Here is a 68,217-nt window from a genome sequence, read left to right on the forward strand (position 1 = left end):
CGTGTGCTTTTTATTACTCTCTGAGAGGCTAGGTTCATGATCCCTCTCCCTGTGTGTTGGGTTCGAATTTTGATTCTTAGCTCTGTATAGCCATGCCATGTAAGCCTTGCTCTTTATGCGGTGTAAGGAGGCTGGCTCTGTGTCCAAAACCATTCCCACAATTTCTGTAATCTCTGGACTCAAGGATTCAAAAAACATAATTTTGAACATTTGGTCACCCTCGTGATACTGATTCACATCGCCTGCATAGTATGCTTTTTAAATTGTAGGAGGTAATCTCGCGGATCTTGGTCCATGCCTTGGGTCATCGATTTTACAGCATTAAATCCATCAGATAGTGTTGAATATTCTCCAAACTTCCGAATCACTGCCAGTCTCAGTTGTTTGAAATCATTCCTAACCTTGTATGATAGCGACTTTACTCATGGTATAGACCAGGGGTGGGCAAACTTTTTCACTCGCGGGCCACAATGGGTTCTAAAATTTGACAAAGGGGCCGGGCCAGGAACAGATGGATGGAGTGTTTGTGTGAACTTATATAAATGACATGTAAAAATCATTACAATACAGGATTTGGCCTTTAACAGGTAGCCAAGCTATTTGCAAAGAAAATTTACAAATTGCACGAACATGAACAATACAAAAACATGTCGTAACGTGACTGATAAAACATCATGAAAACATCTGAGGCCTGCGCCCAAACCAATTACCTCACTTGAACTTCTTTATTATCTACATTAACAGGTTAGAGCAGCCACGCAGGCTGTGTGATGGAGATTTGGCTCTAACCTCGCTGCAGCAACAGATCATCACTTTCAATTTCAGTGGGAACAGTGTTGTTGATCTCCCATTTTTGCCAGTGCACCCAAGTCTGGAGTTATTTTGGTTGTGGCAATTCTCAGGATAGATCTGAGGTGCTGATCCGTTAACTTTGATCTGTGACGGGCTTTGTTGGCGTTCATGACGCGGAATGTCTGCTCACACATATAAGTCGAGCCAAACAAAGTCAGTATCTTCTGTGCAGTCCTCCGGAGGTTTGTAAAAGTGGCTATGTTAAGTGAAGCATAAAAGTAATTCAGTTTAACAGAGTTGAACTTCTCCTTTAGGACGGAGTCAGACTGAAGATCTACCAGTTCCAACTGCAGCTCCTGTGGTGCTGTTTCAGGGTCTTGTGACAGGGGACAGGACACCAGCTGAAGTGACTGTTCAATGTTTTTGAAATCAGAGAACCTACGGCAGAATTCTCCATGCAGGTCCTCAAGCGATTTGCTGTGCTTTTTTGCGTTTCGCGGTGCCTCTTCCTGCATGGCAAGTGTGGGGAAATGAGCAAAATATTTTTTCGCAATTTGTCCGGAGAACAAAGTGAGATTGGATTTGAAGGCTTTCACATGTTTGTACATGTCGTGAACAAACTGATCTTTCCCCTGCAGTTTCACATTCAGCTCATTCATGTGTGAAAATATGTCCACAGCAAACGCAAAGTCCCTAAGCCAGCTCTTGTCGCTTAGCTCAGGGAATTCGTCAGATTTCCCCATCAACTCCAAAAATGCGATGATGTCCTCTTTCAGCTCCCACACTGGTTGTAACACTTTCCCCAAACTTAATCAGCCGACACGAGAGTGGTACAGCAAGTCCTGATGATCCGCATCAGTTTCCTCCAGGAACGTAATAAACTGACGGTGCTGAAGTCCCCTTGCTCGTATAAGTTCACAAGTTTTACGACTGGATTCACGACATGAATAAGCTGCAATACAGACTTACACAGGAATTACTGATGGATGATGCAGTGAAGGAAAATTATATCCTGGATAGGGTTTTCCTCTTTCACTTTATCCTGGATTCTTTTCAGCAGCCCAACATTTTTCCAGTTAAATTTGGCGATCCATCAGTTGTGACATTGACAACTTTACTCCGAGGTAGCGTCATTCTTTCGATGACAGCAGATACCTGGTTATTCAAGTCCTCTCCCCGCGTTGTTCGTTTCAGGGAATCCATGGTCAAAAACTCATCTGTTATCGCAAAACTGTCGTCAATGCCTCGGATAAAAATGAGGAGCTGAGCAGTGTATTTTACGTCCATACTTTCATCCAGTGCTAGTGAATATAATTTAAAGGAATCAGACTTTTTGTTTAATTGACTGGCTATATTTTTATCAATCAGTTCCACACGGCGAGTCACAGTCCTGCGTGATAAACTGACTTTTTCAAATTTTCTTTTGATCTCCGGACACAAGATGTCTGCTGTCTGTACCATGTATTATTTTACAAACTTGCCTTCGAAGAAAGTGGTAATGGGTGGTAATGTTGGTGAGAAGAAAGTTTTAAAGAAAATTTAAATCGAAGTGAAGAAGAAAATTATTGAAAAGTTTGTATAATTACTGATTTTTCAAACTTAGAACGGACTCGTGAAATTCGGAGAGAACTCGGAGTTAAGTTTTTTTTTTTGAATTACACAAAGCGTAACAGTTATGTATATAACTTTTGTTGTATAAAATTCCTAGTAAGATATTAAATTTGTGAGTGTAGTTATACCCCTCCCCCTCATTCAAGCTGTAATTTAGAGAGCGAAAGCGCCGAGTACATAACTCGCTAACATAAGAACCCGTTAATCTCTTCTCGCATCATTCATACGATGATGCGGTGAAGTTAACGTTCATACGATATTACGGTGAATGCTTCCAAAAACAATACTGTACCCAAATATTACTGTTAAGTTACTTTTAATAGAAACATGAATTGCTCATACGAATATTCTCTCTCTCTCTCAGAATCGACCGACTGATGTAGCAGACGAAACAATCATCTTGTTGAACGATTCTAAACCTTGATGCGGCAATGTTAGTTTTCTCTGTTGTTCAAGGTTTCTCAGTGTTATTCAATGTGTTTACATTTAGTTTACTATTACACTGAATTCTATGGCATAATTAACTATTTTTGTGCTTAATAAACTTTAAGAAAACAATATTTATATACAGTTCGTAGGAGTCTGGAATGGATTAATCGTATTTACATACAATCCAATGGGGAAATTAGGTTCAAGTCACGACCAAATCGGGTTGCGACCAAAGTTATGGAACAAATTATGGTCGTGACCAGATGTTCTACTGTACACCCCACTCCCGGTCAACGTCCGTCATCTATTGGGGAAATGGGGGCATTACAGGAGGAAGGTAAAATTTAATTTAATTATAATATTTGGACAAGTTCGGCGGGCCGGATTAAAAAGCCCAACGGGCCGTACTTTGCCCATGTCTGGTGTAGACTGACCATGTAAACTTCTTTTCAGCAGACTCGCTTTCTCATCCTGTCTCTTCAGACCTCTGATCATTGCCTCTGCTTCTACTGTTGCGATGTGGGTGTGCATATCTCTGTTCTTATTGTGTGGATCAAAATAGGGAATTCTGACGAGAGCTTTGTCCATCAGTTTCAGAATTTTACTATCGAATGAGTATTTGGAAAGTCATCGTCAGAGGAGTCAGCGTCAGACGAGCTGTCACTTTGATGTGTGCTGTGTTGTGTGTGTTTCCAAGTTTCCGCCCTTTTTGCCTCTAAAATTCGTACAGCATATTCTGGCAACTTTCTTTTAAGATTTTGTCTCCCTCTGACCCCGGGGTTGTCAGTCTCCCCTGTTGCCTGCTGTATCTGTATTTTTCCATCCCTTCTCTCGCGTTGCGAGGGGGTTTCTTTGTCAAAGTTATTTTGATTGATAACCATACATTCTGTGCGATCTGTCCCTGGACTACGTCCACGTACCCAAGAATGTGGTGTATTGCTACTTTCATATTTGTGCTGTGAATCAACGTCTGTGAGTTTCGCTGGTGTAGCTAACATTGATTCGTTCTCCCTTACGAGGGTGTTAGGACATATTACCTCGTCGATTAGAGACGGTTTCTCGCCGTTTCCTTTCCGAATTTTTTCTCATTCTACAATCTCTGTCTGTCTGCCTGTGTGAGAAGGCATGAGTCCTGTCCAGCTTTTTCTGCAGTTTTTACATCGTGTTCGCCTTCGGCACATTTTATCCAGTCAAGTAGTTCCTCTCGATATGTCGTAGTGTCATTGATACAGCTCCCCTCCCATGTGTCTCTCTGATTGTCCTGCTCTGCAGGAGACTGGCATGTACGTTTTAATACGAGTTCCCAGTATTCCGCAATCCATTCAAAAATTCCTCCTACAATCCTAGCATCTCATGTGTGGCAGAAGCTACTCTGGAATTCTACTTCAGAGTGCATATTAAACAATTGTATCACAGAATATAGTCAGCTTGACTCGAGCTACTCTGGTATTTTTCACTTCAGAGCGCATAAAAAAAAACAATTGTATCAGAGAATTTAGTCAGGTCGACTCAAGCTACTCTGGTATTTTTCACTTCAGAGCGCATATAAAAACAATTGTATCACAGAGTGTAGTCGGTTTGACTCGAGCTACTCTGGTATTTTTTCACTTTCGAGCACGTATCTCTAACCCAAATTATCACAGAATGCAATTGGTTTGATATGAGATTATCTTAATCCGACTGTCTTTGTTCCAAACTGCTATTCTAGAGTTTCGCCTCAAAGTGCGTTTTTTTGTTTTACGCCCGTTTACAATCACAAGGCAATGTTCATCCATGTGTAATAAAAGGACTCAGACACTTCTTGCTGACTCCGTGTCCTTTATTTGGGGTTCGCGTTCTCCTTCCCACACGGCACTCCTCCTGAGACTCTCTCCCTGGCAGCCCCACATCTGCCTTCGCTCCCGTAGCCTTCCACGCTCTTGGTACAGCCCTCTGGCTGCTCCCCCAGCAGCTCCATCTCTGCTCCCTGTTCCTCCGTGCGTGGCGATCTCGCCACCTCCCAATGTCAGCCCTTCGTGGCCTCTATGGCTATCTCGCCATTTCCTACCTCAGCCCTTCGTGGCCTCTGTGGCTATCTCGCCATTTCCTACCTCAGCCCTTCGTGGCCTCTGTGGCTATCTCGCCACTTCCTACCTCAATCCTCCACTCTCTCTTCCACCCCGCTGGCTGGCGCCGTCATGAGCCCCTCAGCCACCAGGCTGAGGCACGGCGACCACCCAACGTGTTCACCACCCTTCACTCCCCCGACTGACCCCAGATAGCTTCCTGTCTCCCCGCTATAACTTCTCCCCCACGTCACCCTGACTCCTCCCTCTCGGATCGTCATATCCGCCCCGCCCATTTACGCCCGCATTACACTACCCTCCCCCGTAGAGAAAATCCCAGCCGTCCTCGGCTGAAACAGAACAAAATAATGCGGGCGAAGGCATCACAATCAGGAGTCCCCCAGACACAACGGAGATTATAACAACAACAACACAAGCAACGAAAGGGGAGGTATCAGGAACTGGAACAGAACACCGGCCTGTCCTCCGCGCAACATCAACAAGAATAAGAATGGCACAATGAACAAAACGGCAACTGACACGCAAAAACGGCCAACGCGCACAACCCAGAAATGTGATGTTTTAGTGCGTGTCCATGTTGCAGTTCCATCCGCTCGGCTCAAGTCCAACGTCAAAGAGCAAGTGGTAGAGCAGAATGACGAACGGCGCTCAATTGCTCCTTCAAGTCCTCATCCAGCTAGCACACCAGGTAACACCCAGTGCGACGGGAGCTGAAGAATCTGTGACGAGAAGGAGAATCCAATCCCCTGAGGCACAGCACAACAACGCACATCCGCATGTCGTACACGACAGCCACCCGGCCTCAGGGTAGTGGAGATGATGTAAATCCAGCCCGCTTAAAAAAAACTCCCCATAAATACCCAAAATAACGCAATGGATGCCCCAGTATTTACATTTTAACAACAATATTATTTACACGTGACAACAACAACAACAAAATTTCCTGCTCTTACCCACCAGCAGTCCTCCCTTGAGGACCAGCACAGACATCGCACGTACACAGCATGTACCTACGGTCACTCTCAGCAACCCAACAAAACACCTAATCACACACCCTCGCGTGGAGAGAGCCACGCTCCCCAGCGGTAACGTTTAACTCGCCCTAACCCCCACCGTGGTCGTCAACCCACAGCAACATCCACTGACCATACTCTCAGCTAGTGCAATTTCGGGGATGAGCAGCAACTCGGCCACGCTCCTCCCTTACTATCCCATCAGAGATGGACACACACCAGCCTCGTATAGTCCGATGCTTTATAGCCCAGGGAAGGTTCATCCCCCAGCAATGCCAGAGCCCATGTACTCCCCCCACGGGGCAATGTTCTCTTATAGAGACAATAACACCCTAACCCAGATCCCGTGAGCCCCCGGCACACCAGGTTCAGTCTGCCACCGCACAACTGAACAATGACTCCCCGAGCCATATGAGCACATGGCCCATTAGGTTAAGACATACCACGGAGGTTTCGCCTCCGGGCTGTCAGGTCAGCCATCAGCCATAGGCCGATGTGACCACAACTCGTGCATCACCCAATCAACAATGGCAGGCATAACAGATGGAATACTTGCCCCACCGCGGTTTTTCCCGCGCGCTCAAAATGGCGTCCCCCTTCGCCCAGCGCGTTCGCGCAATATCTCGCGCGCACTCAAAATGGCGGCCCTTTCCGCAAAGCGCATCGTCGCCATACCCCGCGTGCGCGCAAAATGGCGGCCCAGCGTGCGAACACGTGGCCAGTTTTCTCCATTCGTGCACCCCAGCTTCCCTTAGCTGGGGGTCACAAGACGCATCCCCCGTCACGTTATAACAACCCCACCAACGATAGACGCACAGCCCCAGCTTGCTGCGCACAGCTGTCATATCGTGGAATTTTTAACCAATATTTTACCAACCACATTGGTTACACAACCCAACTCGCCAAGCAACTCGTGGCTGCATGCGATCAACCGAATACGCGACGCCACTTGGCGCCAATTTACGGTCCCATTAGCATTAACCTTTGAGACACCCACAACGGCGTCATCACGCACCCTCAAAGCGCGCTCTCTCTCTCAAAAAGCGCAATTACCCATAATATACACGAAATCTCGTGTGCACAACACCCATACAACCAATGTTTAGGTCCCCCTCTATAATATACACGCAATCTCGTGTGCACAACACCCATACAACCAAATTTTAGGGTCCCCCTCTATAATATACACGCAATCTCGTGTGCACAACAACCATACAACCAAATATTTGGGTCCCCCTCGAATTTGTTACCAATTTCCAACAGGTACGCACAATATAATAACAATCCCAATTCCAATAATCAACCACTGCATCGCACCCCATAACCATACAGAACGATATAACAGCACATACAATCAGCATATTGCGATCACACACGTACATTTAAACACAATAGCAAGCAGATCTGCAGGCAACCAACACACCATTAATCCTGTCGTAACTTTGCAGCAACAACACAATTATTCTCTCTTGCAACAATCGCATCGCACACAGCACCTCGCAGCACAATACACCAAAAAATATATATATATATTTTTTTCCAATTAAGCCCATCGCACAAGGTAACCCACAAATAATACAGCGCAAGATACCCGACGCTCCCAAGTTAATAATTAACTTCACCATCAAGATAAGAACTCCACGCAGCAGCGCACACACACAATTTGACACTCAGCAAATACAGCAGACTCTCCGTCCATTCTCAACACACGCACACACTTATATTGACACCAAGCAACAAGCAGATAGCGCGTTCATCGTTATTACACACACATACACACAGTCCGAACCGCGCTCCGCACAATCGAGTCATAAGAGAAAACCAAAATAGCCCCCCCCGGCCCTCAAAAGATGAGTGAGGTGTGTGTTAAGGCCGGGTGCGTATCGTTATGACTCGCCCGGGGCTGCAGCAAGAAGAGGACGGCAGGGTGGCAACTTGAGACGCATCGCAGAACTCGTTCGGCGACTTGACGGCTCCGTTGTCACGCACCCGAGCCAGGACGGGAAGCTCCCGCCCCAGCAGCTGCAGCATCGGCGTCTTCTCCTCGCAGCAACCCCTCGAAAACAGCAGCTGCAGCATCGGCGTCTTCTCCTCGCAGCACCCCCTCGAAAAACAGCAGCTCCCAGCAGGCTGCTCACCCCGCGGCACCTCCAGATGGCAGCGCAAGGCTGCCTCTCTGCCGCGATGTTGAAGATGGCGGCGTCCTCCCGCCGCGGTGAAGACAAGATGGCGGCTTCCCGCCGTTTCTCCCCTGCACGCTCAAGATGGCGTCTTCGTGCCACGTGGCAATGGCGCTGGCAGCGCAGGAAAGGCAGAGGCCTGCGGATCACCACCGGGCCTCCCCGACGTCGTCCTCGGCGTGGTGAACTCACACAGTTGCGCCAGCACGATTTTCAAGGTCCCCATCTGCATCGCCATCTGTCTCCATCGTAAGTTGGCGTCCTCCGGCACAGACAGGTCCACCGACGCGGCGACACCTTGCTCACCCGGACCCGTACTCGTTCCAGAACGGATCTCCTCTTCCATCGCAGGCAGGTCCACCGTCTGAGGAAGGTCGTCGTCGTCGGATGATGTAGCAGGAATATTCTTTTTTTTTTTCTTCTTTCTCTCAGTTGTTTTGAGATGCCGTTTCACTTCTGACTCCAGTGTAATAAAAGGACTCAGACACTTCTTGCTGACTCCGTGTCCTTTATTTGGGGTTCGCGTTCTCCTTCCCACACGGCACTCCTCCTGAGACTCTCTCCCTGGCAGCCCCACATCTGCCTTCGCTCCCGTAGCCTTCCACGCTCCTGCAGCTCCGCTGCAGGCTCTTGGTACAGCCCTCTGGCTGCTCCCCCAGCAGCTCCATCTCTGCTCCCTGTTCCTCCGTGCGTGGCGATCTCGCCACCTCCCAATGTCAGCCCTTCGTGGCCTCTATGGCTATCTCGCCATTTCCTACCTCAGCCCTTCGTGGCCTCTGTGGCTATCTCGCCATTTCCTACCTCAGCCCTTCGTGGCCTCTGTGGCTATCTCGCCACTTCCTACCTCAATCCTCCACTCTCTCTTCCACCCCGCTGGCTGGCGCCGTCATGAGCCCCTCAGCCACCAGGCTGAGGCACGGCGACCACCCAACGTGTTCACCACCCTTCACTCCCCCGACTGACCCCAGATAGCTTCCTGTCTCCCCGCTATAACTTCTCCCCCACGTCACCCTGACTCCTCCCTCTCGGATCGTCATATCCGCCCCGCCCATTTACGCCCGCATTACACATGCATAACACTGTCTGTGAGAGATCCCGGACGATCCCCCATTATGTTGTATATGTCGGGTTATGAAATTTAGATTTAAAAAAATAAAAATTAACTGAAGATTTAAAATAATGGGCAAATTTTGGAAATTATGCAATTTTATGTAATTATACGCATAAATTATGATAATCATGGAGATAATCGTATTAATTTATGAAAATGCTTGTGATTATGTTAATGTGGGGATTTATGATAATTAGGCTTAGCTTCGCTGCCCAGTGTCGTATCAATCAGGATAAAACAATTATTCTTCACTATGGGAACCTCATTTGCCAGTAAAAATATAATTGTTTTTTTACCCTTCTATCTGGCAACAAAACTGACACCTTTTTACAAGGAGTCATGTTTGCATAGACCACAATACCTGCAGTCATAATGCAAACAAAAAATATAACTCTGATAATGTGCACTGTCCTTGAAGTTGATTGGTCCACACCCGAGACAGCTTTCCTTAGAGCCTAGTCTCACATAGGTTGGACCAGATGACGCCAAAAGGCACAACTCAAAGACAATGCACCATCAGAGTATGAGAGCTCGGGGTAAGCATTTACACCATTGGAACCTCATTTGCCAGTAAAAATATGATTATTGCTTTTTTACCCTTCTATCTGGCAACAAAACTGACACCTTTTTACAAGGAGTCATGTTTGCATAGACCACAATACCTGCAGTCATAATGCAAACAAAAAACATAACTCTGATCATGTGCACTGTCCTTGAAGTTGATTGGTCCACACCAGAGACAGCTTTCCTTAGAGCCTAGTCTCACATGGGTTGGACCAGATGACGCCAACTTCAAGGACAGTGCACATTATCAGAGTTATGTTTTTTGTTTGCATTATGACTGCAGGTATTGTGGTATATGCAAACATGACTCCTTATAAAAAGGTGTCAGTTTTGTTGCCAGATAGAAAGGTAAAAAAACAATGATTATATTTTTACTGGCAAATGAGGTTCCAATGGGGTAAATGCTTAGCCCGCGCTCTCATACTCTGATGGTGCATTGTCTTTGAGTTATGCGCCTTTTGGCGTCATCTGGTCCAACCCATGTGAGACTAGGCTCTAAGGAAAGCTGTCTCGGGTGTGGACCAATCAACTTCAAGGACAGTGCACATTTTCAGAGTTATGTTTTTTGTTTGCATTATGACTGCAGGTATTGTGGTCTATGCAAACATGACTCCTTGTAAAAAGGTGTCAGTTTTGTTGCCAGATAGAAGGGTAAAAAACCAATAATCAATGTCCGAGCTGTTCAAGTTGTCTGCTGCTGCTGCATCATGGATGTGGTGACGTCACCATTCATGCTCCTCCAACGTGGTGACGTCACCACGCACACTCTCCCAAACCAGTGACATCACCACGCACGCTGCCCCAACGCGGTGACGTCACCACGTCACCCCTCTCCCTTCCCCCCCCCCCCCCCACGCGCCACCGATAGCCACGGCCTCCCCTCACCACTGCACCATCTGTGAAGAAAAAGAGCTTCACAGAGGCTGTACATACACAGAGAGACTTTTATGTAAACAGATTACACACATTCTGCCGTATAGCCTCAGTAGATGGTGTGGACAAGTCCCGCTAGCGAGTAGCAGCAGTGCCTAGGGAGGCCGTGACGGCTCACGAGTTGGTGGCTGTCAGCACCACAGCCGCCTGGCTTTGCCTCTGCCCAGCAGCGATGTTCACCGCACACCGCACCAGGCAGAATGCATTTGTAGGGGTTTCAGGGGAAGGATTCCCACCAATAGGAGGGTTAGTGGGAGGGGTGATGGAGGAGATATAAGGGGAGAACAGACGGGAAGAGGGGGCCTTTGGCGGGAACGAGATTGGGACAGCTGGGGACAGGTGTGGATGGGAGAAAAGGATTCAAAGACGAAACCCCTGCAATCTTGTGTCAGATCTCCTTTACATCTGGTGGCAGCGGTGGGATCTACAATGGCTACGAAAAAGAATCCCCGCGGAAAAGAGCAAAGAGAAGAGGAAGCACGGGCCGGGGATCCTTCCCATCCCGGGCAACAAGGGGGCCTGCTACCAGAAGCAGCAGCAGGTGGCCTGGGTCGCCTGTAGGACCCCATGGAGGACCGCATGGCCCGCGTGGAGAGGGCACTCCAGGAGCTACTGCAGAGGCTCCCTATCGGGGGCCCGCCAGCACCGGGACCCCCACCTCCACGCGTACTACGGAAGGAGAGGCCACGAGACCCGGAGGCTGACCAGCCGGCCGCGCAGGAGCCGCAACCAACCTCGTCACGCCAGCCGCCGCCGCTCCCGCCAAATCCCCCAGGGCTAAACACCCAACACGGAGAGCAGGTGGCAGGACGGCCGCGTCAGCTGGGGCCCGTTGACAAGTTCGTGGCCGAGGAAGAAGATTGGGAGGGGTTTGTCCGCCGATTCGAGGTTGCCTTCCACGCTCTCGAGTGGACAAACGAAGAGGCATTACGAGCTTTGCCATCCGTTCTGGGCGAAGAGGCACTCTTCTCTTACACCTCCCTTCCCTCGCACAGCAAAACCACGCTACAGGCGGCTTAAACGGTTCCAGGACCGCCAGCGAGGGGCTAGAGAATCCGCTTTAGCCTACAGGGGTGCGCTGCTCGTGTTGGCGAGGAGGGCTTTCCCTCGCCTGGCTGAAGAATTCTTAAACCCATTATGAATATGCTCTCAAGAAGAGCCATTGCCTGAAACGTCACCAGTTACACGTTTTCTATTACTTGTCTGCTATTAACCAATGTGTGGAGAGTTTGTTATCTTTGCTTGTGCACAACTGCCAACGCAGTGTCATCAAATAATAATAATAAATCTACAAGGAATGTAAGATGTTTGTTTACGTTGAGGACTGACAGGCAGCTTAAACGTTAAAATACCTGCGACCTTTGGAGACCACCTAGAAGTGGAATGATTCAACAAATACTGGCACAAGGCTCAGTAGCATTCCAAAGTTGAGTGTCTTATCTCTTGAAAAGCTACAATGTAAATAGGTTATGCACGAGTTATCATTTAAATGTCCGCTTTAATAAAAAAACAAACAAATAACTTCTTGGTAACCCTCCTATCTCCGCAACAGTGGTCAAGAGTCACCGCATTAGTGGCAAGATGTTAACTGCCTCCCCTGGTATACAGGAGGCCGTGGGTTCAATCACGACCCTAACGCCTGCTGTATATTTTGAGTCATCACATCTCTCTACCCGTTGTCGCGTAGATTTTTCTCCGGGTCCTCTGTTTTTCCCTTCCACATTTACAATCAATTTGCATTCAGAGTATTTGCCTGCCGCTATAAATATCCACCTGACAAGCCACTCCGTTGATCTGTAATTTCTGATAACCAGGTCACATGTGAAAAAGAGCAACTTATCTCAGTTAGCCTAGCCTCGTGAAATAAAAAATAGTTTTTAGTTCGCATCATCCCACACGTCACAATCCGCATTATATACTCAAGTGTGAATGTAGACCATGAAATATGGCACATTTGTAGAAAATATGCTTCAACTTCACGGATTGGCACGAAGCAAAATTAAACATAAACATAAATTTAGCAAAACTGTGATGTTTTATACATCAAAATTTTCAGTAGGTACTGTGTAATCACAGAAAGATACAAATATAAGCACACTTTGGCCCAAGTTGGCTGAAATGACTCGAAATGCTACACTGTCCCCTTATTTTTGAATGCTGCAAAAAAAATACAATTCTACAACAGATTATTTACAGCTCAAAATCACCTTAAATTATAACATAGCGCATATTTACTCATCGGTATCATCCCTATCACTATCAGAGCCATCATCTCATGTAGGTCTTTCTTCTATTTCCTGTGAAACATTAGCACAATTTTGGCACCGACATAAATCAGTACAAGACAGTCTTGTAGACATACAGGAACATCTTCCAGTCTCACATTTGCTATGCTTGCAACTGCAGTGGACTGCCTGCAACACACTTTCATGGGCAGGATTTCTAGTCATCCAGGTCACTGTTAACTCACCATCCTCGAGGTGCCACCCATTGCTAATGGGTGAAGGGGCACACATTATACCTTTCAGAGAATGTCTCATTATGGCTGCTTGGTAGTTTGCCCTTTTGCAGTGTTGGTACAGGGCGTCACTTGTCGGGGACATGGATAGTTCTGGCAAAGCTGACGATGCCATACAGAATGCTTTGTATCTTGCATCGTTCACATTTTCGGCAGATGACTGGCCATACAGGTGGCACACATATGTGCAAAGTAGCTCAAAGGTAGATTGGTCTAGGTTAAAACTGCTACCCAGATTTGTAAAAGCAGTCAGATATTCCTCTTTCTCACAAGCAACAGAAAATGCCTTTCTTTTACCTTTGCCATGAAAGGCACTTGTAGAGTCACAACCTGAGAAGGTATGGATCCCAATAAGTGCCAAACAGACACTTGTGCCAAGAGCTGACGACACCTTAGCTAAGTCAATGAACCTTGTTTTGTTGCCAACCCCCGTGAAAAAATACAACCTACATGGTAAATCTGGCTGCAGACTTAAAGCAATCACTGCCACATCAGTATCAGGGCTCTTGATGACTACAGTTTGATGTTCCTGTGCAGCATGCTGTGCATGTAAAACACCCTGGTGTCACATTCCTCATGATCACATGTCAGATCTTCAACAACACTGAGAGTTTGTAAACCCTCCATTACAGTCACGCAGTGACACAGGTCTCCATGTGCTATGTACAAGCTTAAGTCCTTACCCACAGTGGTAAGATCAGCCTCTCGCCACACAACATAGAGGAATTCTGCCAGTGCTTCTTTGTTTGTTCCATCTGATAGAAACTTTTTCCTTTGTGTTGGTGTCTTCTGATCCCGTCCATAAATTTTCACCAGTTGTGTACCACCACCAGCTCTACGTGACCGTTCTAGGTTTATAATACTCATTTTCGGATACTGGTCAATCACAAAGTCTATCCGTGTAAGGTTGTGTTTCAGAGCAAGCTTGACTATGTACTGCAGTATGGTGTCTGCAAGCTCTCCAAAGGTACTTGGTATTGACCGAATGGCTTGAATGACTGCCATGCCATCAAAGAGAATAGCTCCATCTGTCGGAACTTTGTCAACTAAACAGTCTCCACCTTTGGTTTCCAATAAATCCATAAGAGCTGATTTGTTTGTTTTAGCAAGTTAACCATCAGCACTGGCTAAAGGATATGACACCGTTCCCAAGGAGTAAGACACAATTTCCCGCAGGTCTATTTTTCTACTTTGACCTATGACGAGTAATCTGGAGAATAGTTTCTTGTCGGCACGTAGAATCACTTCCTTGCCTGCTGCAGATTTCTTCTTTGTCTTTGCTTGGTCACTAAAGGTCTTCAGTTTTTGTGTTTTGATGGGAGCAAATATGTCAACTGATGGTGATAACAGTCTTTAGTCCATACACTCTTTGACAGCATGTTCCCCCTTTTCCGGAGCTGCGAGCAAATCCTTTATGATTTCTTCAGCTGCTACTGTCCCAGAGCTAAGACACACAATGCCCTCTTGGTGTGTATCAAAAGGATTCAGCATGGAATCGAGGGTGGAAATTATTCTGGTCACAGCCCTTTCATCAGCATGAATTCGTGTGCTGTCAAGGTCTTTTCGTTTCCTTATATCGGGAGATTTACCTGTCATTGCCTCACATTGTCATGCTATGGCAGCCCTTTCATGTTGCGACAATATCCAGCGATATACTGCAGCCCGATCCTGTGTTAACCCTGCCCAACCACCCTTTGTCTTGGAATCTCTGTTGCATGTTTGCTCAATGGCCTGGTCACAAGCAATCGAGGCAAATCCATGGACACTTTGACGTTGGACAGTCCACTGGCCTTTAACACTGAGCTCACTGTGGCAAGAAGGATGTGTGAGGGGCAAATTGACCATTTACAGCCAGTATGAAGGTAAATGCCTAGCATAATTTACGCGATCGTACGCAAAAAACCATGCCATCATCAAGCGCACTGTTGACAGGTGAAGCTGCCAATCCGATTCTCGTGTTGCTCTCACAAAGAGAAGATGTATCTGTACCATGTCGATGTATGAACTGCAGAAGGCAAACGTTGGGTTTTCTGCACTTCTTCTTTTAACAAAGTCTTCATATTTCGAACACATTTTGTCAAATTTCTCATTTGCACACAAAACATCCATTGTTCTGTCCGGGAATGCCCATTTGATCTCATTGATGACATCCAGGCACTCATATCTCTCCTCTGGTGGCAGAGAATCTAAGAAGGTGAGAAGTCAGATGCGTTGCAGACACTCATACAGAAGTTTGTGTGCCCTCATGCTGCGGTTGTAATGATGACCACTGATCACTCCATTGATTTATCCTGGGGCAACAACTTCGGACTCAATGAGTATGTCTTGCAGTCCTGCATCTCCAAACCTTTTTCCTAGAATGCTCAGGTAGGACATGCATGTGTGAAATTCACCGAGTCTAATCACTATACGCTGAGTAAAGTCATCATCTTTCCAGCGGATTTGCTGAGCTTTGGCATATATAGCTTGGTCAATAACTAACACTATATGGTCCAGTTCTAGCTGATTAGCAATTTGGACACTTCAGAATTGTGTTTACTGTTGACATCTCTGTCGGTGAAGCCTCAATGACTGGAAGATAATACAGTGCTGACTTTTGCAGAGTGCCATCACCTTGAAGTAATGTATGGAAACCTGTCCAGCTTGGTATTGTGCATCTTTCAGCATCTATGGACTTTACAAAAACATATGCCAGTTCAGTTGGTACAGCAGACACTGTGTTAAATTTGTATGTGTCCGCCTGTAATGGAACACTTTCCTGATGAAACAAGTTATGTGGTCCTTGTCTTTTAGACTGATGGTACTGTTCGACAGGGATGCTAGAGGGTACTTTCAATGAGGAAACTCCCTTCTGTAGTGGTTGTCTATTTGTTGTTGACACAGGTTCAACTACAGAGCTTTGCAGCATAATCCCATTTGTGTGGTGGGTAGTTCCACGACCTAACAGTGTCTCCTCCCCAAAGTCAATATTGTCCCACACAAGTACTGTAGGAACCTTCTTTGAGAATCCCTTTGGTATTTTGTCTCTGCCCTCTAATAGTTGAAGTTGGGCAAGGCTAGTGTCTAGACTAACAACTGTGTCCCATGATGCACAATGTCCTAGTCTAAATTTCGATTTAAAGCTTTCGTGACTGCAGGGATTCATCTTCTTGGTTCTTTCGGTAAAGTCACGTAGAAGGGAAGTAATAAAATAATAAAAATAAAACATAATAAAATAATTCTCATGACGTTTCGGCCACAACGCAAGCAGCCGTCCTCAGGTGAAGACCAGGTCTGTCAGGGAGACAGCGTCTGAATGAAACACCACCACGCTTGGAGCGTATATTTAAGCTGGGTTGGAAGGGGGGAAGGGCGCCTTGACAAAATTATTTGCATATCAAGAGGAATTTAGCATATTTATGGGAAATGCAGGTATGTGATTAGTACTACTTGTGAAATGCGCAGGAGGCGGGCGGGGGGTTTCAAAGTAATATTATGCCCGTGCATTATGCAGGATTAGCAGCATCAAAGGGAGGGGATAGGGGTAGCATTAATAAAGGGAAGGAATGTTAATAGTATGTAGTTGCAGTAACTAAACAACCACGTAAAAAACTAAAGTATAAACTACATAGTATCATCAGTATACTAAATATACTCTCCAATAAGCTGAGCTACTAACAGTAAGTAATACATTACAATTCTATGTAGCAAAAAATATAATATGCTTCCAGCTAAACTTTTTTCCCTTACATCACACGGGTCTACCCCGTACTATATGCTGCCATAGACAAACCCAACATTAAATTATATACTGTATTACTATACATGACCCTATACCTTAGAATAATACATAGTGTAATATTACATATTATTCTATCCACCCTACTGTATATCATACTGCTGTATATTCACTATACAATTACGATACTATATATTGCCTTATACATTGCATTAAACATTACAATGTTATACTATGTATTATTATACAATCTGCTATACACTATACCATTGACCGTCGAGTGAAAGATACTAAGAGGAAGCAAAATGAAACACCACCACGCTTGGAGCGTATATTTAAGCTAGGTTGGAAGGGGGGAAGGGCGCCTTGACAAAATGATTTGCATATCAAGAGGAATTTGTGATTAGTACTACTAGTGATTAGTACTACTTGTGAAATGCGTAGGAGGTGGGCAGGGGGTTTCAAAGTCATTATGCCAGTGCATTATGCAGGATTAACAGCATCAAAGTGAGGGGATAGGGGTAGCATTAATAAAGGGAAGGAATGTTAATACACTGTAAAAACCGAGACTGGGGTTAATTAATGTTTAGTAAATATATAGGAGTAGCCTATACATAAACATAATGACTATGTGTAGTTTAGAATCACATTGAGCTGAATTCAACACATTTCTATTATTTATTAATTGTATTTTACTCAGTTTTGTTCAAATAAAATCAGCCATCAATAACTGAGTAGAATTTAATAGTATTTTATCAGGAAAGTCAAAAATGCCAAAAATTGATTAATTTTACTAACCGGGAGGTTTTTGAATTTATTAACATTACACTCCCGCCCAAACTGGAGGCATTTTTTCGCGCCACGTGCATGTCAACCATCTTCTTCAACAGACACGTTTCAGGGACCGCCGTTCTCCCAAAGGTAAGACATGTTTTATTATTTTAGCGAACATTTTTTTAACAAAGGTGTGGTAGCAGTTGAACATTGTTTTATGTTACTGCATATTACCAGCATGCCAATATCAGAATTAACTAGCACAACGTTAGGCCTTTGGAAGTCAGTCTGATTCGACTAAAAGCACGAGACTATAATTTTTGTTCCGCACACGAAAAAGTAACGTGCGTGATTAGAACTAGACGATATTCATTCGGATCACAGCGTGTACCGAACCAAAAGTCCTGTACCTGCCGTTACACCTCCAGTATATTATATCTTGGTGTTGATGTACGTACAGTATGCTAACGTTAGCTAGCTTGCCACCAGTCAGTTAGCGTCACCCTTACGTTGTGGCTAGCTTGTTATGTAGTTGCTAGCTAGCTAGATGATGTGAGTGACAAGAAGTTGATGTGCTAAATGTGAGCATGAAAATTTGAATATTAAAAATAATAAGGAATTATCTTGTAAATGTGCTCCTATTGTCCTCATGTGATTAGAGACCTGGTGGCCTTGCATCTGATACATGGACCTTTTTCTGCCTCAGGTTTTTGCTTATGGAATGGAAGTGTAAGATCTGCAAGTCTTTGTCTGCCACAAAGGGAAAACTACTAAAGCATTACAGACTACAACACGCAACATTTGGTCGTGGGCAATCTCAGCCATGCCTATATGACAGTTGCCTTGCACATTAAACACGCAGAGTGGCCTTCGCACACATTTGTCCAGATACCATTCAGATGAAGAAAGTCTACGGTCAGGAAACATCTCTGCTTTTAAGTGTTTAGTTTGCAATGCTTGTTGTTCTATAGAGAAGGACTACTTTCAGCATATTGGAAATCATCTGAAGAGCAACAAAACTGTCTTTTGTGTATTTGAAGGATGCAACTTTCAGACAAATATATACAATACATTTCTAAAACACAAAAGCAGAAGACACAAATCCTATTCTTTGAGTGATTTTAAGAAAGACGTGTATGAGAGTCGTCATAATCAGACTGTTTACCATTCTGATTTACCAGAGGCCAGTGATGGTGAGGGCACTAGTTTAGATTGTGATCAGGAAAGTGCATCATACTCAGTTCTTCAAAGAATTGGCTTACTTCTGCTGAAGCTAGAAACCATCTATAATGCCTCAGTGAAGTGCATTGATGCCTTGGTTGAAGACCTTCAGTTCATTTCATCTTCAGTATCAGTTGCAGTTGTTAGAAACATACTAGATTCAACATTGAAGGTGAATAAATGCATTGTTGACCAGGCCATCGTAACTGAATTGTCAGAGCAGTTGTGAAACTTCCATCCCATTAGTACAGCACTTGGAGCAGGTGGTCCACTTGGTTCGGCTTTTAAGAGAAGAAAGTATTTTAAGGTGCATTTCCAGTGTGTTGATAGCATACTGAAAAGAACAAGACCTTTCAATATGTGCATATTCTCCAGACTTTGCAGGAAGTCTTGAAGAATAAAGACATTGCAGAAATAATTTTATCCAGAAAATCAAATAGTACTGGATATATTAAGTCAATTTTTGATGGAAAATCCTTCAAGCAAAATGTATTTTATGCTGGGGAAGAAACAAGACTGTCTATAATCCTTTACGTTGACGACTTTGAGGTTTGTAACCCACTAGGAACTTCGAGAAAAAAACACAAAATAACAGCTGTTTATTGGGTTTTGGCAAATGTTCCAAAAAAGATGCAATCTGCATTAACGACAATACACCTAGCTTTACTTTGCAAAGCTGTTGATGTCAAACAGTTTGAATACAGAGCAGTTTTGTAACCACTCTTGAATGATCTTGTCATTCTAGAACAGGAAGGGATTTTCACTTCCAGTGTTGGAAAAACATTAAAGGGACAGTACATTGTGTTGTAGCTGACAATCTCGGTGCACATTCTATCAGTGGACTAGTTGAAAGTTTCATGGGGCCGTACATATGTAGATTTTGTCTTGGACATTCTTCAGAGTACCAGACACACAAAGTGTGGACCGGAGTGTTTCCACCTCGGACAAAGAAGGAACATAGTTTGCATGTGCAAACTGAGAGAAAATCCAAATGTTACTCATTGCTTTGGCGTAAAGCGGTCGTGTCCATTGACTGATAAATTAAATCACTTTCATTTTGAGTCTGGGTACCCACCAGATGTTCTACATGACCTTTTGGAAGGCAAGGGAACTAGCATTGTGTTTTCAGATTTTCACCAAGAAGAAGTACTTCAGTTTGACTGAGCTTAACGAGTTAATAACTGAGTCTGACTGTCAAAGTTATGCGTTATAGGCCTATACATCTGATAGGCTATCAGAGAATGCACTGATTTGTTATTGAAAGCTATCTTTATTTTTGTTTAATGTTTCTTGGATGTTCTAACATTGTGCTTTCTTCTGATGTGACGCTGACCTAGGCCATTGCAAGTGTTTGTTCGAAAGGAATAGATGTAAGATGCATAGAACATCTGTAGGCTGTGCTAGTTTACTTGTTAGGAATCCATGCTTGTAATTGTGCATGTTAAAAAAGATAGGTCCACCTGGATTGTGGATTATGGCTACTAGTATAAGTACAGGGAATGCAAGTCAATTCACGTGATGTTTTAATCTCTTTTAGCTGTTTGAAAAACGTATTGGCCCTTAGGATTTCAATTTGTGCATATAAAAAAGAAATAATATGAAAGTATTTTTACAGATTTTTTTAAAAACATTGTCGTAATTTAAATGTGCTAACAAGACTAAACCTTGAATCACATCCAAAAAAGTAATCTGTGCCTGTAATGCCCACAAATTATAAATACCTCCAGTATTGTATCCCTATTGTACACATACATGATTTCTGTCTTTGTTTTGTACTTGCAATATGTTGGATAAACATGTTGAGACTAAATTGCACGAATAAATGTTAACCTGCTGTTCCTTTTCATGGTTCTTATCTTTTTCATGGTGATCGGTTGACTTAACGTAAGTGAATTGTGGCACCACGAAGGCATGATATTGGGTGGATTAGAAATAGAAACGTTATGGCAACAGACATTCAATATAAGTATTGTATTTAGTAAATCCAAATCATTTTGATCCAGATATTTAGTAAGCTTATATCAATTTCACCCAGACAATTAGTAAATGTAAATCAATTTCACCCAGATCATTAATAAATATTAATCAGATTCCACCAGATATTTAGTAAATCTAAATTACCATTGCTCAGATATTAAGTAAATATAAATCACTTTTTCTTGTAAAATCTATTTGGATTTACACAATTTTTTTTAGGCTATATAACTCATTATTTGGAATCCTATCACTAAATCCAACACATTATAACTGTTGCTTTATTACCATTTACTTATTTTTTATTATTATTTTTTTGTTAATTTATTCAACACTTTTTATTCAAAGTTGTAGTGCTTAAAATCTACTCAATTATATCACGTGTCACTTTGTTACCATAATTTTTTTAAGTAACAATGTGTCACATTTTTTACAGTGTAGTATGTAGCTGCAGTAACTAAACAACCACGTAAAAAACTAAAATATAAACTACACTGTATCATCAGTATACCAAATATACTCTCCAATAAGCTGAGCTACTAACAGTAAGTAATACATTACAATTCTACGTCGCAAAAAATATAATATGCTTCCAGCTAAACTTTTTTCCCTTACATCACACGGGTCTACCCCGTACTATATGCTGCCATAGACAAACCCAACATTAAATTATATACTGTATTACTATATACCACCCTATACCTTAGAATAATACATAGTGTAATATTACACTATGTATTATTCTATCCACCCTACTGTATATCACACTGCTGTATATTCACTATACAATTATGATACTACATATTGCCTTATACATTGTATTAAACATTACAATTTAATACTATTTATTATTATACAATCTGCTATACACTATACCATTGACCGTCGAGTGAAAGATACTAAGAGGAAGCAACGAAATATGTCAATGGTAGAGTGGTGTAGGAGACTTGCAGCAGAGCAAAGAATCCATTCCCTGTAGAGAATAAAAGATATATAGTCAATGCCAGTGAGTGGACTGCGGTCTGAAAGTCACCGTAAACGTGAAATGGTTTATTACGTCCACCCAATGATTGCTGAGCCAGAATCCATCTTCTCGGTTGAAATTGTCTCTGTGTTTGTATATGTGGATCGCCTCATGAACGAATCTCTCATGGTAGCCAGATGGCTTGCAGAGAACCTCTGTCTTGGAGAAGTTAATGTCATGTGAGCCCACTGAATTGTAACAGTGATCTGCCATGGCTGAGGTGTTTGTCCTACCGTGTTTCAGGTCTGCTTAATGTTCACGGATGCGGTCCGAGACATGTCGTTTGGTTTCTCCAATGTAACTGCTACCACAGAGGAAACTTAGTTTGTAGACGCCAGGGTACTGTATGTCTGGAACCACATCTTTTACAGACGGGACCAGATCACGGATTTTGTGTACTGTGTTGAATCGGACCTGGATCTTGTGTTTTATCAGGATTTTGGAGATATTTTTTGTGACCCCAGCAATGTAGGGCAAGGTGATGGTTTTGAAAGGCTCCTCAACAGGATCCTTCAAGATGGTTGGAGCGAAGGCTTTGCGTATTATGTAGTCGGAGTAACCATTAGCCTTAAGAGCATGGCGTACGTGTTTGAGTTCACTGGCAATGTGTTCCTGGTCGGAAATGCATTGGGCTCTATGGTATAGAGTCTTGATGAGGGAATTCTTCTGGGATGGATGGTTGTGGGAATCCGGTTTTAGGTAAGCATCCGTATGGGTGGCTTTCCTGTAGACAGAGTGACTCATTGAACCATCAGGTCTCCTTTTAATTAGGACATCCAAAAAGGGTAGCTTGCCATCTTTTTCGACTTCCATGGTGAATCTGATGGCTGGGTGTATGGAATTGATGTGGTCGAGGAATTGGTCTAGAGCAGGCCAGCCATGTGGCCAGATGACAAAAGTGTTATCTACGTACCTCTTCCATATGGTCGGGCGTAGAGTGGCAGTCTGGATGGCGTCAGTCTCAAATCATCTGGAATATCAACATAATGGGCCAGTGTTGGTTCCTCAGTTGCAATAATAATCTAGGAAATCAGATTGTACAGTTCAATTGGAACGACAGATTTTGCCTCGCTCACATTTAGGTCATCTGATGTGGGTGGCCACGGGCATTTCATACCGGGAGAGTCACACAGAAGCATCTTTAATATTAATGCCGCACTGTAAAGTGTCCTCGTGTATTCTGGAATATTGATGGAGGCCATTGAACTTGGTCTTTGTGGACCAGCTTTTGCACTAGCCCTGTTTTCACAGTCACTTTCGCTAGTTACCTCAGTTGACTCTGTTGTTTCTGTACCTGATGGATGAGGTAGCCTGTCTATCAGCTTATCTGCAGACAATGTCTCAACGAAAACCATCTCACTTATGTTGCGCTTCTTGGGGGAGTGAAACACCAGCTGGGGGAAATCACGGGCCAACCTCCTCTTCAATTTATCCTGCCTGAATCAAAAAGATAGAGTGAAAGATGATCACAATGATATAAATAAAGATATATTCACACTGAATTTGTTTTTAAGTTAAAATACACTGTTAACAGATTCTACACGTTATAAAATATGATTATGATTATTATGAATTCCATTTTTGTTAGAAAAAGAATGTTGCATAAACGTTCTTTCCGAAGATTCCAAAGACATTTGTGGTATTCAAATTATCTGTAGTTTGAAGCATCAAGATCTTCATGTTTTTTCACCAGATTTAAAAAGATCCTTCTTTGCTGAGTCATTGTCAACACCTCTTGGTTTACAATTATTCTATGTCGGATGATCCTCTTACATAAGAGCTTGTAGCTGGCATCGAAGGTTGGCTCATTTCTGAAAAGAAAACACATTAAAAGCAGAAAAGATGTATTACTTTATGTGCCGATTTAAAGCTTTCGTGACTGCAGAAGACAGCTGCTTGCGTTGTAGCCGAAACGTCGTGAGAATTATTTTATTTTATTATGTTTTATTTTTATTGTTTTATTACTTCCCTTCTACGTGACTTTACCGAAAGAAACAAGAAGATACTTTATGTGCCATAACTATTGCACAATGGCTTCAATTTTAAATGTAGTATAAATAGTAGCAAATCGAAACCTGACAAAGTTGTTTTTTTTGTTCTTCAGCAAAAAAAAATATTTCTAGTTTCTTCTACCTTAACAAATCACTAAACATGTTTTCATTTTGAATTACTGGTGCAAAAGTTGTGCAGTCAAGACTGTGTTTACAGAAAAATCGACAATATAGATGGTCAATACTGTACTTTTGAAATGTGAAAATGTGAGGGAATTATTAATTATTATTTAATAATATAAAATATTAATAACTCACTGTTCTTCTGAGTAACTGATGCACTAGACTTTGTCAAGAACCTGGTGTACTGTCTATAACAGGACTTGTGGTATCGCACCTCCAGAGACACACAGTCTTTGTCTCGAATATGCACAAGAATGCTAGTGTCTTCCTTCATCTCAGCAGCTTTCAGCAACTTGCCTGTAAATAAATAAATGAAAGCTAATTAAACTAATTAAAAAACTGTGTTAAGAGTTAAACAATATTCAGTGTTCTGGCTGTAGCTGTATGCAAAACAATGCAAATCTGTCTCTGACTGTAAAATAAAATTACATAAATTATGTAATTGTAATTGAAAGTTAGCCATGGTACCCAGCATAAGGGAATAAAAGTTCAAACGTGTGTGTGTGTGTTTGTGTGTGTGTTTTGTTTTTAACTACCTGCTGACAACGTTTCTGCCTGTGAAAGATGGTCCTTCTGGCGTTTGCCTACCACAGTAATGTACTTGTCCGTTTTCTTACAAATTATGCACAAGGCAGGAAGCACAGGACCAGCACAAGCTACTGGCAGGCCTAAGTTTCGTTATTGGACAATCAACTGTAGCGATACTAACGTTACTACCCGATGGCACAGACTGGCCTTGATCTTGAGCTTCAGGACGCTGTGTGGCCCGTTTCTCGGCCGCATCCAAACGCTTTTTGTCAATGAAACGCCTGTAGCAAGTGGAGTGAAACCCAGCGTCTTCGGGAACATTGCCAAACTCGATTTCTAGACAATGTTGGTAGGTTTCTGCTATTCTCTGATTCTCACCTTGCAAAAAAAGCAGTTTCTGAATTTATCCCACCGTGTGCGTGTAACATCCTTTGTTTCTTCTTTCTTTATGGACGTGAGATGCATGTAGCATTGTTAAAAATACTTTTTACGGACTTTTGAAGGAGGTCTGGCCGTAATTTCTTCTTCTTCACTACTCGATATTGACAACAAGGGCGCAGACATCTTGGACTAATGTTTACCTGTCGTCCCAAAAAAAGCACGTGACGATTGTTCCGCGAAGCCTCATCACTGATGATTGCCGACTTTAAACAGTAATACAAAATAAACTTCAGGATTACACATGGAGAACTTTTATTTTCACGCCCAAAAACAATTGATCTTTTTATTAGAATGAAAAGAATTTAGTGCCCCATATATGGAAACAGGATTAAACGTAAAACGTCTTCACCTTACGGCCTAATACCCCAGGCGAGGTAGTTAACATCTCCTAGCTGCCTGTGGCGCTTTGATGTGGAATGATACTCTGAGCCTCGTGTCAGTATCTTGTGCACCAATATACTTCTCATCCTATTGTCTCCCTTTAGTTGGCTGTCGGTCCCTGAACAGAAATAATAAATAATAAATAAAAAACTTATTTTAAAACACGCTTTCATGAAATGTTCTAAAACGTTTAAAATAAATATTTTCTGTTCAAGTACTTTGCTTAATGTATGTTTCATATACTCTTGTTGTAACTGACTGTAAATTAAAGCGTGGGGTGCGCGTACTATTTTAGAACAAATATGTATGTATTCACAATGGGAAGTAAGTGTTCATATCTTGTTAATATGTGTAATAATACTCTTGGAGACGACTTGTGGAATCGGGCCTTTAATTTATTCCAGTTCACAAGTACTCCCCGCTGCTGGCAGGCAACGGCAAGTGGGCAGACAGACCACAAGAGACGCACCGCTACGTGGCACTCGGAGCCCCGCTCGCACGTGGCCCCTTTCTTCCTTCGTTCTTCGTCTGACCACGTGTCGTTCATCTCCCCCCTTATTTAATGCCTGGGTCACGTGGTACGCTCCAGCCAATCCTTGGTAGCCTGCGCCAAAACTTCTAGATTCCCCATCAACTCCCGGGACCACGCCCCTGACTTGTCTTCCCATTGGCTGAGGCCAAAATCAGCAGAACCAATCACCCTAGCTGGCACCCCTTGATCACGCCAGGGCCATGCTCCCAGGCTCTCCCCCCATTGGCTGTGAAGCAGGATCTGCAGAGCCGATCACCACGTGAGCCGGACATAGGCTCTTATTACATCACCCCCCCCCCGGTGTAAAAGTCAGCCGTCTCGGCTGGGAAAAGGGTGACAAGCCGATCCAATAAAGTTGATTATTAGGGCGTCCAAGACGCATTAACAAGTAAGGGGGTGAAACAGGCGTCTATGCGCCGAAAAAAAGAATAACCCATGAACAACAGACACACATTAGGGTGCCCCTGTAGTGTGGTAACAACAGAGAAAGGACTGCAAGGCAATCAATGCTATCGAAACGGAAGAGATTTCGACCGTGTACGCGACGCGGGACCCTCTTCGCTTCCTGCGCATGGTCGCCTTGCCGCCGGATCTGCAGGAGGTGGTTGGCATGGAGAAGAGGAAGAAGAATGTTCGGTTTCGGTCGTATCCAGGGTAGGTTCCGTTGGAGGAGGGACGGCGGGGGTCTCATCATCCCTCAAAACCTGTTCATCTGCGGGGGGCACAACACAGCCCCGCTGGGGATCAACGGGCGAGGCAAGCGGCACATTCGGCACAGCAGACCCCGGCAGGTCAACAAGTGGAGATGAGGGGTCGGCACGCGAGTCAACGTAGGGTTTAAGTCGTGACAAATGGACGTACCAACGACGTTTTCCGTACTGGACGCGAACACTCTGTGGGTTCCTAATGTCCACCAGCGTCACAGGCCCCCGCCAAGGCCTGTGCAGTTTAGGGGACGTGCCCACTGGCACCTGAGGGCAGTGTAGCCATGCCAGATCGCCCACCGACCAGGGCATGTGAGTACGCGATCGACGCGCATAACTCTCGTTCCTTGCCTGCGTACGGGCCGTCGCACACCTGGCGGCCTCTCGCGCCTCTGTAACCCGTTCAAGCGAGTCCCATACGTGATCAGGCAAGGAAATGGACGGTTGTTTCCTCGCCGTACCCAGTTGCACATCAATGGGGGGTACATTCTCACGGCCATACATAAGGAAAAATGGCGAATATCCCGTGGACACGTGCGGAACCATGCGGTATGCCGCTAAGACGCCCGGTATGTGCAAGTCCCAATCGGTCTCTTTTTCACTCAGCGTGTGACAAAGCATAGCCGAAAGGGTGCGGTTAAATCGTTCCACCATGCCATCCGTTTGCGGATGGTAAGGGGAAGTGCGGATTTTCTTTGTGCCCAGCGCATCGCAAACATCCTTGAGAAATTTGGAGGAGAAGTTACGTCCCTGATCTGTGAGCAGCCTTTCGGGTGCTCCTTTATCCATGACATAACCATTCAAGAAAGCATCAGTGATGGACGCAGCCGTTTGGTCAGGCAGAGGCCAGGCCATAGGCCATCGAGAAAAATATTCTACCCCAACCAGAAGGTATTTGTTGCCCCTAGCTGATGGAGGGAACGGCCCCAGGATGTCCAGAGCGACTAGTTTGTTGATATGGGAAACCTCAATCGAAAGTAGTGGCAGCACATAATGTTTCCGAGGCAGTTTCCTCTATGCACAATCATGGCATGACCGGACAAAGTCGCTAACGTCTGCCATCATGCCGGGCCAAAAAAAATCTTTCTGCATTGCAGCCAAAGTTTTCTGCACGCCGAGGTGCATTAATTTGTCAGTGTGCAGAGTGCGGAGCAGGTCATGGCAAAGGGATGTAGGCACGACCAGGCATGATCGATCAGAGAATCCATCGGTACACATCAATAGTCCCGCCCGGCCCCGGAACATCTGCCATTTCTATCCCGCCAAATGAGCTCTCAGTTTCCAGATTAGTTTCCGCAGCGAAGCCAGAGAGGCATCGGCCTCCTGCTCGCGTAGTCACACAGAGTGCGGCAGCCGCAGGGTATCATCAGTGCCTACTGGGACATCCTGGCCGTCCTCGTTCGACATCGCTCCCATGACCGGACAGGGCGAGGTAGGCAGCGCTGCACATCGGTGCATACCCATCAGACAGGCACATGGAGGAATGGGTCGCAAGGGTGCTCGTGGCATTGACACAGTTGAACCACATTTATCATTTGAGGTGCAACTATGTGTGCGAGTGGATGAATGATGTGACAAGACCTGCCGGGTGTCCGATTTGTGCCGACTCGCCCGATGGTGTCGTAGATCCGCGCCTGGTGGAGGAGATGAAGGTCCACTCGGCAGAAGCGGCGAAGGCAGAGGTCGGCAGCGGCAGTCGCGGGCAAAATGGCCCCGTCAGCCACACTTAAAACACGTGGCCGTCGTCGGCCGGCGGTCGGTCGTCCCGGCCTCAGCGCATGGTCGACCTGCGTAGTCACCACGCTGGTCGCGCAGTCGTCGTCTTGGGATCCAATGCGGAACAGCAGCCACCACCTCGTCGTCGCCGGAGTCATCGGAGCAGTGGACGACCCGCCGTATAGACCACCCTAAAGGTGGGCCGTCTATTTCTGGTTTTCCCGTCCATGCCGCCATCTGATCCCAGCGCTTGAGGTTGAATTTAGCGTCCAAGCAGCGTGCCACCCATCGCGATGTAAGCGGTTCGTGACCGCATACCGGCAGCGAGATGTTGAGTTCCTGGGATAGCTCCAGCATTCGGGAAAGAATGAGAGGATAGAGGTGATCAGCCGTCGAGTCTGGGTAGGCGGCCATGGCTAACGCCAACGGCGCCCCCGGTAAGCCAACGGCGATTCCTTTGATCCGCGACGACGTGACATAAATTTTCTCGTAGCCGCCGTCGGCGGGTCGTAAAACTCCGCCATCTCTGTGAAAGCATCATGAAGCATCTTCTTCTTGGTCGCTGGGATGGATCGGAAGACCGCCAGGTGAGACATCATCCAACAGCGTGGGCAGCACCTCCAGCGCCTCCGCCTCCGTCCATCGCACGGATCTAAAGGCCGACTCGAAGCGCCACGTAAAAGCACTCCAATCGCCCCCGGCGATAAATTCTTTGATCTTTGGAAGACGATGTCCGCAGTGGCAGGCAGACGCCTCGAGCGTCTCCAATTGCACTTCCCGCGTTCTGCACGTCTCCATCAAAATGGTGTCGGGTAGCCGCGTGGTGGCAGCCTCGTGCAAGATGGCGTCCAACGGCTCCGTCGCAGCCGCCCTGCCCAAGATGGAGGCCTCCCCCCGCGTGGCAGGAGCAATGGCGGACGTCGATTCCCGCCGAAGATCTTGGTCCTCGGCATTAAGCTGAACTGCTGGCGGCCGACCCAGGGCCGTTGAGGACGCGACCACCATCACCAGATTGAGCAAAATCGCGCAGAGCATCTCGATCTGCTCCGCCATCAGCCACCATCCTTCGTCTGCCCTTGAGGTGGTCGTTTCTTCCTCCCATCGGCGATGAACGGCGTCGAGGAGAGCAGCAGCCGGAGGCAGAGAAGCCGTAGCTCCCAGCAGATCGTCCTCGTCCATCTCCACAACTTCCTCCGATGGAGGGTCGGGTGGGTTCTTCTTTCTGAGGTGCTTGGACATCTTGAAGATCGTCCAAACGGTCCCAGAAGAACTTCTGACACCAATGTAATAATACTCTTGGAGACGACTTGTGGAATCGGTTCTTTTATTTATTCCAGTTCACAAGTACTCCCCGCTGCTGGCAGGCAACGGCAAGTGGGCAGACAGACCACAAGAGACGCACCGCCACGTAACACTCGGAGCCCCGCTCGCGCGTGGCCCCTCTCTTCCTTCGTTCTTCGTCTGACCACGTGTCGTTCATCTCCCCCCTTATTTAATGCCTGGGTCACGTGGTATGCTCCAGCCAATCCTTGGTAGCCTGCGCTGAATCTTCTAGATTCCCCATCAACTCCCGAGACCATGCCCCTGACTTTTCTTCCCATTGGCTGAGGCCAAGACCAGCAGAACCAATCACCCTAGCTGGCACCCCTTGATCACGCCAGGGCCATGCTCCCAGGCTCTCCCCCCATTGGCTGTGAAGCAGGACCGGCAGAGCCGATCACCACGTGAGCCGGACATAGGCTCTTATTACATATGTAGTAATTTGAAAGTAAGGTTTTAAGCCGTTTATTTTTGGGAATGTCTGCATTGAGAATGCAAAGTAACTGTTAATATGTAGTTAATATCTTATTATTGTAACGTACAGTTTTTCATGCGTTGATGTTTGTGAATGTCTCGATTGACAATCGCAAGTAACTGGTGATATGTTGGTCATATGTTGTAATGTAAACGTGTACGTTTTAAAGCCGTTTATTTTTGTTAATGTCTGAATTGGCAATGCAAAGTAACTGTCCATATGTAGTTAATATGTTGTAATTCCAACTGTAAGTTTGTATGGCGTTTTGGTTTGCTAATATGTCAGGATTGACAATGGAAAGTAAATGGTCATATATAGTATATATGTTGTAATTTAGACGTGATGTGTTTAGGCCGTTAATTTTTGTGAATGTATGCATTTCTTGTTAATATGTTGTATCTCCTTGGTTCTTTCGGTAAAGTCACGTAGAAGGAAAATAATAAAATAAATAAAATAAAACATAATAAAATAATTCTCACGACGTTTCGGCCACAACGCAAGCAGCCGTATTTTCCTTCTACGTGACTTTACCGAATGAACCAGTAAGATGAATCCCTGCAGTCACGAAAGCTTTAAATCGAAATTTAATATGTTGTAATTAAAATGTTTTGTTTTAAAGCCGTTTTTTGTGTGAATATGTGTGCATTGACAATGCATATTTACTGGTCATATGTTGTTAATAGGTTGTAATTGAGACGTTAAGTTTGTAAGCCGTATATATTTGTTAACATGTAATGTCTGAATTGTCAAGTTCAAGTTCATATATTAGGTATAGCCCTGTGAGCCATTCAGCTCTTGAATCGGGTGCAACCGCAACAAACAAAAAACAAAAACATGAACAAAAAACATCTTAAAGTGAATATGTGACTAAGTGCAAACAGAAAATCCAAGAAAAGACAGCAAAAATATTGCAGAAAAAACACCGTACACCAACACTGTGTGCAAAAATCTCAGTGGGATGCAAGTCAAACAACAACAACAACCACAAGACAGCTTAGATTAAGGCCATCATTCTAACTCTGTACTACAACAAACAAACATGGCTAAACCAATACACTTTTCGAAATCACCAAAATAAAGCCATGAAAGCAATGAAAAAGCAATCATAGGAACTGTGACGGAATTTTCACAATAAATGGCATAAACAACATGTACTACCAAAACCCTGCAGCCATAGCTGGCTGCATGAGTCACTCCACAACAGCAGGAGCATCAATCGGAGTATTGTAATTTTTCAATGCACCTTTAAGATCAGCACACTAAATCAAAACACAGGTCATACTTTGTAGCGATCATCCGGAGCGAAACATTTTATTTTAGGTCACTGAATAGCACTGGCAGCTAGGGGTGTACAACTCCTCTAGAGCAGTTTTGAGTGAAGATCTCATAGGTAGTGACTCAAGTTTCAATTTATTTGCAACAGCATTCCAGACCCTGGGGGCATCAATAGCAAAGGCCCTTCCTCCAGTATATGTACGGCAATAGGGAATATTAAGCTGGTAAATGAGTGTAGACCTTAGGTCAAATTTGTTCTTTGAAACAGAGACGAGATCCAGCAGGTAATCTGCAGATTTTTTTGCAAGTACATCATGAATAAATAAGATCTGGTGCACAAGCCGTCGAACATTCAGAGATGTTAAGTTTGACCCAATGTAGAGATCACAGTGGTGAGTCCTATATGGGCAGTTCAATGCAAATCTTAAGGCCGAGTGATACATTGAGTCAAGCTTCTTCAGTACAGTACTTGGGGCTGATTTATACACAATGTCACAGTAATCAAGTAGAGGCAGTATGGTAGCTTTAATCAATTCCAAACGGAACATAGGGGGGAAGCAGTGCTTGTGTCGATATAGAAAACCAATTTTAATTTTTGTCTTTTTCCCAATATAATCAATGTGATCTTCAAAATTCAGTTTTGAATCCAGGATGACCCCAAGATACTTATAGATCTTGACTTGCTCTATTTGATCATTATTTAAGGTATGTAATTGGGGAAAAATAACTTCCCACTTTAGTCCTGGTGAGAAGCATAGCACCTTGGTTTTGGCAGGATTTAGGACTAGTTTAAGAGCAACTAGCTGATGTTGTAGTTTGTTGAAATCACTCTGGAGCTTAGCAATCACGTCATCCGGAGAGCGGCCAGCAGTAATTAGTACCGTGTCATCTGCAAAAAGATTTACCCTGGAATAATCCAGTTCAGTGCCCAAGTCATTTACATAAAGAGAGAACAAGAGGGGGCCGAGAATGGAACCCTGTGGAACCCCTTTTTTTTTATCTTAACACTGTTTGACCTCCAACCCTCTGTGAATACAGTTAGGGTGCGAGAAAAGAGGTAATTTTTTAACCATTTTACTGTGTTTTCGGAAAAACCGAGGCAACTTATTTTACTAAGCAGGATGTTGTGGTCTACTGTATCAAAAGCTTTGGACAAGTCAAGAAAAAGACAGGCGCAGTACTGCTTATTATCAAGGCTACTGTAAATGTGATTCAGAGAGTCTAATGCAGCAGATGTGGTGCTGTATTTTTTTCGGAACCCAGGTTGTTTTAGATGCAATAGATTGTTGGCGGACAGGAAACTGCTAATTTGGTAGGTCAATAATTTTTCAAAAATTTTCATCAACGGGGACAAAATTGAGATAGGTCGGTAGTTATTTGGATCATCTTTAGGGCCCGCTTTGTGAAGTGGACGAACATAGAAATGTTTACATTCTAGAGGAACTGATGCTTCTTTGATGGACAGGTTGAAAATATGGGCTATAGGTTTGTATATTAGGTGACCAACACTTAGTAGAGCAAAGACGGGAATACTATCTGCTCCGTTAGAGGAGGACCCTTTGAGGTAGGACAGTTGTTTCAGAACATTACTTTCGTGGATTGGCGGAAAACTAAATTCGCTTAATGTTTGGATAGGGGTGTAGGAATTTGCATGAGCAGGGGTGACTCCCAATACATTATCAAATAGGGTACCAGCTTCAGAAAAATGAAGGTTAAAATTGTCAACTATTTTTTGGGGATCTGAAAAATATTCCTCATTTCGGTTAAGCTGAACGGGCAGATGATCTGTTTTGGATGCCTTTTCGATACATTTGATTGTTTTCCAGTAAATCCTGGCATTTCCATGAGATTCAAGGAGAGTGGAAGAGAAGTAGTTATTTTTTGCATGCCGTATTTTTTTGACGCATCTATTCCTTAAAATCCTGTATTCTAGCCAGTCATTGACCAAATTACTTTTCTGAGCACATGCCCAAGCCTTGTCCCTAGTTTTCATGAGCTTTGTAATTAAAGGATCAAACCATGGTGGATGGTTGCCTTTAGTTTTAAATTTAACCAACGGAGCATGTTTGTTAAGAATTTGGAGAAACGTGTACCTGAAGGTCTCCCAAGCCGTAGTCAGGTTTGGAATATCACAGACCTTGTCAATATCCGAGTGAAGCACATCATTAGTAAATGCCTGAGTGCTGAAGTGTCTCATGGAGTGCTTCTCAACTAATTTAGGGGGGGCTTTGGGTCTGGCTGATGATCTCACCCCAAAAATGAAGGAGTGATCACTAAGGTTATTACCTAGAACACCAGTCAGTGCGAAATTGTGAGGGGCATTTGTCAATAGGACGTCAAGCAGAGATGACTGTCCCGGATTTTTTAGGTTGGGTCTTGTGGGGACATTTATTAATTGAAACAGGTTAAATTCATCTGCAAAATGTGTGGCCACGGCCGGCGGGTTTAGCCAATTCCAATTTAGATCACCCACTAAAACTATTTCACCTTAAGGGAGGCCCCCAAGAAGCTCTCTCAGTGCAGATGCAGCTTCAACATCCTTCCCACTAGGCGGTCTATAGCAGCACACTACCAATATGTGTTGATTATTAGGGAGAGTTATTCTGAGAGCCAGACCTTCAAAGCAACATTTTTTAAACAAGGAGTGAGCTGGTGAACATGCAATAGTATTACGAACATAGATGGCAATTCCACCTCCTTTAGATCCTCGGTCAAGCCGAAAAAGATTGTAGTTGTCAATCGTAATCTGCAAGTCATTGACGGCAGGAATGAGAAATGTTTCTGTTAGGCAAAATATGTCCGGGTCAAGATTTGCTACTTCTAGTTTTAGTTGACTTAATTTAATCAAAAGCCCTCTGATGTTGACATGTAGAACACCAACACCTTTTCTGCCAGAAAAATTTACAGAATTATATGAGTTCTTTACATTTGGTCCAGGGTGAAGCTCAATACCACCCAGAAATAAGAAAAGTAGAATTAATAGTTTGCACAGGTATTTTCTGTGAAAGGATGAAGAGCGACGAACCTTGGACGAATAGCAGCAGCTCGCAGATGGTGTTATTTTTAAGAGCAGAATGAAGTTTGGAAGGAGTGCTGGTGAAGTAATGGGACAAAGATAGGGTTTAAAAGGATATAATGATGGAGTGTAGAAGTGTCTATAAGTTGTTTCATTAGCAGGTGTAGTTGCAAATTTAGCAATAAGTATTGACGCGAAGTAACGCGGGTAGCCGTTTGTAGAGTTGAGTGTGGCACTAGATATGGCCGGGAGGGACAGTAGTAAGATACACAGCAGGTGAATTGACATCTTTAAAACACTAAAGTTAAACACACACACAGCTCACTCACACGCAGCTCACCCTCACCCACTCTCACGCACAGCCCACACCCATGCAGCACAACGCACACGCGGCCGCACACGCCGCCGCCATCTTGCTGCTGTTGTTGTTGCAGCTGCTGTTGTTGTTGCCGCAGCTGCTGCTGTTGTTGCCGCAGCTGCTGCTGTTGTTGCCGCAGCTGCTGCTGTTGTTGCTGCAATGTAAAGTAACTGCGCCTATGTTGTTAATATGTTATAATTACAAGGTTAAATTTATAAGGCGGTTTGTTTAGTAAATATTTATGCTTTTACAATGGGAAGAAACTGCTCATATGTTGTAATTGTTACCGAAAGTTTTAAATACATTAATATGAGCGCCCCACCCTTTTATTTAGAGTCAGTTACAACAACAGTATATGAAACATATATAATGCAAAGTACTTGAACAGAAAATTGTATTTTAAAAGTTTTAGTACATTTCATAAAAGTGTGTTTTAAAAAATAAGTTTTAAAAATATATTTTATTTAGTACTTTATAGTGGCATCAAATATTGTTACCAAATTATATTTTACGAATTATAGACAAAAGTTAAAACATTTATAAGTATTAAAGCATTTTGATCAAGGCTAATTGTTCTCTAGATCGGGGTCGTACTCTCTCATTTGTCCCATTTCTTCTCGGGCAGCAGTGTGGCACTTCTTTCATGGAGTAGGTGCGGTGAGCGAGCATCTATGAAAGCTGACAATGCGCACGAGGGTGTGGGTAGCCAGCAACACGACCTTTGTCTCCCCAGTGGTGATGTTTACACACAGCACCAGGTACTAATTTGAGGCTGAGTCGACCTAGGGGAAGCCCAGGACCGCTTCAGATAATCGCCATTGGTGTTGGCCGTGAGCAGGAATCGAAACTTGGGTCGCCGGGTTCAAAGCACAGCGCGCTAACCAACAACACCACCACGGCCATCATCACCATCAAAGACAAAGATCCCCCCTATAGCCTTAACAGACTGTAGGAGCAAGTGCTGTTAGCGAGTAGCACTTATGAAGGCCGGCACGGCATGACCAAACACGGCAAAATTGAGTCTTCCGCCATTGCCGATCATTGCTACAACGTGGTGCCCCCCCCCTCTCCTCTCCCTTAACTTGTGTTTAAGAGCTTGCATCTTTAATTCCTGCCTCACTTGATGCAGCAAATCTGGCTGTGACGGTCCCACCTGATGACGGAGACTTGTGTTGCCTCCAAAACGTCGTGATTTTTATTATTTTATTTTTTATAAATTTTAATTTCATTTTTTACCTACGTGACTTTACCGAAAGAACTAAAAGTAGGACTATACACTTTTTCCTGATATTCGCTACACACTTTTCAGTCTCTCTTCCCATCACCTTTATGAATTTCCTCGTCTCTGATCCCATGTAATGGCAGGTCATAATATACATGGATTTTAAACTATACTCTTCAGACACACTGGTATGTTGCTTTCACCACTAAAATATAGTATATTAATTTCTTCCCCCACCGCCCCTCCCACCAATATGATTTGTTGCCTCTAATTTGACCTCTTTTCACTGCCACATCCGAGCCGAGCCAGTGTGGGGGGGGGGGTCTCGGAGTACAGGTGGTTTTCCATCGGCTATTTACCGTGCCTAGCCGTAACCAAAATCGAGATACCTCCCATCTGGATGCGGCCAGATCCAGATGTGATGTCAGTCAACACACCGTGAAATCAGCACACCGGTGCCACAGTGACAACATGTTTACTGCCTCGCCCGATGTACAGGCGGTCGTGGGTTCAATCCCGACCCTGACGCCTGAATATTTGGAGTTTGCATGTTCTCTCCGTGCTCGTTTAGATTTTTCTCTGGATCCTCCGGTTTTTCCCTCCACATTTACAAATATGCATTCTAGAGTATTTGGCTGCTATTAATTTCCACGTGATAAGCCACTTTGTTGGGCTATCATTTGTTGCCAGGTCGCTTCTGAAAAAAAGAGCTAAATAGCTCAGTGGGCCTTACCTGGTGAAATAAAAATAGTTTAGTTTATATTCTCTGGGTCTTTCGGTAAAGTCACGTAGATAGGTTAGGAAAAAATCTTCTCCACCTGATGACGAGAACTTTTGTTGCGATCGAAACGTCGTAGTTTTTGGAAAAAAATTTAACCTATCTACGTGACTTTACCGAAAGACCCAAAGAATATGAATTCCTGCAATCACGAAAGCTTTAAGTCAAGATTTAGTTTAGTTTAAGTTTATCGTCACCGTGTCATCTAGATGGCTCGGGCTCTGCAGTTGATAAACCACCCGGTGTCTCCTGAGCGGTGCAAGGCTGGCTCAAGACAACCCCAGCACGGCTCAGGCGTCGTGAGTGGAAAAGAGGATGACATCGCCCCCCGGGAATCACTGCCGCAGCACGACGTAGTTCGCCGGGAACATCCCGACTTGACCGTTGCACTCGCCACGCCACCAGCCCTCGTCCAGACACTCGATGTTGGTGATGATGTCGTCCGGGTCGAAGGAGAGCTCATCGTCGCCGACTTTGTACGAAAAACAGAATTAGTAGGGTATTAAAAGCGTATTCCTTCGTAATAATGATGATGATACTTGCTAATCCGGGAGAGAATCGCTGAGGTTTAAAACTTATTTTCGGGAGGGATCTTCCACATTGGTACGATGGGGTCAATTTTGGCAAAGCTGTATTTTGCATGTGGGAGCAAAACGGAGTACCCAGAAAAAAACTCAAGCAAGAAAGGAGATAGCACTCAGTGGTGTGCATAAAATGGTTTCGTGAGCCAATTTGCTGCATTGGCATCTCTTAACGACTTTGCACGAGCAAACACTTCAAGACGCGGCAGAGAAAACATGATATGGGAAAAGCTGGCCAGTTGACGTTTTTCCAGTGCAAGGGCATCTTGCAGTGCTACTTTCATCGACCACTTCGCATCACAGTAGGCTTTAAGAGTTTTACACATTCACGCGATCGATCCACCAAACCTCGCTTCTATTGTGCTGGATGACATGCCCAGCTCGTTGGCAAGCGAGGTTAATAATAATAAATACAATTTCTTCAGTGCACATTTGCATGTAATTTTTTCTCCAATAAAATTCAGAATTTGAACTGAAAAAAAAAACTGGAAAAGTATAGCAAAAGCGCAATTCTTGCGTGTCGCGTCTGTCTCACCTGCTTGGTAGTTATAGATGGCAACAGCTGTCATACCTGCGGAGGACGAGGGGAAAGTCTCATTTCGTAGTCTGGCAAAACAACCATAAGAGGCTCCCGCACAATTGATGTGAACAGGCAATGTGCAGCATACCGCAGGGACACAGAACACAGATTCCAAGCGCAACTTTCTGTATTTGCATAACACACACGCTTCACGTGACAAAAAACAAAAAAATCAACACTTTCGTAAATAAAACACTGTGGCCTTAAAACATTGTGTGTCACAGCCTCGCACACTCTCACATCCACACACAGATATTGTGTGTCACAGCCTCGCACACTCTCACATCCACACAAAGACATTGTGTGTCACAGCCTCGCACACTCTCACATCCACACACAGGCATTGTGTGTCACAGCCTCGCACACTCTCACACCCACCCACAGACATTGTGTGTCACAGCCTCGCACACTCTAATATCCACACACAGACATTGTGTGTCACTCCGCTGCTGGGTGAGCGACTCCCCGCGCCGTGCGCGTCCTGGGGGGGGGTTATTTGACCATACTTCACCGCTCTCGTCGATGCGCGTTGGCGATGGTGGGGATCGTGAACGTTAAAGCGTAGAGGTGCAGTACAACAATGGGTCACGTTGCTCTGCTCTCTGCTGGTGTGATGTGTGGACATTCGGCACGAGAGTGACAAAGGCGGCCGGGCGTGTTGCTGGCCATCCAACCCCTCGTGTGCCGTGCCAGCGTTCATAGGTGCTGCTGCTCGCTAACAGCACTTGTCCCAGTACACAGCAGTAGGGTTTAGTAGAATATTGAAACTGTTAAACTAATTTTATTTCACCAGGTAGAGCCCACTGATCCATGCCACTCTCTTACTGCGTCTCTCTCCCCATGGTGGCGTGGATTTACCCAGCTTCCTCGCTTTGAGAATTATTTTGCATTCCGAGGATTTGGCTGCTGCTAAAAATATCCACGTGATGACCCACTTCATAGAGCTGTCATTTGTGATAATCAGGTCGCTCTTGAACAAAGAGCGACATCGTTCAGTGGGTTCCTTACCTGGTAAAATAAAATTAAAAAGGGGGGGTGCACACAGAAGTGCAGTGCAACAGAGCAGCACACCCGGGTGCTAGACTGGGGAACTCACAGACGACTCTTTCAAGGGAGCGGATCGTGGTGACGTCCAGTGAAGTGGCAGGTGCGGGTGCAGATTCCTTTTGGAACTTTTTCCTGGGACAACCACCAACAGCATCACACACAGCCTCGTTTAACCACAGCATCGGAACACTCAGCATCCATAGCACACGCAGCACATGTCTCACACACAGCCCATGTCTATCACACAGCCCGTGTCTCACACAGATCGTGTCTTACACACAGCCCATGTCACACAGGCAGTGTCTCACACGAAGCTAAAGACAAAGATCCCCGATATAGCCTTAACAGACTGTAAGCGCAAGTGCTGTTAGCGAGCACCTATGAAGGACGGAATGGTACACGAGTGGATGGGTGGCCAGCACCACGCCCGACCGACTTTGTCTCCACAGTGGCGATGTTTACCCACCACACAAGGTACTCATTTGAGGCTGAGTCTACCCACGGGAGGCCCAGGACCGGTTCAGATAATCGTCACTGGAGTTGTCAGTGAGCGGAAATCGAACCAGGGTCCACGGGTTCCCAGCAAGGCGCGGTAACCGCTACACTACCACTCACACAGCCCGTGTCTCACACACAGTCAGTGTCTCACACACAGCCAGTGTCTCACACACAGTCATTATCTCACACACAGCCAGTGTCTCACACACAGCCCGTGTCTCACACACAGTCAATGTCTCACACAGTCAGTGTCTCACACACAGCCGGTGTCTCACACGCAGCCCATGTCTCACACACAGTCAGTGTCTCACACACAGCCAGTGCCTCACACAGAGCCCGTGTCTCACACACAGCCAGTGTCTCACACACAGCCCACGTCTCACACACAGCCCGTGTCTCACACACAGTCAGTGGCTCACACATAGTCAGTGCCTCAAACACAGTCAGTGTCTCACACACAGCCCGTGTCTCACACACAGTCAGTGTCTCACACACAGTCAGTGTCTCACACACACCCCGTGTCTCACACACAGTCAGTGTCTCACACACAGCCAGTGTCTCACACACAGTCAGTATCTCACACACAGCCCGTGTCTCACACACAGCCCGTGTCTCACACACAGCCCGTGTCTCACACACAGCCAGTGTCTCACACACAGTCAATGTCTCACATACAGCCAGTGTCTCACACACAGCCAGTGTCTCACACACAGCCCGTGTCTCACACACAGCCCACGTCTCACACACAAGCCCGTGTCTCAAACACAGCACGTGTCTCACACAAAGACCGTGTCTCACACACAGCCCGTGTCTCACACACAGCCCGTGTCTCACACACAGTCATTATCTCACACACAGCCAGTGTCTCACACACAGCCCGTGTCTCACACACAGTCAATGTCTCACACAGTCAGTGTCTCACACACAGCCGGTGTCTCACACGCAGCCCATGTCTCACACACAGTCAGTGTCTCACACACAGCCAGTGCCTCACACAGAGCCCGTGTCTCACACACAGCCAGTGTCTCACACACAGCCCACGTCTCACACACAGCCCGTGTCTCACACACAGTCAGTGGCTCACACATAGTCAGTGCCTCAAACACAGTCAGTGTCTCACACACAGCCCGTGTCTCACACACAGTCAGTGTCTCACACACAGTCAGTGTCTCACACACACCCCGTGTCTCACACACAGTCAGTGTCTCACACACAGCCAGTGTCTCACACACAGTCAGTATCTCACACACAGCCCGTGTCTCACACACAGCCCGTGTCTCACACACAGCCCGTGTCTCACACACAGCCAGTGTCTCACACACAGTCAATGTCTCACATACAGCCAGTGTCTCACACACAGCCAGTGTCTCACACACAGCCCGTGTCTCACACACAGCCCACGTCTCACACACAAGCCCGTGTCTCAAACACAGCACGTGTCTCACACAAAGACCGTGTCTCACACACAGCCCGTGTCTCACACACAGCCCGTGTCTCACACACAGTCAGTGTCTCACACACAGCCAATATCTCACACAGTCAATGTCTTACACACAGCCTTTGTCTCACACAAAGCACTTATCTCACACACAGCCGTTGTCTCACGCAGCCCAAGTCTCACGCAGTCAGAATCTCACCCAGGCTGTATATCAAACACTGAACGTCTCTAATACATATCCTGTCTAACACACAGCCCGTGTTACACACATGCAGTGTCACACATACAGCCAGAGTGTAACACAACCCGTGTCTCACACAGCCCGTGTCTCACAGACCCCATGTCTCACACACAGCCTGTGTCTCACACAGCCCGTGTCTCACACTGCCAGTATCTCACATAGCCCGTTGTCACACATAGCCTGTGTCTCACACACAGCCCGTGTCTCACACACAGGGAGTGTCTCACACAACAACAACCGCCATTCGCCACTAAGTGGCGGTGACGTCACCACGACGCTTGTGCCAGGCTATATGCACCTTGAGGCCGCGTGAAGTGTCGATCGCCCGAGGGCAGAAGGTCATGGGGCAGACCCAGATGCCGCAGGTCGACTGACTGAGATGACTGGCTGATGCACCACCTGTGCCCCCTATTGTGCCAACTTGCTGTGCTTTAGTGACCCGGCGATCCACTCGTTATTGTGAGCGTTGCTCCTCTGCCCTCTGTTGTTGTTGGAGGGCGACTGCCTCCAACTGCCCAGTAGCGTCCTTCACGAGCCTCCTTCACAGAGGCCGATCTTGACACCGTTGGTACCAGTCATCGGCAAGTCCACTCAGCTCCACGTCCTCCTGGACCACAACACCTCATCTCTTCTCTAGCCCGTGCCACACACATTTAGCCCCTTCGATCCGGCCGAACAAAAGCTGTTTAGGCATGCGGTGGCTGGGCATGCGGGCTACATGGCTCAACCAACGCAGCATTGCCTGCCGGAGGAGCTCACCGCTGGGATTTTGTACAGATCTTTCAAGGATTTGTGAGATCCTCACACAATCCAGCCTGGTTAAATCCAGGATGAATCGTAGGCAGGCCAGCCTAAATGTTTCTAACCGGCGACGATGTTCCATTAAGGGGATCCACATTTCGCAAGCGTAGAGAAGGAGGGAATGACCATGACCGAGAAGACCTGAAGCTTCGTGTGTAGCGAGAGACCAGGTAGCTTCCACACAGCATTACGCAACTGATAAAAAGATAATGCCGCTCGACTGATTTGGAGTGAGACCTCTGCTGTTAAACTGGAGCTGGTCATGAGCACACTGCCCAGGCATAGAAAACTCTCCACTCTCTCCACAACTGCCCGATCACCAATCGGGACTTGGCATTGCCTCACCAACACCTATTTAACCTGGAATGGCACCCTCTACAAACAGAATGAGGGTACCCCTATGGGCTCCCCCTTGTCACCAGTTATAGCCAACATGTTCATGGAAAAGTTTGAATCAGACGCCATCCAGACATCCACCCTGCGCCCTTCCCTGTGGAAGAGGTATGTGGATGACACTTTCGTCATCTGGCCACATGGCCTCCCAGCATTGAACCACTTCTTGGACCACATCAATTCTAGACACCCATCCATCAGATTCACCATGGAAGTGGAGAAAGACGGTAAACTACCATTCTTGGATATTCTGTTTGAGAGGAGGCCTGACGGATCCTTGGGACATTCTGTCTACAGGAAAGCCACCCACACAGATTCCTACTTGAAACCGGATTCCCACCACCACCCATCTCAAAAGAATTATCTCATCAAAACGCTATACCACAGAGCCCATGGCATTTCTGACCAACACCACCTGACCGGTGAATTCAGACATGTACATCGGGCCCTCAGGATGAACGGATACTCTGACCGTACTATCCGCCAAGCTGTCTCTCCCACCACACAGAAACAGCCACATGAAACTCCGACCAAAACTATCACGTTACCATACATAGCAGGCGTGACCAAAAAGATCTCCAAAATTCTAAACAAACATAAGATCCAAGTCCGATTCAGTACAGTGCATAAAATCCGTGATCTGATTCCATCTGTGAAGGATGTCGTTCCTGACTTACAGTATCCTGGAGTCTACAAATTGAGTTGCATTTGTGGTGATTGCTACATTGGAGAAACGAAACGTCATGTTTCTGATCGTGTCCGCGAGCACAAGTCAGATCTGAAACACGGCAGAACTGATTCTTCGGCCGTTGCCGATCATTGCAACAACTCGGTGGGCTCTCAGGAAATTGTCTTTTCCGAGACCAAGGTTCTCTGCAAACCTCCCGGCTACCATCAAAGGTTTGTACACGAAGCCATACAAATATACAAACACAGACATAATTTCAACCGTGATGATGGGTACAAACTTAGTAATCATTGGAAAGATGTTATCAACCACGCAAAAAAGACTTAATTACACTTTTTTGGACCATCTTATCTGACAGGCACTATTTTACTTCACTTTACCGAGTGTTAACATCCCCAGTGTTTAACAGTACTCTCTTCATTGTTCAGCCAGCATTGGTATAAACATGGGCATTTGCGTTCTTTTTCTTTCATCTGTATCAGGCCCCCCCCTCCCCCTCTCTGTCCAATGCGTTGGCGTGTGCAGCAGCAACCGCGTCCAAGCCGTCGTCCATCCTTTTGGCCCCGCCCCCCTCCCCCTCCCGATGCGTTGTACGTGGCACTCCGTGCCGTCTTTGAGCCCCGCCCCCCTCCCTCCCGATACGTTCCATTCATTGGCTACCACATTCTGATGAGCTTCCCCCCCCTCTCCTCCCCCCTCAACTTGCTTTTAAGGGATTACATCTTGAATCATTGCCTCACTTGATGCAGCTAATCCGGCTGTGAAGGTCCCACCTGATGACGGAGACTTGTGTTGCCTCCGAAACGTCGTGATTTTTATTTTATTTTCATTAATTTTGATGTTTTACCTACGTGACTTTACCGAAAAAACCTAAGAATATGAATCCTTGCAGTCACGAAAGCTTCAAATCTAGAATCTATGGGTCTCCATTTATCTCTATTTGTCCCTATGCATCACTATTTGTCCCTATGTATCTCTATGGGTCTCTATATATCTCAATGTATCCCTATATATATCTATGGATCTGTATGTATCTCTATGGGTCTATTGTATATTTTTTTCACGTGATGATGATGATGTCAGCCACTTTGTTGAGCTGCTATCATTTGTGACAGCGAGGGTAGCTTTTGAAAAATATACATAACCTTACCTAGTAATATAGAAATGTTGTAGTCTAAATAAACTCCGGTGACGCGATTAGGGACGGCGTGAGATGCAGCTGTACGGTGTTCGTGACTTTGCGTCCGTGCCGGTGCACGACCTCCTGTGCAGTGCAACAGCTGCACCACAGCTCCACCCCGACAATCTGTGGCACTCTCTACACTTTTTTATGCCACAGGAGTGGAAGACGCGATGCCGTGTAACGCAACCTCTCAACAGACTCGCCAATCTAATGCAGTATACGTGCAGGTCCCTCGTAGTTAATGTTGAGTCTGAAAATGAATGATATGATCTTGATTTGAAGCTTTCGTGACTGCAGCAATTCATACTCTTGGTTCTTTCCTGACTTTACTGAATTATATAGTTATAGTAAGAGGCATCAAAGTTATAATGCGACTTCCTCAATGGGTGGAGGTCACGGGGGTCAAAGAGCCAGACCAGGACACGGTACCTGCTCCTCCTTGCGAGCGGCCTCCATCCGCTTCACGGACTCCTCCGCCTTCTTCCTCTTCTCCTCCACCGCTCGCGTCTCCTCCTCTATGCGCTTCTGTAGTGAGAGACGGGATGCCACCTCGGGGAGACTCCAGCCCCCTGAGCCACCTCTCACACCGCCCTTCCTTCCACACCGACCCCTCCACAGTGAAGGCCCTCATCTCCACGCTGCCTTTGTATGGCGACTGAGTGGGGGATGGGGAGTGGACAAGCTGATGCCTCGTTATAGCAGGAGCCGGTGGGAGCCGTACTGGCTTGGTGTCCATACCGACTCGGACCCAAAGTCTCATGTGCCCAATGCTGCCTAGTTTATAAGATGAATCTAAAATAATTGTTTCTCAGGTGGCTGTGATATCAGTCTCAAATCTTTGTCCAACTCATTACTTTATACGGCAATTATGTTTAATGAAAGCGTAAAATTCAATACATCCTGAGGCTTTTTCCTGAAATGCAAACCAGAGATTAGCTACACAGGCAGAGAGACAGATTCAAAAGGGAGAGCATGAAGACACGAGAGTTGTTTTCCTTCAGATGTTGTGGAGCCGAGTGACATAATTGGTCAGATCGTGTTACGGTGTCTGACTCTGAGGGCCTCACCTTCCGTGTCTTGTGTTCGTCCTTCAGCGTCAGGACCTTGTGCCATGTGTGTTTTCCTGCGATAGTGCAAGTTGAGCAGACCAGGCTGCTGTCTACTGTGCAGTAGAATTCCAACTCCTTTTTGTGATTAGGACATATTCGCTCATCCAAGCTTGCAGTGGGATCCACCACAGCGTGGTCTCTCAACCTGGGATTCTTCAGGTGAGGCCTAAAGTGAGAAAAACAGTAGGACATCTCACATCTCAGGCAGGTCTTCACTGCAGGAGTCAGGCCGTCACCGCAGATGTCACACACGACGGCCGCGGCCATCCTGTCCCCAACTCTGAGCTGCTCCGCTAGGTTGGCGAGGGCCACGTTCTTCCTCAGCTGGGGTCGCACAGGGAAGGTCGCTCGGCACTGCGGGCAGCTGAAGCTGCTCGCCGTCTTCCAGGCGGCCTTCAGGCACCAGAGGCAGAACGAGTGTCCGCAGCTCAGCGTGGAGGGGCAGACGAACGTGTCCAGGCAGATGGAGCAGCGCAGCTCACTATCCACAATCTCACTGGGAGTCGCGCTCGCCATGACCCATGGCTTCGCTGAGATCGCTCGCTGTGTGGCTCAGAGAGACACTGGACCAGGATCTCTCTCTTATAGCGACGGTGAAGAAGGAAGTAAAATACTTTAAATGTTTTCATTGTCGTCACTGACATCACGTGACACTGCCTGGAATGTGAACCCATGCCCCTAGGTGCACAAACAGTAGCCTCGTACACACCTTGACATTTAAAGAAATGAGTGATCTTGTTAATATAAATCGGTGAGGCTCAGCTGATGTGGCTCATTCGTGCAATCAGTGTCGAGAGATACACTCATCCTTCTACAGCAAGTTGTTGGCAATATGTTATCTCCCTCGCCCGGTATACAGGAGGTCGTGGGTTTAATCCCGACCCTGACGCCTGCTTAAATATTTAAAGTTGACGTCTTTCTCTCTCTCCGTGGTCGCGTTAATTTTTCTCCGAGTCCTCCGATTTTCCCTCCACATTTACAATCAACATCACCTAGTTAGATTAGTTAGCTGCAATACATTTTCACATGATAAGCCATCATTTGTGGCCAGGTGGTTTCTGAAACATTGCTCAGTGACCCTTACCTGAAAATATAAAAATAGTTGATATAGTTGTAGATATCTGATGATGTCCTGTAACTCCATCTCAGTGTAATTACCCCAACGTGACGAGTTTCTTGAATGTCATCGTGGCATCCAAGGTGGGATTTGTCTGTAGCCTCCAGTGACCCATCCTTGAATCTGAGCCTTTTGCTAGCAGTGTGAATCTATCACCAACTCTACCTGCCTCCATCACCCACTGTTGGCGATGTCACCGTCTCTCAATCTCACCTTGTCCGAGACTGCAGATCCCCGTGCCGACCAATCACAGCCGCACCCACTGCTTACTTCACCTGCGTTGTTGTTTCACATTCACACGCACGGCTACTCAACACGCATGCACACGCAGCAACACAGATGGGAATCAGAGTTCCACATGATTGTAAAAGATATAATACCCAAAAAAATAAACTATGTTTTTTTTTTATTTTACCAGGTGTAATGCCCCACTGAGCTATTAGCTTATTTTTCAGAAGCGACCTGCCCATCCCAAATGACAGCGCAACAAAGTGGCTCATCATGTTTGAAATGCATAGCAGCCATATAATCTAAATACTGCACTCTAAACGCTACTTGAACCAGGGAGACGCTCTCTTGGGCTCTGCGGGTTGTTCACAGCAGATAACGAATGCCTTGGACTCTACACCCCAGTCGGACTCGTGGGAAAATCCGACATAGATTGCGCATGACACACGGCCTGGACTCATCCACTATACTTACTAACGGATAAACACGCAGAACTGCGTTTGAAAGCTTCCTTCTACAAGGTCACTAATGCGAGTGAAAGGGGTTCCAACGATGTCCACGGCTCATTCCTCAGTGCAGCAACAGCGACGGCTCAGTGCTCAGTGAAGCGCAGTGGCTCCAGGCCAGGCAGGCAGCGCGATCCGCCGCGTATTTTGTAGCTAACAAATCCTCGCAGCGTCCAGGGAGAGCCGCTTAAGTGAGGGCTCAGAACACCTCGGGTACCAAGCAGCCCACACCCGGCTACGCATTCAGTTACACACACACTCACACACTCACTCACACACACAACAACAACCGCCATTCGCCACTAAGTGGCGGTGACGTCACCACGACGCTTGTGCCAGGCCACTCACACACACACTCATTCACACACTCACTCACACACGGGCCTACGGTCTCTCTCTCTAACTCACCACTTGTATAAAGCCGTTTGTGGACTCCCGTACATGAATCTGCGTGTTTCTAGTCCAGGGGTGGGCAAACTTTTTCACTCGCGGTCCACAATGGGTTCTAAAATTTGACAGAGGGGCCGGGCCAGGAACAGATGGATGGAGTGTTTGTGTGAACTAATATAAATGACATGTAAAAATCATTACATGAAAGGATTTGGCCTTTAACAGGTAGCAAAGCATTTATTTGCAAGGAAATTTTACAAATTGCACGAACATGAACAATACAAAAACATGTCGTAACGTGACTGATGAAACATCATGAAAACATCTGAGGCCTGCGCCCAAACCAATTACCTCACTAGAACTTCTTAAGTATCTACATTAACAGGTTAGAGCAGCCACGCAGGCTGTGTGATGGAGATTTGGCTCTAACCTCGCTGCAGCAACACATAATCACTTTCAGTGGGAACAGTGTTGTTGATCTCCCATTTTTGCCAGTGCATCCAAGTCTGGAGTTATTTTGGTTGTGGCAATTCTCAGGATAGATCTGAGGTGCTAATCCGTTAACTTTGATCTGTGACGGGCTTTGTTGGCGTTCATGATGCTGAATGTCTGCTCACACACATAAGTCGAGCCAAACAAAGTCAGTATCTTCTGTGCAGTCCTCCGGAGGTTTGGAAACGTGGCTCTGTTAAGTGAAGCATAAAAGTCATTCAGTTTAACAGAGTTGAACTTCTCCTTTAGGACGGAGTCAGACTGAAGATCTATCAGTTCCAACTGCAGCTCCTGTGGTGCTGTTTCAGGGTCTTGTGACAGGGGACAGGACACCAGCTGAAGTGACTGTTCAATGTTTTCGAAATCAGAGAACCTATGGCAGAATTCTCCGTGCAGGTCCTCAAGTGATTTGCTGTATTTTTTGGCGTTTCGCGGTGCCTCTTCCTGCTTGGCAAGTGTGGGGAAATGAGCGAAAGATTTGTTCGCAATTTGTTCGGAGAACAAAGTGAGCTTGGATTTGAAGGTTTTCACATGTCTGTACATGTCGTGAACAAACTGATCTTTCCCCTGCAGTTTCACATTCAGCTCATTCATGTGTGAAAATATGTCCACAGCAAACGCAAAGTCACTAAGCCAGTTCTTGTCGCTTAGCTCAGGGAATTCGTCAGATTTCCCCATCAACTCCAAAAATGCGATGATGTCCTCTTTCAGCTCCCAGACTCGTTGTAACACTTTCCCCAAACTTAACCAGCGGACACGAGAGTGGTACAGCAAGTCCTGATGATCCGCATCAGTTTCCTCCAGGAACGTAATACACTGACGGTGCTGAAGTCCCCTTGCTCGTTTAAAGTTCACAAGTTTTACGACTGGATTCACGACAAGATTAAGCTGCAATTCAGACTTACACAGGGATTCCTGATGGATGATGCAGTGAAGGAAAAAAAGATCCTGGACAGGGTTTTCCTCTTTCACTTCATCCTGGATTCTTTTCAGCAGCCCAACATTTTTTCCAGTTAAATTTGGCGATCCATCCGTTGTGACATTGACACGTTTAATCCGAGGTAGCGTCATTCTTTCGATGACAGCAGATACCTGGTTATAAAAGTCCTCTCCCCGCGTTGTTCCTTTCAGGGACTCCATGGTCAAAAACTCCTCTGTTATCGAAAAACTGTCGTCAATGCCTCGGATGAAAATGAGGAGCTGAGCAGTGTATTTTACGTCCGTACTTTCATCCAGTGCTAGTGAATATAATTCAACGGAATCAGACTTTTTGTTTAATTGACTGGCTATATTTTTATCAATGAGTTCCACACGGCGAGTCACAGTCCTGTGTGATAAACTGACTTTTTGAAATTTGCTTTTGATCTCCGGACACAAGATGTCTGCTGTCTGTACCATGTATTCTTTTACAAACTTGCCTTCGGAGAAAAGTGGTAATGAGTGGTAATGTTAGTGAGAAGAAGTTTTTAAAGAAAATTTCAATCGAAGTGAAGAAGGAAATTATTGAAAAGTTTGAATAATTAATGATTTTTCAAACTTTAATTATGTTTTCTGTGCTTAAAACTCTTAAAAAAAACTGTGGGGTCTAGAACGGACTTGTGAAATTCGGAGAGAACTCGGAGTTAAGTTTTGTTTGTTTTGTTGAATTACACAAAGTGCGCCATCTAATTGGGAAATGGGGGCATTACAGGAGGAAGGTAAATTTAATTTAATAATAATAATTGGACAAGTTCGGCGGGCAGGATTAAAAAGCCCAACGGGCCGTATACGCTCCGCGGGCCGTACTTTGCCCATGTCTGTGTTAGAGTATAAAGTCCATATATAACAATCGACAAAACTCATACAAGTCAGTCTTGCAGAGGCAAACTCTGGGGTATGGTCCTCGAAATCAACCATAAGTGACGAGTATTACAGAGGCAAAGGCTCTGTGTTGCTAAGTGTTGAGTTCTGTACTGACAAATTCTAAGTATTGCATAAAGTTTTATTCTACGTTTTCCTAAATGTTTCGAGTCACTTGCAGAGTCAAGGACTTCGAGAAGTTGTACTGTATTAAGTTAAGAGTTGTGAGAAGCTTAGAGGTGTGCGAATGCATTTTCATATAATACTGTGATCAACTAAGACGTGTAAGAAGTTAAGTGGAGATTTGAGTTATACACCAATATCGAGAATGCATGAAATGTTGTCCAATCTTTAGGCTGGCAAAGTTACGTTGTCTAAGTGACTGATACTCTGATGATGAGAGTGTTGATGAGTTCTGGAGAGAGCGAGGAGCAGTGATACAACGGCGTACAGCAGGAGAAATATGAACTGTATAATCACTCACTATTTGTAACTATACCTTGTACAGGTTGTGGGCCAAGAAGAATCTCAGCTTGCACGCCTCACACACCACAACAATGGCATTGTGTATGGTCGTGTTACCATGAGACAGCCTATTGTTTAATTTCAATCACGTGATTGTGAGATTCGATCGTTGATGTACTTCTAACCAATTTATAAGCATTTATTTATTAACCCACATGCCTGCGTGAACACGATAATTTTGATATTAGCGGTTTGTTTTCTTTCAATCGTACAATCTTTCAAATCTGATCGTTGATGCCTTCTAAACTTTTAATAAGAATACGAATGTTTGTGAACACGTATGCTGATATTGATACTGTTGTTGTGGGTTAGCCTGTAAGTATTGTTTGATCACGTGATCGTGAGATTCGAATGTTGATGCTTCTAGCCATTTAATACGCGTATTTTCAGACACGCATTCTGTACGAATATTGCTATTTTTGGGTCTGCCTATTGTTATCACGTAATCGTGAATGTTAGCCAATACTTTTTTTCATTCAATACGGCTTGAGGAGTAGATATATTTGAATGGATATAGTTGTTGCTGTTAATTATTGTTGATAACAGTTCTGCATATTAGAGTAAGTTGATATTAAAGTTGCTTAAATTAATAACAGGTTTCCGAGTGCTAGACATATGGACTGTGACACACAGACATCTACTTTAGATACACACACATGGATTAACACACATACACATCGACTGACACATATAGACACACAAACGCACATTGACTTAAACACTCAGATGGAGCCATGCTCAAACATTGACTCACACACACGCATTAACTTAGATACACACACATCGAGTGAAACACACACGTATGGACTTACACACACACATGGACTAACACACACACAGCGACTGATATGCACACAAATGGACTGACACACACACAAACACTTGTACGTACACACACACACACATGGGGCGTTGTCCGTTTGAAAAAGACAGACACACACATGGACTTACACACAGACATGGACCCACACACATAGAAACCCATCGACTTACACGCACACAAACACATATGGACTCGCACACACAGACATCGACTTTAGGGACACACATGTAGTTACTGCACACGAACATTATAATTGTAATATTAGGCAACTTATTAGTTTCATAATAGTAAACAATGAAGCAGAGTTGTTATGTGCACACAAACATTACCATTGTAATAATTGTAAACGTATTTGTTTAATAATAGTAAACAATGAACCTTAGTTCTTAGCGAAAGATGCAATAAAATAGTACTTTAAATTTGCGTGGTGACGCGTCGTCCCGTGCAGAGCCCGCGGCCTCGCCTAGATTGGCAAGCTGGAGGAGGTGAGACATTGCCAGGCTGCGGTTTGGGCCGCTACCCCCCCCACCATCCCCCCGCCCGAGGCATAATAATACTGTGTAAGCGCTTTAATAATATTAAATTAATATCTAAGGCAGTGGTTCTTAACCTTGTTGGAGGCACTGAACCCCACCAGTTTCATATGCGCATTCACCGAACCCTTCTTAATTGGAAAAATAAAATATGTTTTTTTCAAATTCAAAACATGTTTTACTGGTGCACAAAATGAACCGTGCATCAACATCACTGTGTTCAAAGAACAAAACAAGCAAACACATGATTTTCACACAAAAACAAAAACATAATAATGAATACTTACTGCAAATCAGTGTGACTTCTGCTGTTGCCTTTCAGAGACCAGTTCAAAAATGCGCGACTTCACCTTGGCAAGTGCCACTCTCATGTCATTTTCGCAACAAAGTCTGGTCCTTTCTTCGTGTTTATGTCCAGCATCCTCGACAAGGATTGCTCGCAAAAATATGTTGTAACAAACGGTATGAAAATCTCCAGGGCTTTCTTAGCAATAACAGGGTACGTTACCATTTGTTGACACCAAAACGTTGAGAGCGTTGTTGTTCTGAAGAGTTGCTGTTGAACCTGGCTCTGCTGAATTTCAATGATTTCGACGAGGTTTTCATCATTGACATCTGCTGTCTTAACACTAAACGTGAACGGCTGTCTCACCCATGCAGCGCCCCAGCCCCCAGCCTGGCAATCTAGGCGAGGCCGCGGGCTCTGCATGGGACTAGGCCTCACCACGGCAATGTAAAGTACAATTTTATTGAATCTTTTGCTAAGAACTCAGGTTCTCATTGTTTACTATTATTAAACAAATAAGTTGTCAGATATTACTATAATAATGTTTGTGTGCCAATAATAACTCAGGTTTGATGTTTACTATTATGAAGCAAATAAGTTGGCAAATATTACAATAATGTTTGTGTGCACGTAACAACTCATGTTCATTGTTTACTTTCATGAAGCAAATGCGTTGGCAAATATTACAATAATAATGTTTGTGTGCAGAAAACTTATTTTTCATGTTGACGTTGCTGAATATTCCCTTTTTTTCTTGTATTTTTTTTACGCTGTGACGGTGTAGTGCCAGTCTGTCTTGTGGCCTGCTGTCTGCTGATTAATTAATGTCAGTGCACTGCCACTCTATTATCTACACTTGTTCTGCCTCACGGCAGGGGTTTTGCCTCGCGGCAGATGGGGGTGAGGGCGTATGTACACAGGAATTTCCTGTTTTTGATGCTAATTTTGGACACGTGACCAGGAAGTTGCGATTTAAGATTCCCGCTCAACCACGCGGGCGTCGGCCATTACATACATAATATGGCGACACACATCGCGTCCCAGTGAAGCCAGCCGCAATTGTTCATTGTGGGACTTTAAGAAGCATTGTCTGTAAGTTCGTTTATGTTCTTATAATATTGGTAATGATATTATAATGTTAGAATGACCGTTATAATGATGCCCTTATAATGCTGTTAAATTGTTATGATAAATACGAGGCCAAGTTAACAACGAATCCTGCTACTTTCCCTATTGTGAATGTTACTTGTAATTTAATAAGTCGAGTCAAACTTGTACCCAAGTAACTATATTGCGATCCTGAGAGCAAGGACGACGAAATATTTCATCCACAATTTAGTGTTACGTGTAATACTGTACATTTGGGGTGCAGTGTGATGAATACACGATGTTCCTTTATGTAACACAGCAGCTTATGCTCTTGTATAGTTATTCAGTGGTAATGTAGGGGCCTGGTCCATCCAGGATCTATTGTTTAGAAACATGTTATCTAAGACAATGTTATGATGCTGTGGTGTTCATTCATTGTGTTGATGTTTCCGGGTATTAACAGATGCTGTATATGTGCTGTTTTCTTATCAGTTTTAGCTCGTTAAATTCAATAAATGACGTTTGGAGTAGGACGTTCATCCTGGCTCTGAGGGTTTATTGGACGCGAGGTTAACTACTCAGCTAGCGGTGCAACGCAGCGCACAGCGAGGCCGAGACAGTAAAAAGACACTCTTCTTGAAGCTCCCAACCAGTGCTGCAGCCAGCTCTGCAGCAAGTAAAAAGACACTGTTCTTGAAGCTCCCAGTCAGCCTGCAGCAAGCAAGGAGCTCTCAAGCAGTCAGCCTGCAGCAAGCAAGGAGCTCTCAAGCAGTCAGCCTGCAGCAAGCAAGGAGCTCTTGGGCAACTGGCTATGCAACAAGTCTACATAAAAAATTGTGTTGCAAGCATCGCAGCATGGAAAGCCACAGTTCAGCAAGGAGAGATGCTGAAGAAGGTGATTTAAGCAATCCTGGACCTCCCATCCTGCCTCAAGAGGACCAAGGGAGTTCAAGGCCCCAAAGAGAGGTTAGGTTGACACAACGGGCTTTGGAAAGCTATGATGCTGAGAAACAGGACCTTGATGCCAGGATACAACGGGCATGGGATCGCGTTAAAGCAGATATATCTGAAGCTTCAAACGCCTCAGACACAGTGGCCTCAATTCAGCGGGCCATCCAGCGTGTGAAGGTGAGCAGCTCAAGCTACAAGCTGCTGGCAAATAAATATATCTCACTCCTGATGAAGGTGAAAACAGATGAGGGCATTGAGGGAGTGCGCACGCAAGAACACTTCCTTGAACTGCTCGATGATAATGTGCAGGCAGTGATACAAGATGCAATGGACCGTGTGGAGGGCTTAAGAGAGACACGATCTCAGCACTCTGTCTCATCCAGGTCCACCACAAGATCTAAAGCCTCAGCACACTCAAAGACATCATCTACTAGTATGGCAGCAGCTCAGGCACGCGCAACAGCAGAAGCAGCAAACACCCGTATTGCCTACATGGCTGAAGAGGAAGCCATGCTAATTGGAAAGGCTCGCATACAAGAAGAAGCAAGCATAGCAACTGCTGCCGCACGGAGGAAAGCAAAGCTCGCAGAGCAAGAGAGTATACTAGCAACTGCTACCGCACGAGAGCAAGAGAGTGTATTAGTGGCTACTGCCACACGGAAGAAAATTGAGCTGGATGCTAAGCTAAGTACCCTACAACTAAAAAAAAGAAGCAGCTGCTGCAGAGGCCCAGGCAGAGGTGCTCGAAGCAGCAGCCAATCTGGATAAGGAAGAGAATTGGAGTGAGTTTGGCACTCAGATACCTGTCAAGGACCGTGATCAACTCACCAGAAAAAATATTTTGGACTGGTCTGACCAACAAAGGGTGGACGTTCAGGCATCGCCATCTCCACACCGAATGAACATGAATGCTGTCTACGGGAATGGTGGAAATGCATATTCTGCCCTGGCAGTTAGTCGCCGACTCAGCGTCGCACACGAGGGGTCAGACGTGGATGCATCAGGTTAGACCCACATTCCAAACAGTCACATAAAGGGATCAAACCAACGTGATCGAAACCCTTTGGGCCCACAGTCCAACGCCATCGCAAATGACGGCATACAAGGCAATACAGCCAATAATGCCACCTCACAAGCGCCAGTATGGACACATCCTGGATCAGCAGCACTAGGGGATTTTGCTAGGTACCTGACTCACCGCGAACTAATCAACACAGGACTCGTTAAGTCTGATGACCACTCTGAGAACTATCGAGCCTGCAGATCTACCTTCAGGAATGCAATCCGAAATGCAGACATCTCTGCAAGTGAAGAACTAGACCTGTTTGGTGAAATGGTTAGGAAATGAATCTGCAGAGTACACAAAGAAGATCCGGTCAGCAAACATTGACGACCCCGCCTCAAGCCTGCATGCGGTGTGGGAGAGGCTCGAGGAGTGCTATGGTAGCCCAGAAACTATTGAGAAGGCACACTTCAAGAAGTTGCAGAACTTTCCAAAAATCTCTGGTAGGGACAATAAAAGGTTACGTGAGCTTGGAGATCTTTTGATGGAGCTTGAATCAGCCCAGGCTGATCCCTACTTACCAGGTTTCATTTTCTTGAATACCTACCTAGCGTGAACCCCATCGTAGATAAATTGCCATTTGACGTGCAGGAAAAATGGAGAACAGCGGGTTCAAGATACAAGTCAGAGCATCAGGTTGCATTCCCCCCATTCTCTTTTTTCTCAAAGTTTATCCGCAACTTGGCTAAGACCAGAAATGACCCGAGTTTCATGTTTGGCACCACGGGGATTTCCAGTCCAGATCTCCCAAGAATGGAAAGGGCAATGGCGAAACGAGGAACAGCGAGAGTGCCAATTTCCGTACACAAGACTGAGGTCTCTCCTACGACATTTGCAAACTCCGTCCAGGCAACCACCACAAAGAAAAAGATAGAAGATCCAGAGAAGCAATGCCCATTGCATGATGAACCCCACTCCCTCCAGAAATGTCGTGAGTTCAAGAGGAAGCCATTGGAAGAGCGGAAGAACATGCTGAAATAATTTGGAGTGTGCTTCAAATGCTGTGCAAACCACCTTGCAAGGAATTGCCAGGCAGATATTAAGTGCGAGGAATGTGGCAGTGACTAACACGCAACTGCTCTGCACACATTTTACTCTAAACCCAGTGGCACTAAGGCTTCCGATCCCGAAGCAGAGCACGGCGGGGAGCAATGCGAGACCGCCGCACTCACTTCGCCAATCACAACCAAATGCACATAAGTCTGTGGAGGAGGCTTCAAAGGAAGATCTTGCTCAAAGATATGCCTCGTCTGAGTGTATCCCAAAGGACATCCTGAAAGGGCAGTAAGGATGTACGCCATAATGGACGACCAGAGCAACAAGTCTTTGGCAAGTTCAGAGTTCTTTGATCAGCTAAGCGTAGGTGGGAATTCCTTTCCATACACGCTCAGAACATGCTCAGGACTGATGGAGACAGCGAGAAGAAGAGCGAGCAGCCTCATGGTGGAAACCATGGATAGTACCTTGAAGCTAGCCCTTCCTACGGTGACAGAGTGCAATGAGATACCAGACGACAGGAGTGAGATTCCCACGCCCGAAGTCGCACATCACCACCCACACCTGAAACCCATAGCAGAGTTCATCCCGCCATTGGATCACGCGGCACAGATTTTACTTCTGCTTGGCAGGGACATACTGAGAGTCCACAAGGTTCGTGATCAACACAACGGACCTCACGACGCTCCCTACGCCCAGAGACTCGACATAGGATGGGTCATCGTAGGTGATGTTTGTCTAGATGGAACACACAAACCAGACCGCATTAGCACATTCAGAACAAGTGTGCTCACGAATGGACGCACGTCACTCTTCAAGCCGTGCCCCAACCACTTCACGCTGGAAGAGAAACTCAAAGAGAGAAGTGAAGGCTGTACCGTACAGACTTACAAAGAAACCACCATGCTGACCGCAACTTCGCTCGTACATCCACCGTCTTCACTGGATTTTGTTCCTCCACGTTTCTCCAAGCCAGTCCTGACTGATAAGAGGAAGCCAAAGACGAAGCTACTGCTCGTCGCTCTGCTGGTGGTCGTGGCGGTGGTCGCTGCGGCCGTGGCCTCTCATTTCCTAGACCCAGAGCTGTCATCTGAGTGGGAATCCTGGAAGGAGTTCCACGGCAAGGCCCCACAACCAGAACATACCATCCCAAGGCTCGAGCTGTGTGGAGCTGTTCTAGCTACAGAAATGGCGGAACTGATCTTAGACGAATTGGACATTAAACTGGATGCGGTCAAGTTCTACACGGACAGTGAGGTCATACTAGGCTACATAAACAACCAAACCAGAAGGTTCTACACCTACATCAGCAACCGGGTGGAGCGCATCAGGAGATCGACGCAGCCGGAGCAATGGAATTACGTTCCAACTGACCAGAATCCAGCAGATCTCACAACTAGGTCCATCCCTGCATCTCAACTGAAGCAAACCATCTGGCTGACGGGTCCAGCATTCCTTTTACGATGTGACGGTGGCCCATGTACTACCAAAGAGACCTTTGGACTCGTAGAGCCCGAGTTAGACAAGGAGATTCGTCCTCAAGTGACAACTTTCGTAACAAATCTGCGATCAAGAAGCCCACTGAGTCCACACCATTTTGAACATTTTTCTAAATGGACGACGCTCGTGCGAGCGATAGCACATCTAACGCATATCGCAGACTGCTTCCAACGCCCGATGATAGGCACCACTGGTAGCTGCAATGGATGGCATCACTGCACAGTGCCACGCACTGAAGATGAGCTTTCCAGAGCAAGGAAATCAATCTTCCGCTGTGTGCAACAGGCAGCTTATGCAAGTGAGATCAAGGCCATCAACAAGGGAGAAGACCTTCCTAGGGTCAGCACCCTCAGGAAGCTAAACCCCAGAATGGACAAAGACGACTTGCTCAGGATCGGTGGTCGGCTAGGGAATGCAAAATTAGATGAAAATGAACGAATCCCCCTCATAATCCCAAGCCAGAGCCACATCGCAATCTTACTTGTGCGCCACTACCACGAGAAGGTCAAGCACCAAGGTCGGCACTTCACAGAAGGAGCAATCCGATCTGCAGTGCTCTGGATCGTTGGAGCAAAGAGGTGCATCGCCAGAACAATCCACAAGTATATCAGGTGTCGCAAGCTACATGGAAAACAGGAAGAACAGAAAATGGCAGACCTCCCAGCCGATCGACTCAGTGTGGAACCTCCCTTCACCTCTGTAGGTATCGACGTGTTCGGACCATGGACAGTCATCTCCCGCCGCACCAGAGGAGGGCTCGCGAACAGCAAACGTTGGGCAGTGCTGTTCACCTGTATGAGTACACGAGCAGTGCACATCGAAGTCATCGAGTCCATGGACTCTTCGAGCTTTATAAATGCACTCCGGAGATTCTTCGCCATCAGAGGGCCAGCCAAGCAACTCCATTCTGATTGTGGAACCAATTTCACTGGAGCATGTAAAGAGCTTAAGATCAATATGGAGAATGTCGAAGACGATTCTGTCAGGAAATACCTTTGTGACCAAGGCTGCACATGGATCTTCAATCCTCCTCACTCTTCGCATATGGGTGGAGCCTGGGAACGCATGATCGGGATTGCTCGACGTATTCTCGACTCCATGCTATGTGATGTCGGGTCCACACGGCTCTCTCACGAGGTCTTGACCACTCTCATGGCCGAGGTCTCAGCCATAATTAATTCAATACCCAAAGTGTGGCGTAGGGCAGGCGGGGTCCTGATCCCTAAGGAGAAGGATGCAGTGAACATCAGCCAATTCCGCCCAATCTCCTTACTGAATGTCGAGGGTAAAATCTTCTTTAGGATCATTGCCCAGAGGATGGCCGAGTACCTGCAAAGGAATGCGTACGTCGATACATCTGTACAGAAGGCAGAAATATCAGGGTTCTCTGGCTGCTTGGAACATTCCAGCATGATCTGACACCAGATCCAAATGGCCAAGGTGGAGAAAAGGGACCTTCATGTAGTCTTCCTCGACCTCGCCAATGCATTTGGCTCTGTGCCCCATGAACTCCTGTGGTCTGCCTTCAGATTTTTCCACATACCGGACACCATCACAACCCTGGTGAAGTCGTACTTTCAGGATCTGCAGTTCTGCTTCACCACCTCAGAGTTCACCACCCCATGGCAATGCCTGAATGTAGGTATAATGGCGGGATGTACCATTTCTCCATTGGCATTCATAATGGCAATGGAGGTTATCATCAGATCCTCAAAATGGGTTGCTGGTGGACAGCGAGTCGACTCTGGTTTTCGCCTCCGTCAACTCAGAGCCTACATGGTCGACATTACAACATTGACCACCACTGTCCCATGCACCAGGAGACTGCTCAGAAAACTCGAGGAGAACATCAGCTGGGCCCGTATGAAGATTAAACCATCCAAGTCACGCAGCATCTCGATTGTGAAGGGAGTACTCTGTGACCTGAAATTCTTCATCGGAGATGACCAAATCCCAACAGTGTCTGAGCAGCCAGTAAAAAGCCTTGGAAGGTGGTATGATGCAAGCCTGAAGGACAAAGACCAGGTGCAACAGCTGCGCAAAGACATCAGTAGTAGCCTACAGTCCATCGACAACACCCAGCTACCTGGAAAGTTAAAGGCCTAGTGTCTGCAGTTTGGTCTCCTACCCCGGGTGTTGTGGCCCCTAGCAGTGTATGAGGTTCCAATCTCAACAGTGGAGAAGATGGAAAGAGGAGCCACGAGCTACTTAAAGAAGTGGCTCGGAGTTCCACGATGCCTTACCACCATAGGCCTCTATGGAGATGGTGTCCTCAAGCTGCCCCTCACCAGTCTAACCGAGGAATTCAAGTGTGCAAAAACCAGGCTCCAGATGACACTGAATGAATCTCGAGACCCAGTGGTGAGCAACAACGCGCCGACCTTGGCAACTGGGCGCAAATGGAGGCCAGGAAAAGCAGTCCAGGAGGCACAGCAGCCCTCAGACATGCTGACATTGTGGGTCATGTTCAGCAAGGGAGAGGAGGCCTTGGGCTAACTAGCCGTGCTGCTTGCAGTAAGGCCACTGCACCAGAGCGGCAGAAGATGGTAGTGCAGGAAGTACGCCATCAGGAGGAGGTTGCAAGGTGGGCCAAGGCAGTCTCTCTTGCCAAACAAGGACAGTGGACTCGATGGGACAGTGTGGAGAAGAGGAAGATCAGCTGGAAGGATCTGTGGGCCATGGAAGCGAGGCGGTTGAGCTTTTCCATCAGAGCAACATATGACATCCTTCCAACACCAGTTAATCGTCACCAATGGTATGGTGAAGATCCGGACTGTGCCCTCTGGTCCATGCCAGCCAACCTCAGGCACATTCTCACAGGGTGTAAAACAAGCCTCACCCAAGGACGCTACACTTGGCGTCACAACCAAGTCCTTAAAAACCTTGCGTCCGCCCTGGAGGACAAGCGAGCTGCCACCAACTCCCTACCACCCCCAGCAGCATCACACCCCTTACGGACGACCTTTGTCCGCGAAGGGGCTAAACCACCGAAGAGCGGCTCTACACCAATAGAGCGAGACCAGCTGCGCTTGGCCCGCGACTGGAAAATGCTAGCTGACATTGGCCGGCAACTTGTGTTTCCTCCGGAGATCGCAACCACCACCCTAAGACCTGACATGGTGCTCTGGTCCCGTTCGCTCAAGAAGGTCTTCATCATTGAGCTCACAGTACCCTGGGAGGACTCAGTAGATGAGGCTTATGAGCGAAAACATCTGCGCTATGCCGATCTAGCTGCCGAAGCACGGCATCATGGCTGGAACACAGAAGTCCGACCAGTGGAGGTGGGCTGCAGAGGTTTTGTGGCAACATCTACAACCAGACTGCTTAGAGACCTGGGAATTAAGGGCCAGAGCCAGCGTTCGGCAATCAAAGCTGTATCGGAGGCGGCAGAAGGCAGCAGTCAGTGGCTCTGGATGAAGAGGAAAGACCCCAGCTGGGCCCCAAAGTGAGAGGGCCAGGAGGTATGCAGTCAACAATGCTTGACTCAGGGAGGAGGACGCCCCTGCCATGCATAGTCCCATGGGATGTTGGCTACCAACAACAAGGCAACTCCTATGACTAATTGGGAATGGGACGCAAGCGTAGGATTGATCACCCTGTCGCTGGCCGCCTTTGGGGAGGGTGTATAGTATGAAAGGCCGAAACACCCTAGGAACCAAAGGGTCACTACTGACGATGCGCTCCCCAAATTTCACCAGGCTCACTGTTCATGAACTCTTGGAAGTGCTTGCACAAAGGATAGTAACATCTCATCCTGTGTTCTTTGGAATCAAGACCCCTGATCCCCGTCTCAACCGACCCGGAGTCACCATTCAACTTGACTCCTGCTACACTTCTTACCCAGAAGACAGACGTGCTCACAGCACCTACCGAGGAGGCCAGCACTGCAGACCTCTACAGGCGTCAATGGAGAGAAGTGCAGAGCTTCGCGAACACGTTCTGGCGTCGCTGGAAAAACGAGTACCTTACGACACTCCAAGTGCACAGCAAGTGGCAGTCTAACAGACCAGACATCCAAGAAGGTGACCTCGTCCTACTGAAGGACAACCAAGCCAAACGGAATGAGTGGCCAATGGGTCGCATCCTCAAGTCGATTCCAAGTGCCGATGGAAAAGTTCAAAAGTCGAGGATATGATTGCGAAGCAAGGTGTCGCAAGAACTTTCGTCAGGCCCATAGTCGAGACAGTACTACTTCTCTCTCGCAAAGATATGGACAAATAAGTTGACCCGTTGAAGTTGTTATACATTTGTTATGAGATAGGAAATAAATGGTGGTATCTCTTAGATACCAGACGGGGAGTGTTCTGCCTCACCACAGGGGTTTTGCCTCACGGAAGATCGGGGGGGGGGGGGGGGGCGTATGTACACAGGAATTTCCTGTTTTTGATGCTAATTTTGCTCACGTGACCAGGAAGTTGCGATTTAAGATTCCCGCTCAACCACGCGGGCGTTGGCCATTACACACATAATTCAAGATGGTGGCACACATCGCGTCTCAGTGAAGCCAGCCGCAATTGTCCATTGTGGGACTTTAAGAAGCATTGTCTGTAAGTTCGTTTATGTTCTTATAATATTGGTAATGCTGTTATAATGTTAGAATGACCGTTATAATGATGTAAATGCCTTTATAATGCTGTTAAATTGTTATGATAAATACGAGGCCTAGTTAAAAACGAAGCCTGCTACTTTCCTTATTGTGAATGTTACTTGTAATTTAATAAGTCGAGTCAAACATGTACCCAAGTAACTATATTGCGATCCTGAGAGCAAGGACGACGAAATATCTCATCCACAATTTAGTGTTATGTGTAATACTGTACATTTGGGGTGCAGTGTGATAAATACACGATGTGCCCTTATGTAACACAGCAGCTTATGCTCTTGTATAGTTATTCAGTGGTAATGTAGGGGCCTGGTCCATCCAGGATCTATTGTTTAGAAACATGTTATCTAAGACAATGTTATGATGCTGTGGTGTTCATTCATTGTGTTGATGTTTCCGGGTATTAACAGATGCTGTATCTGTGCTGTTTTCTTACCAGTTTTACCTCGCTAAATTCAATAAATGACGTTTGGAGTTGGACGTTCATCCTGGCTTTGAGGATTTATTGGACGCGAGGTTAACTACTCAGCTAGCGGTGCAATGCAGCGCACAGCGAAGCCGAGACAACACTGTTAATTTGGCTTTTGCCCATTATGAGTGTATGGCAGTCTATCATCTCTTGCCAGCTTCTTTACCTCACTCAGTGTACAGTCAGCCTTTTATGTCGATTGTATCCTGCTTTTTCAGCTGCTGCCTGTATTGCCAGCTTTTTATGTCCACTGTAGCAATGCTTATGTCATTGATTCGGCGTACTGCCAGTCTATAATCTAGACTGTCGCCTGCTTCTCAACTTACCTGTGCATACTGCTGCTATTTAATGTACACTTATTTTGGCTTATTTCTTCTATGCATTTCTATAGATTCCATTGCTCACGTCCCACTATTTACTGATACGCACTACTGCGATGCTGATAGCTGTGCCATCATCGGTCATTGCTCTGCATGTCCATTTGTCTGTGTGAGTCGATGTGTGTGTGTTCGAGTCCATATGTATGCGTGTAGGTCCATGCGTCTGTTTAAGTCCATGTGTGTGTCTGTTTTTTTTTAACGGACAATGCCCGATGTGTGTGTGTACGTTAAAGTGTTTGTGTGTGTGTGTCAGTCCAAGTGTGCGTGTTAGTCAATTTGTGTGTGTATCAGTCGCTGTGTGTGTGTTATTCCATGTGCGTGTGTTAGTCGATGTGTGTGCATGGCTCCATCTGAGTGTGTAAGTCAATGTGCGTTTGTGTGTCTATGTGTGCCAGTCGATGTGTGTGTGTACGTCGATGTGTATGTCAGTCCGTGTGTGTGTGTGTTAGTCCACATGTGTGTAAGTCCATACATGTGTGCGTGTCACTCTGTGTGTGTAAGTCAATGCGTGTGTGTGAGTCCATATGTGTATGTGTGTGTAGGGAAATGTGTGCATCAGTCTATGTATGTGTGTGAGTCTATGTGTGTGTGTAAGTCGATGGGTGTGCGTGGGTCCATGTGCGTGTGTAAGTCCATGTGTGTGCTTCTTAGTCAATATGTGTGTTTGTGTAAGTACATATGTGTGTTTACGTCAATGTGTGTGTGAGTCCACGTATGTATGTGTGTCAGTCGATGTGTGTGTGGCAAAACAACTTCTTACCTCCTCGCGGTGCCGGACAGGCAACACTGTTGTGGACAGTGCTGTGGGGGGAAGGGCCAATTCCAATTGTCCCTCTCCCCTCATGGCGTCTGTGACCACCACAGTGGCTAAATGGGGGCTCTGGATGGGTGCGAAGGGCTGGTAACCCCTCCACCTTCAATAAATTACCACTAAAGCATGACTAAAATATATAACTAATAAGCTTGTGCCGGAGGCCCCGGGGGGACAGGCGTCTATGACGTCTCCTGGCCAAACCCCATTTGGCGGAGCCAGGAGATTGAATCTTTACCCTCGGAGCTCCTCCAGAAACAACAAAAAGCCACTACGTGTGGCCACGTGGAATGTTCGAATGCTCACGGCGGAGGAGAGACTGACACTCCTCTGTCGGGAGCTGGACCGGTACCGCCTGGATCTCTGTGGCATTCAGGAGGTCTGGTGGACCGGCTCTGGCTTCTGCCACCATGAGGGGTGGACAGTCCTCTACTCGGGGCAGGAGACTGCCAAACAACAGGGTGTGGCTCTTCTTCTGAACAAAAGAATGAAGGGGGCGTGGGAGCGCGGCGTTGAGGTTTGGGAAGCTGTAAGCCCCAGGCTACTTTGGGCTCGCATTCCTATCAACCGGAGGCGAGGAGTGGTGGTCGTGGTTACTCAAGCCCCCACCGAAGACGAACATCCGTGGAGGGATGCAGGCAAGGTCGATGAGTCAGATGCATTCTATGACCTCCTGTCACAGGTGCTGGTTAAAGTGGCCCCTCGGGATAGAGTCATCTTGTTGGGTGACTTCAATGCCCGAGTTGGTCATGATGCTGGCACCTGGTCTGGAGTGATTGGAAGGCATGGGCCAGATCAGCTCAAAAACAACGGTAGGAGGCTGCTAGATTATTTTACAGCCAATGGGCTTTTAATTACCAACACACTGTTCCGGCATCGGTGCATTCACACAACATCATGGATGCATGCCGGGTCCAAGCTTGAACATCTGCTGGACTACGTAGTGACAGACCAGCGGATGCGAGCCCATGTCCTTGACACGAGGACCTACCGTGGAGCTGATCTGCCCTCTGACCATCGACTAGTCATCTGTAAAATGCGCCTGCCATTCTTCCACTTCGGTGGTGGGTGTACACCCAGGACCCCAACCAAAGGTGGCCTGGTCTCAGTTGGCTGATGAAAGTTGCAAGCGAGAATTTAATCATCGCTTGTGGCTGGATGGTTGAGAAAAAGGGACAGGCCCACTCTAATCGTCTAGAGCATCCCACGTCAAAGAATGAGGAGGCTTACCGCAGCCTTCGCTCGGAGGTTTGGAGAGCCGTGAGGCGCTGCAAGGATGGGTGGTGGTCGCAGGTTTCTGAAGAGATGGAGTCTGCCTCAGTGGCCTGAGATCACAAATCCCTATTTAACCTTATAAAAATTAACCCGTAAAAACAAAGTTTTTCACTATAAATCCTTTATATGCGTGGCATCGGTTTTATTTTTTTATTCATTTCTGTTTTTCTTGAGTACGAGTTTCATTTTTATAGTGTGTTGACACACATCCAGAATAATTTTCTGTGTTTAGGGAAAATATATGATTGTGTTAGTGAATTTTTTTTTTCCTAAAAAGTGGAAAATTTTGGAATTTTTTTTTCACGAAAATAAATTGTCACGCACAACGAGTCTGTGTGCAAAATGTCATCTCGATTGGATCACGGGAAGTGGGTTAAAAAACGACCGAAAGATTTGCACGGTCGTAAGCGCGCAAGCAAGTGAACTTAATATAAAGGATTTACATTTTTTTCCCTAAAAAGTGGAAAATTTTGGAAAAAAACTTTTCACGAAAATTAATTGTCACGCACAACGAGTCTGTGTGCAAAATGTCAGCTCGATTGGATCACGGGAAGTGGGTTAAAAAACGACTGAAAGATTTGCAAGGTCGTAAGCGTGCAAGCAAGCAAGCAAGTGAACTTAATATAAAGGATTTAAAAAAGAAACCTGCAGCGCCACACCTATTACCATAATTAGAGGAAAAACCGGTGATCCAATCTCCGACCCACAGAAACAGGTTTGCAGATTTGCTGAGCATTTCTGTGAGGTCCTGGGGGAGGGGAAATCCCTCAGCCAGGAAAACATCGTGGCACAAAGTGGGGATGACCCTGCTGAGGCTGCATCGCCTCAAATATTGGAAGAAGAAGTCACCCCCTGTGAGTGGCTGGCTGAGGTGCCATCTGTTGAGGAAGTACTGAAGGCGATCCAGAGTCTGAGACTAGGAAAGGCACCAGGCAGAGATTGATCTCCCAAGCGAAATGCTGAGGAAGGGTAGCGTTTGTGCACAGACTGCCCTACATGACATCATCACAACAGTCTGGGCCACTGGACGGGTTCCGCAGGATTGGAAGGGTGCCCTGGTGGTCCCCCTCTTTAAGAAGGTGGACCGCACAGACTGGAACAACTACAGGGGCATCTCACTCCTCAGTGTGCCAGGAAAGGTCCTGGTAAGGATTATTTAACATCGCCTTGCTAGGCACGCTGAGGAGAGGCATGCGGAGCCCCAATGCGGTTTCAGCAAAGGGCGGTCCTGCACGGATGCCATATTTTCTGTCCGTCTGCTACAGCAGAGGTGTCAGGAATTCCAACAAAACCTACATATCTGCTTTATTGACCTGGTCAAGGCATATGATACCATCAGTAGGCCTGGGCTCTGGGTTGTTCTTCGTGCTGTTAAACCGGAGCCGGTCATGAGCACACTGCCCAGGTATGGGAAACTCTCCACTCTCTCCACAACTGCCCCATCACTGATTGAGAGTTGTGGGGGTGGAGTGTCCGATGGTACAAAATACCCAGGCAGGTGCTTAGGTTTGGTGGGGCTGATGGTAAGGCCCCACCTCTTAGTGGCTCGCACCAGTTTCAGCAGCAGCGTCTCCAACTCCTCCTCTGAGTGAGCAGTAATTACCAGATCATCGGCATACATAACGTGGTTTAACAATAGGGATCCATTCCTTGACCTCACCAGGGCATCGATCAGCCTCCCATTATATCTGTACCCAATGGAAATTCCTCCGGTACAGCCATCGAAGGCTTCACGAACTACGTGGTCAAAATAGGTGTTAAATAATGTGGGAGCCAGAGGACATCCCTGTCGCACCCCAAGGTGTACAGGGAATGGCTTCGACTCCCGGCCACATAGTTTTACCCGGGCCCACTCACCATCATGAAAGTCCTTAATGAGCGTTAGCAGAGGGTCAGGGACTCTGAAAGCACGAAGAACAAACTTAATTTGGAGCTTTCGTGACTGCAAGAATTACTCTTTGGTTCTTTCGGTAAAGTCACGTATAAAGAGAAATAATAAATTAAATACTAGCATACGACGTTTCGATTGCAACACAAGCAATCGTCATCAGGTATAAATGAAATAGAAACACAAATCTAGTATAATTAGAAATGTAATGTAATACAACAGAGAGTTGGATAACATAACAGTCAACACCCTACCTGGTTGATTACGTTCTTCCTGTTAATGCTAAAGTTGAGAGAGAGATAAAACACAGAACCAGAGACATATAGACAGACATATGAGTAGAGACAGATATCACAGCGATACATAGAGAGAGAGACGTACATAGGCACACAGAGAAACCACGCCTCTGTGTCGAAGCCTTAAATAGAGAGAGGGGGCAGGGGCGGAGAGAAAAGGAGGGGTTAGATGAAATTAGCATGTCAATGAGTGGCACACTGCAGAAGCTTGGGAAAATGAGGAGACAGGGAGAGAGACAGACTGAATTAAATAACCTAGCAAAATTTCGAAATGTAATGTAATGCAACACAAAGAGTCGGTCAACACACAATTAACGCATAGACTGGTTGATTACGTTTTTCAAAGATTGCTAAGTTAGAAGTTAAGTGTGAAATTTTAAAGAGAGACAAGACGCAAACACGAAGAACAGACAAAAGCAGAGAGGGAGAGGGATAACAGCCGAGACACACAGAGAGAGCAGAACATACGAACGACAAAACGAGTGGAGACAGAGAAAGTACACTAAATCAAATAAACCTAGCAAAATTTCGAAATGTAATGCAATGCAACACATAGGGTCAGTCAACACACAATTAACGCATAGCTGGGTTGATTACGTTCTTCCAAAGATTGCTAAATTAGAAGTTAAGTGTGAAATTTGTAAGATACAGACACGAAGACCGATACACAAGCAGAGAGAGACAACAAAAATCCAGAGAGAGAGAAAAAAAAAAACTTTAAACTTCCCCGTAGAAGTGGTTCATACTTAT

The 68,217-nt window shown here is 45.9% G+C and overlaps 1 protein-coding gene across 2 annotated transcripts; it reads right to left on the bottom strand.

The window, feature by feature from the left end:
• Positions 1-29,481: 29,481 nt before the first annotated feature.
• Positions 29,482-45,983, bottom strand: LOC133359728 (E3 ubiquitin/ISG15 ligase TRIM25-like). Of its 2 annotated transcripts, XM_061578251.1 has the most exons (5): positions 45,366-45,983; positions 44,728-44,823; positions 39,106-39,188; positions 37,965-38,000; positions 29,482-37,320 (listed from the first exon to the last, which is right to left on the bottom strand). In XM_061578251.1, exons 1-3 carry the CDS (start codon positions 45,921-45,923, stop codon positions 39,117-39,119), a joined length of 726 nt encoding a protein of 241 aa, XP_061434235.1. In that variant the 5' UTR covers positions 45,924-45,983; the 3' UTR covers positions 29,482-37,320; positions 37,965-38,000; positions 39,106-39,116. The 2 variants fall into 2 exon arrangements, with proteins under 2 accessions (XP_061434235.1, XP_061434236.1); XM_061578252.1 differs by lacking the exon at positions 39,106-39,188.
• Between the last annotated feature and the right edge of the window lie 22,234 nt (positions 45,984-68,217).

Source organism: Lethenteron reissneri, chromosome 65, assembly GCF_015708825.2.
Source record: "Lethenteron reissneri isolate LAM-NWPU_2019-01 chromosome 65, ASM1570882v1, whole genome shotgun sequence".
Classification (NCBI taxonomy): Eukaryota; Metazoa; Chordata; class Hyperoartia; order Petromyzontiformes; family Petromyzontidae; genus Lethenteron; species Lethenteron reissneri.

Excerpts from the sequence above, each read along its gene's own strand:
- LOC133359728 (XM_061578251.1), bottom strand. The coding sequence starts at position 45,923 with ATGGCGAGCGCGACTCCCAGTGAGATTGTGGATAGTGAGCTGCGCTGC. Across the intron at positions 44,824-45,365 it reads ACGAACACAAGACACGGAAG|AAGCGCATAGAGGAGGAGAC; the intron begins GTGAGGCCCTCA and ends CTCTCACTACAG. Across the intron at positions 39,189-44,727 it reads CCGCTCGCAAGGAGGAGCAG|GAAAAAGTTCCAAAAGGAAT; the intron begins GTACCGTGTCCT and ends TGGTTGTCCCAG.